A 72,089-nucleotide genomic window follows, 5' to 3' on the forward strand; every position below is an offset into this window, starting at 1 on the left:
AGTATTGGGATCCCTTTCTGGGCAAAGACCCAGCTTAGCAGAGATTCTCTTGCAATTGTTGATGTTAGGGATAAGTGTCTACTGTGAGGACTCTTTCATTCTCTATCAGGCTTTATTGACGTATCTACTGCAGGAGACTGATGGCGTTGTGAGCTCAGGTTGAGCTGTAGTCTGTTCTGCACTAAACTTGGCAAGCAAGGCTAGGAACTGTCTAGCTAATGTAGAAGCTCTCGGTGGTTCTGACTGACTGGCTTAAACCTATATGGTGCTGAATGAACTGCATGGGAGTCAGGAGTTGTCCATGGTCCTGAAAGACTTGTGGCACTAAAGGAAAGTAGGGTTTTGACCACATTCTCTCCAATGTTCAATAGTTTGGCAGCCACAACGTGCCACACATCTACCAAATAGAAACAAAGGTCAGATATTCTTCAGAGAAACACTTTTGAACAGTAGACTCTAGAGGAATCGTTTACTGAGTACATCAATATAACTCATAGCAATCAAGCAAGATCCTAGGCCAATTTGACCTCAATATCATACCTTGATACAGTAAGAGGGCTCTCTTTGTAAGAGGAGTCCTTGAAAGGTGAGGCAGACTGGAACAGGCATAGGTACAATGGAAGTCTGCCAAAACCAACTTGAAATATGTAATTGTTTGTTGAAGTGTCCAAAAGGGCAATTTGTCCTCTTGCTCTTCAAAATGCCTAACTCTGCATTCTATTCTGATATTGTTGAACTGTTACTTTAGAAAACATAAATAGCTTATTTTGTATCTTTTTTTGGCATGCCTTGACATTTTTCCCTTGTTAATCTTTCATGTCTTTTTGGCAGGTTTTCTTTTTGAGCTTGTGTGTGGAATGCAGCAACTATCTTCAGTTTCTTTTGCAGGAAATCCCAGGGTTCAAATAGGAAAAGCTGGTTACTTAGTATCCTGATTTCACATGGTTCACAACCTAATATGAAATAGCCAAAGAGACAACAATATCATTAAACACTTGAATAGAAACATGTTTAGAGAAGTATATGCTTTGATAAAATCATATAGGCCTATAGGCTAATTCTGTTATGTACATATCATATGCCATGTACTGTAAGATAGGCTAATCACAGTTGGACATCGTTTTTATATAGTTTAATTTGGGGGGGGGGGGATCAGTCTACTGTAGTTTGAATTAATATAGTGTGTATGTATAGTCACACTTTCTGTCACGCTGTTAAAAACTTTAATAACGAAAACGTGTCAGAGTGATATTAGCCTACTTCAATTATTCTATGCAAAAACAATGCCATCTTTCTTTTAAACCAAATAAGGTATCATGCTTCGTTTGTAGAAAGATATGAGGCTATGATTATTGTAGCATTCAAATTGTGATTGTTCGCATTTATAATTTATCTACGGTTTTCGTTATTATAGTAATATTACTATCATAGGAAATGGCAACACGTAGGGCTCGTTATAGGTCACAGTATAGGCTATAACAGGTGGCGCCTTAACCCCTTCGAGATTATGCTTTGAATAGAACTAGCTGGAACCTCCGGAGTAGCATACATTTTTAATGAGGAGTTCAAGGGGATATCTCACCGAGGCGATAAAAGCCGGTCAAATATTTCTGTTAGAGCTTGTGTTTTTATTATTATGCTATTCTCCTGTAGAAAAAAATGGAAAAAGGCTAAACGCATTTTCTGTTATTTCCAGGGGGGGGGGGTGATATGAGGTGATAGGCGTGTAGTTATTGTCCCTACCGATACAAAATATATCATCTACAAAAACTGCATGCAATTACAGAATTCTTCTCAAATAAAAGACAATAAATGAAAAATAGAGGCAGGTTTGTAGGTTTCTTTCTCTTCTTGGAAGGAGAGACAGTCATTCATACAGCTTTCATCCATATTAATGCATGCTTTTGAAATCAAAAGTGTATTCCATTGGGGAAAGAAAATACAAATGAGCTTCTGATTGACGAAATGTGTGAGCAATATTAGTAAAAACAAGTGTTAATATATATTTCATATTGCTTTACCACATTTTAACATAGACCTAAATATAAAAAATAATCACGAGCTGAAGCCCACAACGTTCATTCCTTAGGGACATATTGTTTTATTAACCGTTAAGGTTCACGCAACGCAGACTCCTGTCGCCTGCCACTCCTAATCTCGATTTCAAGTCATCTTTTGCACATTAGGGTGCTTTATTGGACATATTTAAATCAGTATTTTTCTTCTAAATACTGTAGCCTGTTGTTGTTTCTATTTTTCCTAGCCAGTTTCTGTTTTTCCTAGCCACAGTAGCCAGTCACTTTGAGATGTTACGTTTTTGCCCAGAAAGACAAACAGCAGTATGGTCTCTTGCTTTCTCTCCCTAAATCAATGAAGTGACTCGGTGTGTGGGTGTGTGTGTGTGTGTGTGTGTGTGTGTGTGTGTGTGTGTGTGTGTGTGTGCGCGTGCGTGCGTGCGTGCGTGTTCGAGTGAATACTAAATGATTGACTGCTTCATCTCGTTTGCTTCAAAGCCATGAATGAACCCAACATCCAAAGATGTTGTTGCCAAAGACACCTGTCAACATCATTGAGTTAGGTCAAAATCAGCTATGATGATTTACACACTACCAATGCACACATTTTGGCAGCATACTGTAGGCTACACATTTTGGAACAAAACTACAAATAGTAACATGTTTAAATCTGAACCACACACTTATTTTCAAACATGAACTGTTTTATTTAATATTCGTCGCACTTTTAGCAATCAGATTTGTTATATAATAATCAATCTATTTTTAAAAATGTTTGGGATAAAGTATTAGTATATATCTTTTCAAAATTCCTTTGATATACATAGTCTCTTATTTACTTACATGATTTGAAATAGTGAAGTGTTATATGCAACATCCCCAAAAACAAACAAACATAATACACATATTTTGAAGGCAGTAAAAAGTGGTCTATGCAACATCAAATAAAGCTAGCTTAATTTCTTTTCATCCAGTTATTGATTTCGCGTTCCGAGTATTCTCGTGCTACTGTAGTCTACTTTGGGGAAGTATGGTTTCATGTACACTATACCCCATGGGTAGCTTCTATTTGTTCGTAAATTGATGGGTAAAGTGCCAACATAATGGCAACAGTCATGTCACTCTCCGGCCACTGTTTTCGTTCTCTACATTGACCAACTTTGTCATCATGTTGCCATACGCTACTTTTCACGTAATAACCAAACTACCATTGAATGCTTGTACTCTTTTTTTCAATCAGAGTACTCTTTTTTTCATTCTTATTACTATGCTATTTTACATGTATTTTTTTCTAGAGTGATAGGCTATTAGCATCGTGTGAAAGTAGAAACATCATATCCTCAAACAACCCTTTCCATTTATACTTGGCTCGACATGATACATTTCGCAAAGTAAAGTAAATAACATATCTAAACGGTGAATATTGGAGACCGATCTGGAGATTTCGTTGGGCTAAGCGCGCCTCGCATTAGCCTACAGAGTATGAGCAGTTTGCAATCACCTGAAATAACAGATGTCAAGGCCTAGGCTACTAATATAAATAATTCATCGTCGACTTTAATAGTAACCGGGCGAGGATCCATCTAAATGTCATCATAATTTCAACTCAATACCTGCTAAATATTTAATGTAATTGACCCCAGGTCAGAGAAATATGGTGCACCAGTCCCGGAAGACGACCCGCCAATGTCTCTAGCAAAATCAGGTCGCCTTCCCCGGATGAAGTATAATCCATTTGGGTGTAAATGAATTCAAACGTCTCTTTTGTTTTGTATTTTTGTGTCAATAGCTAGCATTTTTCCCCTTTATCTTCTTCTTTGTTTGTTATTTGCTAAAATGCAAGCCAAGTCACTAAGGCGGAAAGTGCCGTTAGAAGTATGATGAGACCTAAAGCGACTGTGGATTTGGAGGCCCCGTTCCCCCCGCCACACAGTTCAAACAAGCTCCCTCGGAACTCTAAGTTTCTGGACTCCTTTTTGAGCTTCTCCCATAGGTCTGTGGCTCCCTCTTGGCAATCCACCAGCGCAGTGGTCGCACATGAGTGGAAGTCATCCCAATATCTGCAAATCAAATGCAAAATAAACAAGACAGGCGTTAGAGTATTATATATTACTGTTATAATCCTGTTCTCTCTCTTCATCAATTGTCCATGCTGTATTCAAATAGAGTAAATAGTTTTCTTTTAACACTGTTTTAATAACAATAGAAAGCCAAAAACAATTCCAGTAATAAATGCATAGGCCTAAAGTCTTGTTTTAACAGCTCCCTAGTAGGACAAACAAAATCTACATTGATTTTTTACATCTACATTGGTTGTAATTCACAAGCTCTGAAAAAGATTCCCTGAAGTCACGTGATTTTATCCAACCCCTCCAATTGCTCTACTCCTCTCTCTCTCTCTCTCTCTCTCTCACACACACACACACACACACACACACACACACACACACACACACACACACACACACACACACACACACACATCCTATTCCCGTCTTCAGGGCCGTCCTTAGCCCTTGGTGGCTTTAACCTGACATTTGCTTGTGACATTTGCTTGTGTCCCCCACCTCATGGGCAAAACATTTTAAAGGCCCACCTCTTGAAGGTAGAGCAAAACATTTAAGTTTTAAAGATAATTATCGCCAATTTTTACCATTTTACCTTTGGGTGGAGAGACATTTTTGCAGTTTTAAAGCTAATTTCCTGCAGTTCTACACAATTTGCCAAAACGTATGCTATGTTAAAGGGATATTTCGAAATTTTGAAAAGGAAGCCCTTTGTGTACTTCCCCAGACTCAGATGATCTCGTGGATACCATGTTTGTCTCTGCATTCAATATGAAGTAAGTTAGAGATAGTAGTTAGCAGTTAGTTTTGCATGTCAATGCTAACTACTAGCATGCTAGCAGTTACCATTGACTACCCATTGTGCTAATGCTAGTTAGCAATAGCAATTTCCTTCAAAGAACATGTAGAGACATAAAAATGATATCCATGAGTTCATCTGACTCTGGGAAAGTAGACAAAGGGCTTCAGGTGCCTAGCCACATGGCCGGTAGATATTCGGCTATGGTTATTCCAAGTTTAGATAGCTGGCTAGACTAACTTACAAAACAAAAAATTGTTAGCTGAAATGGCTAATTGAGTGACTGTCAGTGACTGACATAACAAGAGAAAAACCACTGATGCACAATTTCTTTTTTGCGGAATAGCACTTTGTATATTCTACTATTCTGAGTGTATTCTACTATTTGTTTTTTTGTGTTTTTTTTTTTTTGGGGGGGGGACTGACGGCCCGGGGGCCCTAAACGACCACTAATGGCGAACTAGCTAGCCAAAGCCAGATCATCAGCACCCATGCTTGTCGATCCCCCATTCTCACATGCCTAACGTCCAATCACATGTACAGTTTTTGGGCTATAATATTCCATTTCCACATAGGTTGTTCATTTCAAAGAAGCCACTACCCCATTTTTTTTCCATATTGAGCTGGCACGTGGCTCCCCCCTGATTGAGCTGGCACGTGGCTCCCCCCTGAACCCGACTCTGTATCTAATCCAATGGAGCTGTCGAGTTAAACTGGGCCCTCATGCCATTTTGCACCAACCGGTTTGGAATACAGGGTGGGGTTTGTGCCTGCTTGATCCTTTTTGGAGTTGATGAAATGTAGCATGTTTTTTTTCTTTCCTTTTTAAAATTCAACTTACGTGCAGATGGTCTGTAGGTTTTCCTTCTCATCCAGCTCCTGTGGATAGTTAGCCATATTCTCCCCCAGGCTCAGCAAGCAATTGGAGAACCCTCTGAATACTGTATCACATTTCCCCGTTGCTCTCACCACATGTAGCAGATAAACTGGAATGGGGGGGGGGGGATAATTTATTCACTTTTGTATAGGGCTGTCAGAGTTATTAATCAGTTAAAGCAAGTTCACTTTTTGTCATTTTAGTGCACTCTTTTTCTAATCATGATTAATTGCATTGTCTGAAAACATCAACATTTCATAATCTATAAGGCTAAAAACAATGCAAGGTCAAAACAAGTTTAACATTGAGGTTAAAGTAAGTATGCTTTATCAATTGACCAGATTTAGCTTACTGTTACATTGGACAAAATCAAAACCTCAATATTCTTGTCATGCTTTTTGAATAACAAAAATCTTAAATTAGGCCTACAAGCTAAATTTGAGCAAAGGACATAGAGGAAAACCAACCAATAAAAGCACAGCCCTCTTCATTATCGACGCATTGTGACACCAAATAGTCAGGAGGATTTAAAGAGTTAGGTGTTAGCCAGACTGTTTCATATACTAATAGTCCAAAATGAGCAATATAACTTAAGATCAAGAAATATCGGAATGTTTTAATGTTAATGTTCGTTTTAATATGTCCAACAATTTCCTTGCACTTGATCATACACTAATATCTGGAGAATACATCCGGAGATCCCAGCATTGAACGCCACGAAAACAGCAACAAAGGAGGATGAGGTAACGCACCGCCGAGCTACAGTGAGAAGGGGGGGGTGTTCTCGCTGCATGGCTTTTGTATGTATGTCAAATCAAATTTTTATTGGTCACATACACATGGTTAGCAGATGTTATTGCGAGTGTAACGAAATGCTCATATGTGTGCTTGCACGTGTGCGTGTGTGTGTGTGTGTGGGGGGTACCCTATGCTATAATACATTTTAGTAATATCTGTGTCTGTGTTTATTCAACCAGATTATGGGGCGTTCTACGTCTTTTATAATTCGTTAAATAGAGAAAATGACAATGTTGTTGCCAAACGTGCACGTCTTCAATCCAACCCTTTAACCCCCTCGAACTACATTTTTTTGTTTGCCAATGGTGGACGCACGGAGCATCTCTGGTTCGTTACGCGGGAGAATCGCTCGATTGACCATTTGTTACAATGGTGTCCCAGGTCGATTGGTTGTAGAATAATGCACAACCTCTGTGATAGGCATTTAGGTTTAGGTCATATGTTGACAATATCGGCATCACGTTTTCGTTAAATAGTGTTGTAAAACATGTGAGGCTACTCTTATTGCCATCATGCCCTTTAGTAAATCGGGCTGTAGCCTACAAGCAATCCAATGTCACCAAATACATTATGCGGATTTTGTAATAGACTCTGTCGAGGTCAGATTAATGCGTAAATTCGAAAGGCAATAATTCATGTCGCTGCATCTCGAGGAGCAACCTGCTTGCATTGCACATTTTGCAGGGATTATTTATAAAGTGGCAACGAGCGAGATTATATGATCATTTGCATTGTTAAATTAAACATAACCCCCATATAGCCTAGCAGTTCACCGTGTGCCGTTTACACTTGGCACAAACTCTGTCTCTATATTCGACTTCGAAATGCAATCATCATTATGGTCAGAAATTATATGATGCAAGATGGCAAGTTTACAGCAATGTACTACATGCCACCTTCTAATTGTAGAATGTTAACATTCGATCCGATACAGTCTATAATGCAGAACTGCATATATCAAGACAACCTAGTTTCAATCGTTTTAGTAGCCTGAGAATAATATTATCTTGTAAATGGGGTAATTATTTTGACAAGTGCAATAAAAGGTTTGAAATAGATATGCCCTCTGATTTAAATTTTAGGGACCCTTTATTTTAATGTGTGAAATGAGGACAGCGTTTTAGAGAATCCATCACACGTGTTTCTCGCACTCAGCATAGACTCAGCATAGACTCGGCTCTTAGCTCTGTAGCTAGCTACAGTAGTCTTCGTGCTACTATTAGTCAATCCTTCACACCTACACTATAGATTTAGCTAAAGCAAAACACGGCACATCAACGTAGAATAACACTCTAAATGCGACCGATGCGGACGACCCTGCAGTCACAGACAAAACACCAGGTAATATCCACGTGATAAAAACGACTATCCATAGTTTACCAGTTGCCGTTTTCTAGGTTAATGCTAGGCTACACGATGAAACAAATGGATATGGCTAGCCTACATTCTTAGATATATTCGAAATTATAGCCTCAACATGAAATAGCCCAAATAGCCCATATATGCATATAATAAACACTTAATATCTATGCGGTTGGCTACATTTGTTTATTTTTTATATTTTTTATTATGTTATCTTCGTATACTAAATTGAGTTTAATAGTCATATTCGTTAATGAAACATGATCTCACATTTTTCGAAATCCTACTATACATTAGACAGTTCGACATAGCGCACTCAATGCATTTCGTTTGAAAAAAGAGACGACGCACCTGCTAGACACTCATATCTTAAACGAGCGTCAATTGCCTTTTAGATGTATTTTTGTCAAATGTTTCATTCACAAAGCATGTCAAGTCAAATCATTTCTGTTTTTCCAACAATGGCTCGGCTGCTATGGCATGCATTATTTATAATTAATTCCCTTGCCACTACAGGACTCTAAGGAGCAGCGTCTTCCACTGACAGCGTTATGCAATGCAAACGAAACACTGGCCTACTTGTGCGAACCACAGGCGGCTGGTGGCACCTTAATTCAGGAGGTCGGGCTCTTAGTAATGGCTGGAATGTTATCAATGGAATGGTATCAAGCACATCAAACGCATGTGTTTGATACCATTCCATTCACTCCATTCCAGCCATTATTATTTGCCGTCCTCCCCTCACCAGGCTCCTGTGGTGCGAACGTCCCCATACACGTTTCCAATCGAATTTACATATGCATTCGCATAGATTAATACAAAATAAATAAAAATTGGTTTCACATTTTTTCATTCTAACTATTAAAACGTGGAATGTGACATCATTTGTTTTGTTGTGGCTATGTTTGCATGCATCCCATTGCAACCCGAAAATAAACTGATTTCATGCATTCCTTGCAATACAAAATCTAGATTTTTTTCCCTGAAATTATCGAATAGTTTACATTCCAAATAGTTTGACTATAATTCTTACAATTCGCTATTCATATCTTAAATATAAAAACAAGACAATAACGAATCGACCGTGACAGAGTCACTCACCTAACTGAACAGCAAGAAACAGTGAGATATATTTGCCGGACCAAGTTAATCCCATTCTACGTGTGGTAAAACCATTGGCATATGCAGATCTTAAAAACTCTGATTGAAAAACGATGTTGAGGTCTGAGCATCACACATAGCCATCAACTTCCTGCAGCACTCGGGGAGCTTTTTCTCCCGTTGCCTGTTACACAGCGTGGCGAAGAGGAGTGAAATGGTTTACCCCTTGTAAAGCGAGGGCGTCTCTCTCTCTCTCTCTCTCTCTCTCTCTCTCTCTCTCTCTCTCTCTCTCTCTCTATCTCTATCTCTCTGCTTCACGCCCACATGGCATGCTTGATGTAAAAGTTACAGTTGGACTCCCGCTTTCTACGTTTTTTTCATTTGCTAGGCAAGGGTAGTCTTTCCCCCTTGCCCACACCGTACAGTCATTAAAAGAGCTGTGGTGATATCCGCATCTGTGTCACGGGCACACGTTATTGCCAAGGACCACTTTGCTGGTGTCTAGAGAGCGTGGAGCGTCAAGAGAGAAAAACAAATAACGAAAGTTTGTGGTGTATTATGTATTACAATACTGTATGTTCATAATAATTTTACCAAAGACGAAAAGACTCTGCTTCTGACAAAAAACAGTGTTGTTTAGCTATTATAAAATTGTCCACAGGCCTATATACTATAAGGGTCAAATCGCGTTTAGCTTTTAGGTGTAATTCCTATAGGAATCTAGCCAAAGTGGGGAGATCCAACATTTAGAATGACTGCCGGGTTAAGAAGGTTAAGGTATGAGACTACCTAATATCACTCGTTATTAACACCAACACCGGGGTTATTTTTCACAAATGAGTGTTAATTTAACACTTACAGTAAAATATCACACCTGAACCAACACTAGAAATGTTACTGAAAAATCAACACTAGGTAACACTAGTGAGTTTGCTGTGTATACATACAAAGTTGCCAATGCAAAGAATTAAACGATACTCCAAATGAAACCCGAGATGACTGCAAGTGGTAAATACATTATAGGCTATGTAGAGCTATATATTTCAATCACTTTGAAATACATTTTTATATTCATTCAACTGAATTATATTTAGCTAATGCTAGGGTCTGTATTTTGTGCCTCAATATATTTCAACATGAATTATTTGTAACATGTTTGTGAAATCTTTATTAAGTGCATTATTATAGGGTAGCCTAACTTTTTTTAAATGTAACCTTTACTGAACTAGGCAAGTCAGTTAAGAACAAATTCCTATTTAAAATGACTGGCAACCTGGGAACAGTGGGTTAACTGCCTTGTTCAGGGGCAGAACGACAGATTTTTACCTTGTCAGCTCGGGGATTCGATCCAACAGCCTTTCGGTTACCGGCCCAACGCTCTAACCTACGCATTTAGAATACGCCGCCTCAATATTTGCAGCCATGGGTGGTATTGTCAGTGTTGTGGAATCATTATAATGCTATGGTAAGATTTGAATGGAGAAAACTGATCCGAGAGCAACACTCTTTTTTTTCTCTCAATCTTATCATTATTATCTAACGACGCACTTAGCGAACGTTTTCTCTATGTGCTTGTTTGTCAAACACTTAAAACTGGGAAACGAGGACCAGACACATTCTCATATTTGACTAATTTGTTTAATCATACGCTATTCTGAAAATGTCTATTGGAGCTATTGCATGCCTGCCTTTGAAGGCACACAAACAATATAGCCTATTCGGTGCCAAGACTAATAAAAACAAATATTCACATTAGTGACAAGGAAAAGGGAACCTCCCCCCATTCCTCCACATTAAAACTGATGTGAATGACTTACCCACTCACCCAGTAAATTCAGATTCAGTGCCCGTCGCAAGGTGTTTTATGTGAAGCTGTGTGTGAATGTGTGTATGCGTGGGCGCATTGTTTGTAGGTGCGTACGTCTGTAGATAGGTAGCTTGTCATTTCAGATTCACTTGAATGTGTCATGGAAAGCTGTGTGTGTTTCTGTGTGTGTATGCATGCGTGTGTGTGTGTGAGGAAGTCATACAAATTGTTTGCGTAATGAAAAAAAATAGGGAGGATAATATAATTCTCTCTCCCTTGCTGACGTCAGCAGAATTTATAGCGAGCCAATGAGTTTCACTTTTGTAGTGCCAGACCCGGGGGCACTCGCCAGAATACTAAAACGTTTCCGTCAGGCAAATTGCTAAAGGAGAATCCTCACATAGTGAGAACGGCGGACTGCAATCCCCCTCTGCCTCGGCGGGTTACTAGCCCCCCCAAAAGTTAATTTAGAACAGAGACCGCGCTGCAATAAGCCTTTAGTGAAGGACTAGAAACGGTAATATTGGCTGGAGCCCAGAAGATTATCCCCCCTCTCTCCCTCACTCTTCCTCTTTCTGATAGGTTGACTATGTTAAGAACCTTGACTTTTTTTAATGAGATATGGTTCTTGAACTTTTCCTAAAAAAGATTTTCCCTCCCCGTTGATAAATTAACCAGCATAGTTGTTAAACAAACAGCCTTGGATAAATGTATAGCCTAACTTCCAATGGATCCTTCATTATGCAAAATATCATAAGCAAATGGACGCATAGGAATATCGGAGTAGTCTGAGCTATAAGGCTCTTTAGAGTCTTTTGTCGCAATTGTCTGATAAGATCCATGTTCTTATATGATCATCTTAAGATCATCAACTACAGTAGTAGCCTACTAGACGTCATCATCGGGTGTATACCTTTTTTCCATCGATAAACTGATATGTAGTCGCCCTCTGGTGGTGGAAGCTTGTTTCTACAGTTAGAATGGTCGTAATCTCACACACACAAATTAAACTAATAGTGGAGATTTCAGAACCATGGACACCTGAGCTGAGTTTCGAAGTTCCAACATTCAGCAGCATATGGCAGTGGATAGTGATAATAAGGCACATCCCCTCCCCACTGCGCAGAACAGCTGGCAGGCATATTCACGGTAATTTTCAACCACTACCTGTCCCAGTCTGTAATCCCCACATGTTTTAAAATTACCACATTCATCCCTTTTCTTAAGAACTTTAAGGCTTCATGCCACAATGATTACCACCCTGTAGCTCTCACTTCTGTAATCATGAAGTGCTTTGAGAGGCTGGTTATGGCACACATTAACTCCACCATCCCAGCCACCCTAGACACACTCCAGTTTGCATACCGCCCCGACAGATCCATAGATTACACAATCTCAATAGCGCTCCACACTGCCCTCACCCACCTAGATAAGTGGAATACCTATGTGAGAATCATGTTCATTGACTACAACTCAGCGTTCAACGCCATTATCCCTTCCAAGCTCATCACCAAATTCAGGACTCTGGGTCTGAACACCTCCCTCTCCAACTGGATTCTGGACTTTCTGACAGGCTGACCCCAGGTGGTGAGGGTAGGCAACATCACCTCCACCACGCTTACCCTTAACACAGGGGCCCCACAGGGGTGTGTGCTTAGTCCCCTCCTGAATTCCCTGTTCACCCTTTGACTGTGTAGCCACGCACGACTCCATTATCATGTTTACCAACAATGACGAGACTACAGGAATGAGGTGAGGGCCCTGGTGGAGTGGTGCCAGGAAAATAACCTCTCCCTTAACTTCAACAAAATGAAGGAGCTGATCGTGGATTTTAGGAAACAGCAGAGAGAGAGCCCTCCTATCCACATTGATGGAACCACAGTAGAGAAGGTGGAAAGCTTCAAGTTCCTCAGCGTACACATCACTGACGATCTCAAATGGTCCACCCATACAGACAGTGCGGTGAAGAAGGTGCAACAGCGCCTCTTCAACCTCAAGAGGCTGAAGAAATTTGCCTTGGCCCCTAAGACCCTCAGAAAATTTTACAGGTGCACAATTGAGAGCATTCTGTCGGGCTGTATCACCGCCTGGTATGGCAACTGCACCGTCCACAAGTGCAGGGCTCTCCAGAGGGTGGTACGGTCTGGTCTGCACAACGCCCTCCAGGACACCTACAGCACCCGATGTCACAGGAAGGCCAAAAAGATCATCCAGGACATCAACCACCCAAGCCACAGCCTGTTCACCCTGCTGTCATGTAGAATGCAAGGTCAGTACAGGTGCATCACAGCTGGGGCCGAGAGACTGGAAAAACAGCTTCTATCTCAAAACATCAAACTGTTAAATAGCCATCACTGGCCGGCTACCACCAGGCTACTCATCCCTACACCTTAGAGGCTACTACCCTATATACATAGACATGGAATCAGTGGCCACTTTAATAATGGAACACTAGTCACTTTAATATTGTTTACATACTGCTTAACTCATCTCATACTGGATTCTATTCTACTGTATTTTAGTCAATGTCACTCTGACATTGCTCGTCCTAATATTTATATATTTCCTTATTCCATTCTTTTACTTTTAGATTTGTGTATTGTTGTGAATTGTTAGATATTACTGCATTGTTGGAGCTAGGAACACAAGCATTTCGCTACACCCACAATAACATCTGCTAAATATGTGTTTGTGACCAATAACATCTGCTAAATATGTGTATGTGACCAATAACATCAGCTAAATATGTGTATGTGACCAATATATACAGTGCCTTGCGAAAGTATTCGGCCCCCTTGAACTTTGCGATCTTTTGCCACATTTCAGGCTTCAAACATAAAGATATAAAACTGTATTTTTTGTGAAGAATCAACAACAAGTGGGACACAATAATGAAGTGGAACAACATTTATTGGATATTTCAAACTTTTTTAACAAATCAAAAACTGAAAAATTGGGCGTGCAAAATTATTCAGCCCCTTTACTTTCAGTGCAGCAAACTCTCTCCAGAAGTTCAGTGAGGATCTCTGAATGATCCAATGTTGACCTAAATGACTAATGATGATAAAGTGTGTAATCAAGTCTCCGTATAAATGCACCTGCACTGTGATAGTCTCAGAGGTCCGTTAAAAACGCAGAGAGCATCATGAAGAACAAGGAACACACCAGGCAGGTCCAAGATACTGTTGTGAAGAAGTTTAAAGCCGGATTAGGATACAAAAATATTTCCCAAGCTTTAAACATCCCAAGGAGCACTGTGCAAGCGATAATATTGAAATGGAAGGAGTATCAGACCACTGCAAATCTACCAAGACCTGGCCGTCCCTCTAAACTTTCAGCTCATACAAGGAGAAGACTGATCAGAGATGCAGCCTAGAGGCCCATGTTCACTCTGGATGAACTGCAGAGATCTACAGCTGAGGTGGGAGACTCTGTCCATAGGACAACAATCAGTCGTATATTACACAAATCTGGCCTATATGGAAGAGTGGCAAGAAGAAAGCCATTTCTTAAAGATATCCATAAAAAGTGTTGTTTAAAGTTTGCCACAAGCCACCTGGGAGACACACCAAACATGTGGAAGAAGGTGCTCTGGTCAGATGAAACCAAAATTGAACTATTTGGCAACAATGCAAAATGTTATGTTTGGCGTAAAAGCAACACAGCTCATCACCCTGAACACCCTATCCCCACTGTCAAACATGGTGGTGGCAGCATCATGGTTTGGGCCTGCTTTTCTTCAGCAGGGACAGGGAAGATGGTTAAAATTGATGGGAAGATGGATGGAGCCAAATACAGGACCATTCTGGAAGAAAACCTGATGGAGTCTGCAAAAGACCTGAGACGGAGATTTGTCTTCTAACAAGACAATGATCCAAAACATAAAGCAAAATCTACAATGGAATGGTTCAAAAATAAGAATGGCCAAGTCAAAGTCCAGACCTGAATCCAATCGAGAATCTGTGGAAAGAACTGAAAACTGCTGTTCACAAATGCTCTCCATCCAACCTCACTGAGCTCGAGCTGTTTTGCAAGGAGGAATGGGAAAAAATTTCAGTCTCTCAATGTGCAAAACTGATAGAGACATACCCCAAGCGACTTACAGCTGTAATCGCAGGAAAGAGTGGCCCTACAAAGTATTAACTTAAGGGGGCTGAATAATTTTGCACGCCCAATTTTTCAGTTTTTGATTTGTTAAAAAAGTTTGAAATATCCAATAAATGTCGTTCCACTTCATGATTGTGTTCCACTTGTTGTTGATTCTTCACAAAAAAATACAGTTTTATATCTTTATGTTTGAAGCCTGAAATGTGGCAAAAGGTCGCAAAGTTCAAGGGGGCCAAATACTTTCGCAAGGCACTGTAGATACATATTTTTTATTTGATTTGGCTCACACCAAAGCACACAATTTAGCAAATTTATAAAACCAAAAATTGGAAATATCACTTTTACATAAGTATTCAGACCCTTTACTTTGTTCAAGCACCATTGGCAGTGATTACAGCATCGAGTCTTCTTGGGTATGACACTACAAGCTTGGCACACCTGTATTTGGGGAGTTTCTCCCATTGTTCTCTGCAGATCCTCCAAAGCTCTGTCAGGATGGATAGGCAGCGTTGCTGCACAGCTATTTTCAGGTCTCTCCAGAGATGTTCGATTGGGTTCAAGTCCGGGCACTGGCTGGGCCATTCAAGGACATTCAGAGACTTGTCCCGAAGCCACTCCTGCGTTGTCTTGGCTGTGTGCTTAGGGTCGTTGTCCTGTTGGAAGGTGAACCTTTGCCCCAGTCTGAGGTCCTGCGCACTCTGGAGCAGGTTTTCATCAAGGATCTCTCTATACTTTTCTCCGCTCATCTATCCCTCAATCCTGGCTAGTCTCCCAGTTCCTGCTACTGAAAAACATCACCACAGCACGATGCTGCCAACCCCTGCTTCACCGAAGGGATGGTGCCAGGTTTCCTCCAGATGTGATGCTTGGCATTCGGGCCAAAGAGTTCAATCTTGATTTCATCAGACCAGAGAATCTGGTTTCTCATGGTTTGAGAGTCTTTAGGTGCCTTTTGGCAAACTTCAAGTGGGCTGTCATGTGCCTTTTACTGAGGAGTGGCTTCCGTCTGGCCACTCTACCATAAAGGCCTGATTGGTGGTGCTGCCGAGATGGTTGTCCTTCTGGAAGGTTCTCCCATCTCCACAGATGAACTCTGGAGCTCTGTCAGAGTGACCACCGGGTTCCTGGGCCCCGTCCAAGGCCCTTCTCCCCCGATTGCTCAGTTTGGCCAGGCAGCCAGCTCTAGGAAGAGATTTGGTGGGTCCAAACTTCTTCAATTTAAGATGGAGGCCACTGTGTTCTTAGGGCTCTTCAGTGCTCCGGAAATGTTTTGTACCCTTTTCCAGATCTGTGCTTCCACACAATCCTGTCTCGGAGCTCTATGGACAATTTCTTCAATCTCATGGCTTGGTTTTTGCTCTGACATGCACTGTCAACTGTGGGACCATACAGCATATAGACAGGTGTGTGCCTTTCTGATAAAATAATAAAATAAATGTTGAAAGATAATGATGAAATAATTCACTCTGTAACCTTATAATTGTATGAAATTGATTAGAATCGTAAAATAAGAATCTGATAATGTGTGTAGTTTTAGTCAGTAAAATTATAATTAATGATGTGTGTAGTTTTAGTCAGAATTAGGGTAAAACAATATATCTGTACAATATATCTTTATAGTATCTTAAACACAGACTGTCTGAGCAAAATTCGGTGCCGACCTGGCTAGGCCTCTGAGAGATTTGGGAGGGGCGGGGAGTACTTCTCACGGTCTCCCTAATCTTGGGGGAGGACAGGGAGTACTTCTCACGGTCTCCCTAATCTTGGGGGAGGACAGGGAGTGCTTCTCACGGTCTCCCTAATCTTGGGGGAGGACAGGGAGTACTTCTCACGGTCTCCCTAATCCTTGTCGGCTGGGTAGTGATACAGTATGTGCGTAGGATACCTGCTGTTTGTGTGTGAAGGTATGTGCGTAAGAAGCCAGTATAAAATGGATGGTTTTGTACAACGGACTGGACGTCCTCGGGAATAAACATTCAACTATTGTTGGCTGGGCCTCGGTCTGTTTTCATTTCAACCAGTATCTGGGGAATGATTTAAGATATCTTTGATTTGATGTTCTAAATACTTAGAATATATCAATAATAGGAGCTTGATTATTCTGAACAGATTCAATAGGAGGCTTTTACTTTGTGTATTAACCTCTCTGGTATATGTTGGAACTGGTGTTTTTCTGGATCAAACGCGCCAAATAAATTGACATTTTGGATAAAAGCCAGGGAAAATGCAGAGCGCCAAATTCAAATAAATTATTATAAAAATCAAACTTTCATTAAATCACACATGCAAGATAGCAAATTAAAGCTACACTTGTTGTGGATCCAGCCAACATGTCAGATTTCAAAAAGGCTTTTCGGCGAAAGCAAACAATGCTATTATCTGAGGATAGCTCCTCCATAAAGAAAAGGGAAAGCATATTTCAACCCTGCAGGCGCGACACAAAACGCAGAAATAAAAATATAAATCATGCCTTACCTTTGACAAGCTTCTTTTGTTTGTACTCCAATATGTCCCATAAACATCACAAATGGTCCTTTTGTTCGATTAATTCTGTCGATATATATCCAAAATTTCCATTTATTTGGCGCGTTTGATCCAGAAAAACACCAGTTCCATCTTGAGCAACGTGACTACAAAATATCTCAAAAGTTACCTGTAAACTTTGCCAAAACATTTCAAACTACTTTTGTAATACAACTTTAGGTATTTTTTAATGTAAATAATCATAAAATTGAAGACGGGATGATCTGTGTTCAATACAGGAAGAAAACAAACTGAAGCATGCTTTCTGGTCATGCGCCTCTATCTAACAGTACACTTCAAGTGACCCTCGTTCAAGATGGCCGTACTTCTTCATTACACAAAGGAATAACCTCAACCAATTTCTAAAGACTGTTGACATCCAGTGGAAGCGATGTGCACTACCATAAATAAAATTGCTTAATAATTGAGGTCTGTGAGGAATGGCCAAAAGGTTATTTGAGGGATGGCCGAGAGGTTATTAGCAAAGGATATAAATAGGTGCTGTGAGATAGGACTGTGATTTTGTGCAAATAGGATAACTTAAATAGTTCATTAACATGTGGTAAATTAACAATAGATCCAATTCAAAAAACATACCTAAATAAATTCCTAAATTGATGAGGCGAGGATATAAAATAGGTTTGGTGAGATAGGACAGTAATTCTATGCGAACAAGATAACCCAAAAGGTCAATTAACAAAAGTGCATTAAACATAGATCGATTCAAAGGACAATACTGAAATAAAGTCCAAAAAATGGAGAAAGAAGGGAAACCTAATATAGCGGGGTGAGCTACGAGATATTAACATCAAAAGAACAAGGAACAACAGAAAAATAGGCTGCTGACTAGGGATTTACGCCCCTTGGAAAATAGTTTATAGGTTGTATATGGGTGAGACCTAATGTCCGATCGAAAGACACCTGTATAGATTAAGTTTCAAGAAAGGAAAAGCACACATAGGTTAAGAGAGCAAAATACACATAGTGTGATCCCACACATAGGGAGTAGTGACATACACATCAATAGTGAGACACATAGGAGTAATTTAATCAGAATTTTAAAAACACACACATAGAATAAGTAGATAGATAGACATATGTATCAGTCAAAAGACATATGGAACAACTAAGAATAAGTCAAACTTATAGTCGTATAAAGTGTGAGATCTAAAGAATATATCAGGATTCATACAAATAATGATTGTAAAATTCTAGGAAAGATTAACGGGAGGTATTTATCAACATAGGTTAAGGATAATAACGGTAAAAAGCACATATACATAGATTGTGAAAATAAGTATGAAACGTGGGTAGTAAATCCTCTAAGGGAATCCCCGGAATTAACGGGAGATGAGAAATATATGCAGGGAAAAGATAAGAGGAACATCTATTTTGGCCCCAAATGGAGGAAAAAGTATGATTTTGACAGACGTTTAAATATAGAAAACCTGGAATCAATGATTAAACAAATAAATAGGGTTTGTGATGACAAGGTAGAGAAGCAACGGACAGAAGGGCTCGACACCGCTCGTATTTGGCTGGCTGAAGCTACTACGTGCCTGATTTTATGACTACAGACAATTATAAAAATAGTTATTTGCGTGGAGTCTCTGTAATTTCAAAAAGTGTTGGTGGTCCAGCAGTAGAATTCTTGCCTACCATTCGTGAGACTTGGGTTTGTATCCCAGCCTAAGCACCAATTGACTAAGATCTGGGTTTTGGATAGTAGTTGAACTATTGATATGTTTTGCCTGGAAATATATGGTTGCTAGTGTTTGTTTAAGATATAAACTCAACGTTTTAATAGCTTGTTTAGGTTAAATTGAAAGACTAATTCATTCTAAATAATAGCGAGGCGATTTCGATGTAATACGCTGTCTTGCCTTAAATGGTCTGCTGGAATAACCTATTGAGAATGGTGTCGTATTTAAATGACTGAATCATAGAAGAGACAGTTACCTAAATCTAATGAATTCTAAATAATAGCGGAGAGATCATTTTGATAGAGTTGTGCCCATCGACATTTGTTTTTATTCTTACGGATTGACTGATGTCGGATAAATGTTTTGTGATAATTTCTGGTTATTGATTCTTGGTTTGATTGTTTAGGTAACACCAGTGAATTGGAACAGAAAGTTAATGTATTCTAACATTATAATCTGTTTCCATTACGTGGAACAATGTCAGGTCAGCAAAGTGGATTGCAGGTTGAATTAATCTTATTTTGCAGGGACAGTGCACATTCATCTCAGTCATGTGTGTCTAATGGCAGGGTATTCATATCAAGCATTTTGAGAGACTGTTTGCAGACAGACTGAATGGGTTTTAATGTTGCAAAGCAAGCTTGGGTCAAACTAGTCAAGTAGTATATTAAGTAGGGGTATTTCATAGATTTCAAGTACAGTATTGTATCCAAGGGTAGCACATGCTCAATTAAGTACATATAACCATTGAGGAAATTTAAAACTAATGATTGGAGGGAGTACAATGGAATTATCATTATTATTGGGTTTTGTTTGTAGTCAACGTTTGGGTTTCTGAATCGGGGTAGTATAATGAATGCTGACCAAGTGTTTTTTTTTTCTGGGAAAAGGAGTGCTTCATTTTCTATCTTCGGAAATGTTTTGTGGGGGCTGTAATCTTGAAGGGAGCGAGTGAGATAGAGGCATATTTCTACTAAATTGAAAAGGTCTGGAAATGTTGTGTTTGTTTTTAACCTAGGGGTTTGAGGAGATTTCCATTTTTTCCTAGAGAAATTATATCTTAAAGGGGTACACACACATATGGAATTTTAGAAGTTTTCTTTTCTGAGTTTTAATTAAACACGGGAATTCTTTTGATAAAGGAATGTTCTGGGAACCTGGGATACAGCATGTAGACAATGTTTGATGGTTTTTCTTTAATTTGTCGAATATAGTAAGAAACATTACTGTGAAACGGTGGTATGACTTTTGACCTTGTCACGAGTCCGACCGAGGGTGTTTCCCCTTCCCGGGCGGGTGGCGCTCGGCGGTCGTCGTCACCGGCCTATTAGCTGCCACTGATTGTTTTTCCTCCCCCTCCTTGTATGTTTAGTGGTAGCACCTGTGTATGCTTAATTAGTTTGTCTTTATTAGACAGCCAGCCCGCCTGGTTGTTGTGCGGGATTATTTCTATGTAACCTTCGGCTCTGTTGTAGAGGTACGTGTTTTTGCCTGGTCGTGATTTTTTCATTGTACATTTTGATTCCCTGTGTTTGGGAACGTAACTTTTGTGAGCACCCTGTGGTGCGTTGGTGCCATGAAAAGTCGCACAGCATTGAACTCTCTGTCTCCTGCATTTGACTCCACACCCACGACACCCGGAGCATTACAGACCTCTATCATGGCTTTCCTTTGTGGTCTGATCAGCCTCATGGGAGGGCCATTTGGATGACGAATTTAAGGTAATTTGTAAAACTGATTTTAAGGTTTAGAAATCTAGTAAAGTTTTATTTTCCTTTACGTAGTCAGCTGTTGTTGTATGCAGTGTAAGACATTTGACACTTAGAGATTACTACCATAGACCTGTTGATTTTTCTAAAATCCATGAGTTCAGACAGGGAGACAGTGAGACATATAGTTAATATTTGGAAACAACCCATATTTGATACTGACTGTCATAAGAAAGAGAGACAGACAGAAGGAAGGAAAGGCAGACGGAGAAGCCCTCCCCGCACTACTGAGACCTTGATGGTTGGGGGGTAGCATGAGGATAGAAGATAGAAGTGACACAGAATGGGTAGATAACAGTTACTGAGTGGAGACAAAAGGGGAATGAAAGCTTAGTTGGTTTCAGGAACTAAGGTGTTAGACACTGAACCATTGCCCAGAAATGATTCTGCACAACAGGCCGAAATAGTAGCATTGACCAGTACCTGGGAAATAAGAAAGGAGAGAAAGGTTACTATTTACACAGACAAGCACATAGGCATTTAAAACCATACAAAGCAGCACAGATAAATCTTAAAGAACATAAGACATTTGACAGAGAATTGTTACAGGATTGCCAAGAACGAAGTTCATAGAAGTGAGCGCTGGCCTCTAGCTGATGATATGTTCTCCGGGAAAGGGTGGGGCTTTACAGGAGTGCTGATCGGTCTAAGCTGTCTGATTGTGGGAGCCATACTCCTAATACACCATGACCCAACCGAGAAGGCAGAAGGTGGTAACTTGACCCATAGTGTAGAAGATGAGGATTTTGTATTAACAAAGTACAAAAGGTCACTTAATCTGGATAAACAGGAAGTGAGAGTAGAGCTAGCGAAGGATGTCTCAATTGAGTTCTATGTAGACCAAATGGGGTCTCTAACCCCTTGGCAGTCTAGGACTATGAGCCATTATGGAAGATATCTGTGCAGGTCCCCATGTAGTTCATGGAAACAGGTCATAGCTCACACTGAGAGAGAGGGCTATATAAATCCACAAACCCAGTATGGAAGAAAATGGAGTATAGTGAAGGTGAGGGTTTTTGACTGTAATCCGGAGCAAGGGAAGTATTGCATAAAGGTACGAATGACCATTAAAAACGTAAAGAAAGAGGACCTCAGGTTAAGGTATGTTGGTTTTGACCAGGTTTCGGTCGAGACTACGGTACCATTCCGGGTAGCAGAGGTTAGATCTGGTGATAGGTCTATAGCCAGCCAGAATACCAGCAGTACCCCGGACAAAACGGACATTACCCGTGGAGTCGTCCAGAGCCAAGGACCGGTGCGGATAGTTCAGACGAAAGATCTTAAGGAAGTGATTGAGGTGGAAACTGGTTTTGGGGATTCCAACCAATGGTTGGAATGGATTCTGTATACAGCCAGATCAGTAGATAAAGAAGAATGTTATGCCTGTGCCACAGCCAAACCTCAGTTGACAACCATCCCCTTTCCACTTGATGGAATTGATTCACCCAGGGGAATGGCCTGTATGGTAAAGCTGTCCATGAAGGCAGGGAAGCCAGACAATGACAGTTTCATTGATCTGCATTATCTGTATCCCCATGTGCCCATTACATCCAGACTTCCCCCTTTCACAGTTACAGGAGGAAATTATTATTGTATGGCTCGATATACCACATACGGACGGAATATAGGGGAAGTAAGGACATGCATACCGGACAGAGAATGTTACCACAGACAAGACAATGAGGGACCTGACTGGGTGGTTGAGTTCCGAGGACTTTAGCAAGATAACAAGGCCTAGAGCGGAGGTTCGGTGGTTGTGTGGAGGTATGAAGCTGTGGCCTAACCTCTCCTTTGACAATAGAGTTTACATCGATAGCATTGGGGTTCCAAGCCTGATGAGTTCAAAGCTAGGAATCAGATACGGGCTGGATTAGAATCAAGCATTTTCTGGTGGTTAACTCTCAATAAAAATGTAGATTGGATCAATTATATCTACTATAACCAACAGCGTTTCATCAACTATACTAGAGAGGCGATAAAAGGGTTAGCAGAACAAACAGCTGCTACTAGCTGGATGGTATGGCAGAAGAGAATAGCATTGGATATGCTACTGGCTGAGAAGGGGGGTGTGTGTGATATTTGGAGCGGAATGTTGTACTTTCATCCCCGATAACATAGCTCCAGACGGATCAGTGAGCAAGGCCCTGGCTGGTTTAACCTTTCTAGCGCAGGGGTTCCGCTAGCAACATTCCACTGAAACATTCTGCTGAAAAGGCAGCGCGCAAAATTCTAAAATATATATTTTAAAACTTTCACACATTAACAAGTCCAATACAGCAAATGAAAGATAGACATCTTGTTAATCTACCCATTGTGTCCGATTTAAAAAATCATTTACCGCTAAAGCACAACATATGATTAGTTAGATCATAGCCAAGTCGAAAAAACAGCCATTTTTCCAGCCAAAGATAGGAGTCACAAAAAGCAGAAATATAGATAAAATTAATCACTAACCTTTGATGATCTTCATCAGATGACACTCATAGGACATCAGGTTACACAATACATGTATGTTTTGTTCGATAATGTGCATATTTATATCCCAAAATCTCAGTTTACATTGGCGCCTTACGAGCAGGTGATTTTGCAGAAATACTCATAATAAACATTGATAAAAGATACAAATGTTCTTCACAGAATTAAAGATAGACTTCTCCTTAACCTCTTGAAGCTAGGGGGCACTATTTTTATGTTTGGAAAAATAACGTTCCCAAAGTAAACGGCCTATTTCTCATGACCAGATGCTAGAATATGCATATAATTGACAGATTAGGATAGAAAACAGTTTCCACAACTGTAAAAAAAAATCTGTGTTCCTATGCAGGCCTGTCCTCCATTTAAAGGGATATCAACCAGATTCCTTTTTCTGTTGGTTCCCTAAGGCGTCAACAGTCTTTAGACATATTTTCAGGCTTTTGTTTTGAAAAATGAGCGTGAAGGATCACATTGCGTAAGTGGAGAGGTGGGGGGTCTCAGAGTGAGTTGGTGCGCAATTGAGTAAACCGGCCATTGTTCCTCCCGCTGTTATGGAAAAAGCTACACACTCGGTTGATATATTATGAAATATATATTTTAAAAACTACCTGAGGAATGATTATAAAACCGTTTGACATGTTTCTGTGGACATTATGAAGACTATTTGGAATTTCCATCTGCATTGTCATGACTGCTCTTTTCTGTGGATTTCTGAACATAACGCGACAAACAAAGGTTGGTATTTTGGGTATAAAAATAATCTTTATGGAACAAAAGGAACATTTGCTCTGTAACTGGGAGTCTCGTGAGTGAAAACATCCGAAGATCATCAAAGGTAAACAGTTCATTTGATTGCTTTTCTGATTTTCGTGACCAAGCTTCCTGATGCTAAATGTACATAATGCTTTACTAGGCTATCGATAAACTTACACAAACGCTTGGATTGCTTTCGCTGTAAAGCATAATTTCTAAATCTGAGACGACAGGGTGATTAACAAAAGGCTAAGCTGTGTTTCAAAATATTGCACTTGTGATTTCATGAATATGAATATTTTCTAGTAATATTATGACTGTTGCGCTATGCTATTCAGCGGTTGCAGATGAAAATTATCCCGCTACAGGAATGGTAGCGTCAAGAAGTTAATGCAACCGCTGTGTCAGATTTCAAAAAAACTTTATGGAAAAATCATAATCTTAAAAAGAAAAAGCATAGAGGAATATTCACCATTTTGGAATCAAGTTAGAAATAACACCATAAATATTCATTTACCTTTGATGATCTTCATCAGAAGGCACTCCCAGGAATCCCAGTTCGACAATAAATGACTGATTTGTTCCATCATTTATGTCCAAATAGCCACTTGTTGTTAGCGTGTTCAGCACAGTAATCCATCTTCATGAGACGCGAGCATTTCGTCCAGACAAAAACTCCTGTTACAGTCCTTTAGAAACATGTCAAACGATGTATGGAATCAATCGTTAGGATGTTTTTAACATAAAACATCAATAATGTTCCAACAGGAGAATTCCTTTGTCTTCAGAAAATCATTGGAACGAGAGGTAACTCTGTCGGGAGCGCGCGTCATGAGACCGAGGCTCTCTGCCAGACCACTGACTCAAAGAGGTCTCATGAGCCCCTCCTTTATAGTAGAATCCTCAAACCAGTTTCTAATGACGGTTGACATCTAGTGGAAACCCTAGGAAGTGCAACCTCATCCATATCTCAATGTGTATTCGGTAGGCCAAGCTTTTAAAAACTACAAACCTCAGATGTCCCACTTCCTGGTTGCATTTTTCTCAGGTTTTTGCCTGCCATATAAGTTCTGTTATACTCACAGACATCATTCAAACAGTTTTAGAAACTTCAGAGTGTTTTCTATCCAATACTAATAATAATATGCATATATTAGCATCTGGGACAGAGTAGGAGGCAGTTCACTCTGGGCACGCTATTCATTCAAAAGTGAAAATGCTGCCCCCTCTCCCAAAAAGGTTAACCACATTAGCTCATGAGTTAGCAGAGAACTCTGGGGTGGATAATTCTCTAACAAATTGTTTGGGAAATGGAAAAATGTCATAATCGCTGTGTTGTGGGCAACTTTCACCCGTATGAGTGTTTTGGTTCTGTGTGGATGTTCTTTGTTCCCATGTGTGAGAGGTTTGATCACCAGGACTCTGGAAAGATCAATGATGAATGAGATGATGAGATACGGACCGATTCCGAGCTCCGGCCAGTGGGATGACGAATACAGGCCCCGAGGCCTAGGAGTTGGCTCCGTTTCTTTTAACTACGAGGAGCTTATGTTGGATAAGACCATTTTTAATGTTTAGACTGTTTTTTACGAGGATTGCAATAAAAATCCTAACAGGAAGAGTTATAATTTGATATAGGCCTAGAACAGTCATGGATGAATATCAAATGTACATACAGTGGGGAGAACAAGTATTTGATAAACTGCCGATTTTGCAGGTTTTCCCACTTACAAAGCATGTAGAGGACTGTCATTTTTATCATAGGTACACTTCAACTGTGAGAGATGGAATCTAAAACAAAAATCCAGAAAATCACATTGTATGATTTTTAAGTAATTTGCATTTTATTGCATGACATAAGTATTTGATACATCAGAAAAGCAGAACTTAATATTTGGTACAGAAACCTTTCTTTGCAATTACAGAGATCATACGTTTCCTGTAGTTCTTGACCAGGGTTGCACACACTGCAGCAGGGATTTTGGCCCACTCCTCCAGACAGACCTTCTCCAAAAAACTACTTCCTGAATGTTTTTCAGGTTTTCAAATCTACCAGTTATATGCATGTCATATCTTCTGGGCCGAGTAGCAGGTCGTTTAATTTGGGCATGCTTTTCATCTAGAGACAGCAGGAGTGGTAGAGATACTTTTAATGATCGGCTATGAAAAGCCAACTGACATTTACTCCTAAGGTGCTGACTTGCTGCACCCTCGACAACTACTGTGATTATTATTATTTGACCATGCTGGTCATTTATGAACATTTGAACATCTTGGCCATGTTCTGTTATAATCTCCACCCGGCACAGCCAGAAGAGGACTGGCCACCCCTCCTCTCTAGGTTTCTTCCTAGGTTTTGGCCTTTCAAGAGAGCTTTCCCTAGCCACCGTGCTTCTACACCTGCATTGCTTGCTGTTTGGGGTTTTAGGTTGGGATTCTGTACAGCACTTTGAGATATCAGCTGATGTACGAAGGGCTAAATACATTTGATTTGATCCAGAATTCCGAATGCTGACCCCTACCCCAGAGAAGTTAATTGAGGTTCAGTTTAGGAACATTGAGAACATAATTCTCATAACACTTTCCAAGTCATGTCCAATAAAATGGACAAATTTACCACAGGTGGACTCCGTTCAAGTTGTAGAAGCATCTCAAGGATGACCAATGGAAACAGGATGCATCTGAGCTCAATTTCGATTCTCATAGCAAAAGGTCTGAATACTTATGTAAATAAGGTATTCCTGTATATTTCTTTTTATACATTTCCCAAAATGTGTAAAAACCTGTTTTCACTTTGTCATTATGGGGTATTGTGTGTAGATTGATGAGGAGAAAATGTCTTTAATCCTTTTTAGAATAAGGCTGTAATGTAACAAAATGTCTAAAGTGAAGGGGTCTGAATACTTTCAGAATGCACTGTATTTATACTTTGTGTATAATGTGTCAATTGTGTTGTGGTTTGCAGAGCACATTTGAAACAGAGATCTAGGTCTCAATATGTCTTCCCTGGTAAAATAAAGGTATCACCTGGAACCATCGATATAAAACCTGTTCCTGGAACATCAGAGACTGATGATCACTGTCTAATAGGATGTCATCCCAGCCTGCTATGATGTTACTGAAGTAAAAGTTAGCTATTATTGCACTTATTTGAATGAATTGATACATTTCTTGCGCTTCCTCAAATTCATTTACAGTGGTTAATGTGGAACCTGTGTCGTTGATGGTCGGAATGTTTTCTAGCACTTTGTGCAAGCCTGTTTTTTTGGGGTCATAAAAAGGTTGGCGGGTTTGTAAGCTGTGTTTAGAATTTTTTCATGAAATGGGACCAGTGAACATAACAATGATATTGGCAGTTAAGGGTGGCTTGTTAACTTTATCCCACTCCACCCGGAAATGTTTAAAAATACTAAATGATTACAAAAAAATGTAATGATGTGACAGTATTGATTTTGAAAATTAGTTTATTGTTAATCAAAAGCAGTGCACAGCTGAAATGTTAAAAACAGTAAATGGCAGTGAATTAAAATGTTTAGTTTGATGCAAAGCCAAAAATGACAGTTTTCCAATATTACTAGCTATACAAAAAACAATCAAACAAAATAACTGAGGAATGGTTCCCACATCCTGCTTTACATTGTGATTTTTTTAAAATTTTTATATCATACAATTCAATTATTTATATAAGGATAATGGGTGGGTGATGTGCAACGTTTTGGCAACAAAAATCCCAGTCTAAAAGAAACATTTTTCACTTTGTTTCCCAAATACGCATAGCTTCTTTAAATACAGTACCTTTTCTGCTTGATTTAAAATCTACTGCAGATAACACTGGACCGTTGATTAGATTGAAGGTCATGATTGTGTAAGAAATTCACAGTCAGGAAAGGTTTGTAAGGTCGACAATAACAGAAACCCGAATCTGAGTCGGCTGATTCGAAACCAAATTAAATCCCTGATATATAAATGTAATCTAATTAGAACACATTAAAAAACTCTATCCATCATATTCATATGGATCATCACTTTTGAACGTTTTTCGTCCGAGAGTCTTTGGAAACACTTGTGAAGGGTTAACTTTTATGAAAAAACTATGTCAACAACTGCAAGTTTACACAGGATGTTTAGAGTCGACATGCAAGTGATGATATTGTGACATATCAAAAAAGTCACAGCGGTCTAAGGGCACTGCATCTCGGTGCAAGAGGTGTCACTACAGTCTCTGGTTCATATCCAGACTGTATCACATCTGCCCGTGATTGGGAGTCCCATAGGACGGCGCACAATTGGTCCAGCATCGTCCGGGTTTGGCCAGGGTAGAACGTCATTGTAAATAAGAATTTGTTCTTAACTAACTTGCCTAGTTAAATAAAGTCAGCTTGCAGTTCTACTGATTATGCATGTGGCATATATGGCTAATGAATGTGTGATGAAGTCCTTATGTAGGTGCCCTTCAACTTTAAGTGTCACCAATGCCTGAAAATACATTGATTTGATTGATATTTGGCATTGCAGAGAAAATAAAAAGATAAACTGATGCGTTTATTGCAGTTTGGCCCTCCCTCTTCTGCCCAATTCCAAATCAACTTCTAGCCCTTTCTGTAACAAATCTTATCGGTGTAAGCAATCCCTTACAGAAAAATCACATACATTTCACGTGTGATAACATCTGTGACAACATGTAAAAGCAACATCTGATAACATGAACCTACACATGTGAAAACATGATCTCGTGAAATAAATGTGACAACATGGGGGTGCAAAATGTCTACGTACGCTACCATGAAACTACACATTTGAGAGTTAGATGTTCCTATGTGAACGTTTTCACAGGTGAAAAACAAATTCCATGTGAGGTGAAAACGTGTTATTCTCATGTGAAAAGGTGGTGTTAACATGTGAACTTTAAATTGAATACATGTGAACATGTGGTTTCATATGTGAAGAACTGACCTCAAGTCTTTTTTTTATGTGAAGATTTCAGGTACTTCACATGTGAAAATGTGATTTTGCATGTATTTTTGTGTAAGGGAATCACATGATATGTGGGTTTTAAAGTAACTGGTACACTATTCAGCTAAAATAGTGTACAAAATATTTCATCAGTGACAACATGATTATCACTTAGAAGTGATCACTTAGTAGTGACTTTTCAATATGACCCCACCTGGGATTAGAATTGACAACTTCTGGGTTACGCTGATCTTTCTGCTGCCCATCAAAGTCTATAGCATTCCTATACACATTCATTATCTATAATACATGTCTGCACTTAGCAAAAGAGTGCCATCTGTACTTCTATTTTAGTTAATGTTATTATTCTCTCACCATATATTTCATAGTTATTTCAGAATAAGTATAGTTTTCTGAATAGCTGTCTACTGTTTGTGGGGGATATTATTCTGTTTTAATGTTACTCCTGAATCACTATGATAACTATAATCGTTTTTTTATAATAGTGTATTTTTAACAAAGCTGATTTCTACTTTACTCAAACCCAAAGTGTACGAATACAGGTTCAATCTGTAATTGACACTGACGTGATGGTGTAGCAGGAAGGTCGGGATGCTCTGAACCAAGAGTTTGTGAGTTCAAAACCCAGCTGAGGACATGTTGAATAATAATTACTGTATAAATAAACATACACAATGTAATTATGTATGTCAAATGTACATTGAAAACACTATGTTAAAAGAACTCTTTGTGTATCCTAACGACTCAATTTTGTTTGCAGGGCATCATCTGTGGAATCTCATTTGAAAAATATTCACGTGAAAGGTTGTGATCACATGTCAAATCCACATGTAAACGTCAGTGTTCCAAAAAAACATGGTTTCACATGATTTCCCAGGAGGACATTTCACCTGTGAATCATGTGTCTTTTCCGTAAGGGGTATGTTATTTGCTCGCCCTCACCTTCTCATAAGCTAGATGGAATTGCTTATCCAGCAATCAAATCCTTTCAGATCTATACAAGAGCCTCTATTCGTCAATGGTTCTCCGGTCGATGGCAGGCGATTAGCAGGTGGGAAGGGCTTCCTGTGCGATGATCAGGCCTGGATGCCGATGGCCCAATTGCCTTGCACATTCCCAAGGACCGAGCAGTCCAGGACAGCATAGACCATTGTATTCCCAGACCTCGTAGGGACAGAGGACTCCATCCAGGTGATTGAGGTGCCGGTAGCGATCTCACTACAAACACACACACACACACAAACACACAGATTGACATACTAAACAGACTACATCTGTTTTTGTGAATGTGAGACTAATGTAAGTGTGAACATACTCATGATGTGAGGACTTGGAGTTGTAAATCCTCTTACCTGTACAACTTTTCCCGGTATGAGATGAAATTAGGCCCTTGCATGGCCATCCTCACGTTATACAGGCTGAATGGGAACGGGTTGGTGAACTCCACCTTGACAAATATCTCCTGGTTCACCTTCGCTGGTCCACTCATCTGTTCAAATAGAGATGGTCCATTCACAACAATCTATGGTGATATAAGACATTATAATAATCTAGGGATTATCAACTCCCCTGCGTTGGGAGCATGGGTGTTTTTCGGAATGGCTGCTTTATCAAAGGCGAGGAGAGATGCAGCACTCCAGCAGCACAAATAGGTTTTTAATTGGGTACACTACTATATTAGCTCTTGGGGAAAAACCTAAATACATTTCATACATACTTTTACGGAACACTTTAAAGGATAGTTCACTCAAATTACAAAATTATAGTTTTCCTTAACATGTCAGCAGTCTATGGACAACGTAAGCGAGCAATCCATGATTTGATTTTGTGTACCTGGTCACTGTGACCAAATTACTGCTGACACGGTAAAGAAGATGATGACATTTTTTATTTGGGTGAACTATCCCTTTAAGGGAGGAAGGAAATACATCCTAATAAAGAGGACTAATGAAACTTCCAGACCCACCGCAAAGGCCAACTCGGGGCTTTTCAGGTTCACTATCTGTATGGCCATCAAGTCCTGGTTGTTCTCCATGCTCTTGGCCGTCACCACAAAGCGGAGGCTGGATTGGCAACCCAGCTTGGGCATGTAGTTCTGGGCCAGCACGACCACCTGTATCCTCGACGCTGTTGGTTTTAGGGAGACAGAGTTTTGACAACGAAACAAATTCAATCAACAACAGGAGCATATGTTTGGCAGAACATAACTTTTGTAATTATTACTTGATAATTCATATTTGGATTATTTGGGATTCACCATTGTTTACCATTTGGTACCAGGTTGTTACCTGTAAAGTCTTTTGAGGTAAGTACTAGAGAGCATCCCATCGTTACCTCACGTTCTCTTACAATACAATACATACACACACCTGCTGAAACAGGACGTTGCCATAAAGCTGTAAAAGGACTGCAAAGCATTTTCTATAAACTGTTGAGGATTTTATTTCAGAGGAGGGGTCTGAAAGCTTTGCAGGACTATCATACAAAGTTGTGATACATGGAGACAAGCCCAAAATGACCTACAGTACAGTAGGTATGTGAAGGATCACCCTGGTTTCTACTCACTCTCCATGGGTTTCAGAGTGACGTCAAAGGTCTCCTGCTTGAACTGAGCCCTTTGGATGTTGGTGTAGTAGATTGTGGAGCCAACCAGGAGGCCATGGATGGTGCGTGTGTCTTCACTCAGGTTCCTGAAGACCACAGCCATCTGGAAGTTCTGGCCAATCTTCACACGCTTCTGCGGTATCTCCAGCGTCATCTCCACGCCCTGCTCATCGTCATATTGCAAATGCGCCTTGTAGGTTCTCCCGGCATTCTTCATGGTCTCCTTATCTTTACTACTGCCTGTGTATGTGTGGGACGTTGGAGGGGAATAGAGTTAACATGGGACTGGTGGCTTAGGCTGGTCTAGTGATCTAAACCGCTCTCTTCGGAATACATATATCGCTGCAGCAAAGGTTAGAATCCGGCCCGCTGCTATTTTAGCAATTCTCTTCTATCTTTTCTCTCTCTCTATCAAATAGAATAGACAGACAAATATGAGAGGACTGGGACTACCACACTCCTTAAAAGAACAACCATGGGACTGATATGAAACTCTTGGCAATTTTATTTCACCTATAGGAATATACTGTATATACTGTACAGCTGGGGACCTCCACATCTGGCTTCTTCTGAGGCCAGCCACCCTGACAGCAGATGAAACTGAGGAGTATTTCTGTCTGTAATAAAGCCCTTTTGTGAGGAAAAACTCATTCTGATTGGCTGGGCCTGGCTCCCCATGGCTGCACTCCTGCCCAGTCATTTGAAATCTGTAGATTAAGGGCCAATACATTTATTTAAATTGACTGATTTCATTACATGAACTGTAACTCAGTAAAATCATTGAAATTGTTGCATGTTGCGTTTATATTTTTGCAAAGTAATTTGAAAAGCAGTAATAGCAAAGTCATTTCTATACTTCATTCTTGTTGCATTAGTTTCATGAGACACTTTGCAAACTGCCAATAACTAACTTTAAACATGCAGTTACACCCTTGCCAGCCTACTCCGTTGTCCAGGTGCCACATACCTTCTGGGTATTTGTACGTCCCTGTAATGTCCATTGGCCCATAATTGTTTCCACCAATGGACTTTGTCAGGATTTTCATGCCGACATAAGTTGTGTCTACGCTTAGTAACTCAGTTTTCCCAGTTTGTGAGTTTAGCTTGTATTTGTAAACGTCGCTATTCACCTGAGGTTAAAAGAAAGAGATCAATGTGAATATGATGATTGATTTTAATAAAATAAAATGTAGTGCAAGTTATAAAGCATAACTGTGTTACGCTTCATCATGGCATAGAGTGACGATGAAGTCATTATGGCTGAACATTCAACAGAGTGTTACTGGTCAAGCATAAAGAAGACGTATTGTTTTACCTCAGCAAACACAAACGGGGCATCAAATTGATAGCCAAGCATTCCTTCCTTGATGGCTTTGACAGAGCAAGGTCCACAGCGGTAATATCCTGCAAAAACAATATCAACAACCCATGACCCTGTCTGACTTTTAAAAGAATAGTTCACGTTTCAAAAATGTTTGCTTATTTTCGTCTTCCCTATGGTGCTGTTATTCAATCCAAACGGTTTTGATATTTTGTTAGCTGGTTATTTAGCATCTTCTAGAATATATTGGCTAGCATTTCTGGAGAATACAGCAAAGCAATTGGAAACGGATTGTATTAATTATCAGGGTTTTGGTACATTTTCAAGATGCAGTCAATGCTTTTCAAAGCCATTTAATTAATTTTAATTATTGCCTGTACAATTGCGGAATAATATATTGGCACCCTTGCACTTTTTATAAATAATTCCCAATTTATTCTAAAATGAGTTTAGATTTTAAAAACTATTTGGTGAAATGACATGGACAAAATTATTATCACCCAAGAGCTAATACCTGGATGCAGAGGTTTTGGCCAGATAACTGCCAACAAATGCTTCCTGTGGACATCAATGAGCTTGCTGCACCTTTTATTGGATCCCTAAAACTGCTGCAAACTGCTCCAATTCTGCAATATTTTAGGGATGCCTTCTACCAACTGCTGTTTTCAGTTCTTGCCATAGATTTTTGATGGGATTCAGATCTGGACTCAACACTGGCCACTCCAAAATAGTCCAGCTTTTCTTCTAGAACCATTCCTGGGTGCTTTCTGATGTGTGTTTTGGGTCATTGTCCTGCTGGTTGACCCAAAACCTTTGACAGAGACTCCTTTTTTGGACACCGATGACTCCCAAATGTCTCTAGCAGAGGAGATGCTGTCATTCCATATTATCATATTTATCTGCAATCTGTAGGGCTGATCATTTTAGTTATAATTTTGCATAGTAATGCATCTTAATCCTTTTTTCACCATCAGTCACAATCCCTGCAGCCCACAGACAAGTTTTCCTTTTCATGACTCATCTTTCACTGAGTCTGAAGCAGAGGGATCTGGCCCACAGATTCAACATCCACCAGCGGACTGTGAGCTGCATCGTGACAACATGGGGCAACTTTCTTAACACATTTCTTTGTTTCAGCCCCATATGGAGGCTCTGTCAGTGAGGAGATCCTGAAGCAGTCCGACATCGTTTCTCTGCTGAAACCAGCGATGGCCATAATGGTGGAAAAAGGTTTCCTTGTGGATGACTGTGTGCCCTGTAAGGTCTACAGACCATTTTTCCTCTGAAAGAGAGCACAGACGCCAGCAGCAGAATTCAGGGAGACGCAATACATCTCGGCTGATGGTCCCTGTGTAGCAGTTGACTTGCAGAGAGAAGGAGCACAAGCTGTTTGACACTGTCATCCCTCTCACCATCACTGGAAGCATCAACCAGCTCTACACCTTTGTCTTTCAAAATCTAAAGCCTTATACTTCATAACTTTAGGAAATAATAACAATTGCTGAAATAATCACAGATGTGGTGAAGACGTACAAAATGTGTTTAATCTTTTAAGACTAAAAATCATTAGAGACAAACAACAAGAACTGGGACTATTACATAATGCTCATTCGGGAGCTAACATGGCTGCCATGGAATATTGCAGTGTTATGTGAAGGCATCACAATGCAGAAACCTCAATGTCCCAACTCTCTAAACACATGGCTCTGGATATATGAAACAAGTGAGTTGGGTATCTTGTTTTGCAACACAACACATTCTAAAGTAAATATTTTAAAAGTATGAGAACAGCCATAAACATAGAAAGGGCCCAAGAACATTAATTTCAGATGAAAAAATGCAAATGTGGAAAAATATACCCCGAGGTCAATAATTATTGGCACCCTTGATAAAGATGAGCAAAAAAGGACTGTATAGAATAAATGATACTAATACAAATACTGAGCTACTGTATATTGTATAAAAATATATATGTTCTATTATACTAATACAATTGCTTAAAGAAAGAGAAAAAACTAGCTCTATTTTCATGTTATCTGACCATACAGTAGCATCACCTAGAGTTTAATAAATGGCATTGGCACATGGATTGGAAACAGCGCTATGGTCAGATGACATGAAAATGAAGCTCTTTGGCCACGCGCACCAGTGGTGGGCTTGGTGTTGAAAAACAGAAGCGTATGCATAAAAGTACCTCATACCCATGGTAAAATAAGGTGGTGGATTTTTGATGTTTTGGGACTATTTTGCTTCCATTGGTCCTGGGGCCTTTAAGGTTAATGGCATCATGGACTTTACCAAGTACCAGGATATTTTATCCAAAAACCTGGTTGCTTCTGCCATGAGGCTGACACTTGGCTGCAAGTGGATCTTCCAGCAAGACAATAACCCCAAGCACTAATCAAAATCCACAAACAAATGGTTAATTGAGTACAAAATCAACATGTTGTTTGAATTGAAGAGGGCAGTCCATAAGTGCAGACTAAAGACAACAAGGATCTGGAGAGATTCTTTATCGAGGAACTGTGGTCTAAGATCACTCCTAATGTGTTTGTTCTCCAATCTCATAAAACATTGAAGAAAAAGGCTCAGTGTCGTTATCCTCGCAATGGGAGGGTGCTGGAGTATTGAAAACAGGGATGCCAATAATTTTGACCCTCTTTTTTAGATGGTTTTGTATTGCTTATTAAATAAACGAAATATATTTTGCTGAGCAATTGTATTAGTATAAAATACTGTTATGTTTTTGCATACAATATAGCTCAGTAATTGTATTTATTTAGCCTAGCAGTTATCAAGGGTGCAAATTATCATGGAACACACTATCTTAAATGGCTGCGTTTTCATTAATTTTATTATGCAATTTTGAATCCCATTCTAAGCATACAAAATGTGTATACAGAAGTGAAAATTAGGTCTCTCCCATTATCCTAATTTCTCTCTTACCATCACTGGTTTCCTGGGGGGTTGAATCCACCACCTGCCAGCCACCTAAGTTCTGGTATGCAGGGAGGTCAAATCTGGACAAGTAAGCCTCATTCCAGCAGTGGTAGTTCCTGTGGAGACAATGCACATCTCTCAATAACACTATCTGGCATTTTGCACCCATCAGGAACACTATCTGGCATCCTGCGCCCATCAGGAACACTATCTGGCATCCTGCGCCCATCAGGAACACTATCTGGCATCCTGCGCCCATCAGGAACACTATCTGGCATCCTGCGCCCACCAGGAACACTATCTGACATCCTGCACCCATCATGAACACTATCTGGAATCCTTCACCCATCAGGAGCACTATCTGGCATCCTGCACCCACCAGGAACACTATCTGGCATCCTGCACCACTCAGGTACACAATCTGTCATCCTCCACCACTTAGATACACTATCTGGGATTCTGCACAATCATTTTCTTCTTGGAGCACAATGATTTAAAGATAACAGGGACATCTAGTCCATTTCACCCCCCACCATGCTATGACTAAACTGTTTTTACAGTACATACAGTGAAAGATAGGATTATAGAAACCTACGTTCTGGGATTTCATTTTCATTCAATACAAATGGATAAGCAGAAATATAACTACCAGATTGAGTCTCTGGTGAGGCGCTCGTTCAGTTCAAGTACATTTCCCACTGAGTTGAAGACGAGATCTGTGACTATGTTCCCTGTGTTGTCGTGGGCAGAGTTGAAGTTGGTGATCACCCTGGCAGGGATGCCCAGACACCGCAGAACTGGGGCAGGGGAGGGGACACCATTAAAAAGACTTGGCAATACTTCAAAATAAGCATATATTAATTAACATGCAATTGTGAACATTAATAAATGTTTAACTAATACATTAAATGTATTCAATCAATTGATTAGAGTAGATTTATGAATATAACTTTCAGAAGTGTGTTTTACTTGCACAGCAGTGGGCCTTGTCTGAGGAAACTGCTACCTATTTTTTTCTGTCAATGGTACTAGTCACCTTAATTACACATTTTCTACATCTCATGCATACCTAGAAAGTGGCCTATGCTCCAGACTAGTCAGAAAAACGGGATTTGTGTATTGAGCTATGGCTTAGCATAATGAGCATGGCCTTATTTTTATTACAGCATACTGGATGACTGTCACTCATATTCTGTTCACCAAGCTCAATAAAACAGCGACTACACGATACAAAAATGTTCCCTGAATTAAAGTTTGCAACGTAGGTGCACAGGTCGGGAAAATTTTGAGTAATAAAGGTGACAGACTGTGACACATTCAATACCGCCTTGCACACTCAGCATCTAGCTGATCTAGGGTGTAATATATTTTCCCCCCTTTTGTTCCGTTTCCTTCAGTTAAAAAATTATTTTCAACAGAATCGCCGGAATGAAAACACCTCTTATCACACAGCCACATGAAAACAGCATGATCACTTTACTTGTTGTTTACAGTTGAAGTCGGAAGTTTACATACAGTTAGGTTGGAGTCATTAAAACTCGTTTTCAACCACTCCACAAATTTCCTGTTAACGAACTATAGTTTTGGCAAGTCGTTTAGGACATCTACTTTGTGCACGACACAAGTCATTTTTCCAACAATTGTTTACAGACATATTATTTCACTTATAATTCACTGTAACACAATTCCAGTGGGTCAGAAGTGTACATACACTAAGTTGACTGTGCCTTTAAACAGCTTGGAAAATTCCAGAAAATTATGTCATGGCTTTAGCTTCTGATAGGCTAATTGACATCATTTGAGTAAATTGGAGGTGTACCTGTGGATGTATTTCAAGGCCTACCTTCAAACTCAGTGCCTCTTTGTTTGACATCATGGGAAAATCAGAAGAAATCAGCCAAGACCTCAGAAAAACAAATTGTAGACCTCCACAAGTCTGGTTTATCTTTGGGAGCAATTTCCAAACGCCTGAAGGTACCACGTTCATCTGTACAAACAATAATATGCAGATATAAACACCATGGGGCGACGCAGCCATCATACCGCTCAGGAAAGAGACGTGTTCTGTCTCCTAGAGATGAACGTACTTCGGGGCGAAAAGTGCAAATCAATCCCAGAACAACAGTGAAGGACCTTGTGAAGATGCTGGAGGAAACAGGTACAAAAGTATCTATATCCTCAGTAAAGCGAGTCCTATATCGACATAACCTGAAAGGCTGCTCAGCAAGGAAGAAGCCACTGCTCCAAAACCGCCATAAAAGCCAGACTACGGTTTGCAACTGCACATGGGGACAAAGATCGTACTTTTTGGAGAAATGTCCTCTGGTCTGATGAAACAAAAATAGAACTGTTTGGCCATAATGATCATTATTATGTTTGGAGGAAAAAGGAGGAGGCTTGCAAGCCAAAGAACACCATCCCAACCTTGAAGCACAGGGGTGGCAGCATCATGTTGTGGGGGTGCTTTGCTGCAGAAGGGACTGGTGCACTTCACAAAATAGATGGCATCATGAGGGAGGAAAATGATGTGGATATATTGAAGCAACATATCAAGACATCAGTCAGGAAGTTAAAGCTTGGTCACAAATGGGTCTTCCAAATGGACAATGACCCCAAGCATACTTCCAAAGTTGTAGCAAAATGGCTTAAGGACAACAAAGTCAAGGTATTGGAGTGGCCATCACAAAGCCCTGACCTCAATCCTAGAAAATCTGTGGGCAGAACTGAAAAAGCGTGTGCGAGCAAGGAGGCCTTCAAACCTGACTCAGTTACCACCAGCTCTGTCAAGAGGAATGGGCCAAAATTCACCCAACTTATTGTGGGAAGCTTGTGGAAGGCTACCCAAAACGTTTGACCCAAGTTAAACAATTTAAAGGCAATGCTACCAAATACTAATCAAGTGTATGTAAACTTCTGACCGATCTGAAATGTGATGGAAAGACATAAAAGCTGAAATTAAATAATTCTCTCTACTATTATTCTGACATTTCACATTCTTAAAATCAAGTGGTGATCCTAACTGACCTAGAACAAGGAATTTTTACTAGGATTAAATATCAGGAATTGTGAAAAACTGAGTTTCAATGTATTTGGCTAAGGTGTATGTAAACTTCCGACTTCAACTGTATATCATTTCTTCTCGTAACTATCTTACAAGCTCTCCTCCTCTCACCTTTTCCCTTCCCTTGTGGACTCCAGTGCACAACACAACAGCTGTGGGTGACCAGGTGAAAAAACCTTTCCAAGCCAAACCATATCACGACCGCTAACCTCTTTAGACAGCCTGTATACTGTAGTTGTCATATCATTGTCAACTAGAAAAAATAGAACTAACACATTAGTTGCTGCTACAATCATGCAGTACAGTGTACAGTCAGAAAGCAGTTTAGCAGTTACACCAGCGGGCTCCAAAGGCAATAAATTAATTAAACCAAAACAGTTCCATTGATGAAGTGTGTACAACCCTCTCAAAAATCTAAGCAGAGCTCATGCCTTTGGTACAACTTTTTTCAAATCATCATTAGAGGCGCATCATGCAGACTTACAATGCATTAAAAATCAAAACATATTCCCAAACATTTGTATCACAACTAACGTTGCATGAATAACTAAATGAAGCAACTCGAAGTGTCTGTTTCTTTGTTAAGTGCTCAGCAAAGAACAGCAGCATGTGCGCACTCCCTCAAATCTTGGAGAAAATACCCTTTCTGTTTTATTCATCTATGTGCCTTTAGAGGCCATGCAATTCATTACTCATCTTTAAAACAAAAACAATTTAGGTAAACAATAATGAAATAGAGGGACAGATTAATAGCAATAAAAACTTTCCCGTAGAGGCACAGAATATGTTTGAGGATAAACAAAAAGAAATTAAGGAACTTATTCAAGAAGTAATATATTATTAAAAAAATATCAAACTGGATGGAATGTGAGGGAAAAATGCACCAAATAATTTCATATCTTCAACATTGAAATGCTACCAAAAATAATTTACTGAAACTTGTTACAAATAACAGTCACCCATGATTTACCAAAGAATATTTTGAAAGAGGGAAAGTACTTTTAAGCATACGTTTTCATTTCAGTCTCCTCCATCTCCAATATCCAACATTATTTTCTATTAATAATGCAAAATGAACAGCTGTACAGAAAGACTCATGTGAAGGCCAAATTAAAGAGGAGGAACATCTTGGTGCAAGTCCAGGAAAACCCTATGCCTGGATGGCATACCAAATCTTTTTTTAATGTACTGTACTCAGAGGACCGTTTTATTAGGATGTTTTAATCACTCCTATAAAACTGGTAGATTATCAGATACTCAACCAGGTCTGACTTCATTATTACTGAGGCATAACCCAAGTGGTAAATATATGAAGATCCAGTCCATAAAAAAAATTGGAGGCCCCTTACACTAATGAAAAATACTAACAAAAATGCATAGCGCACAGAATATTTTTTTAATTGTTGGATATTATTCCATATAGATCGCAAAATACTTGAAAAGAGATTTTTGATGTACAGATTCCATGGCACATGGTTTATGAACGGATACACAAAACGATGCTGGATTCTAAACGTATTGTTTTTCAATTTAAATTACTATACAAAATTCTTGCAACCAATAGAATGTTATACTGTATAAATGAGGGATACAACCATCCCAGATCTACAGATTTTGCAGAGAGACAGAATATTCTGCAAAGAGACAGAATATTGTCACGGACGTCCTCCTCTTCATCTGAAGAGGAGAGGCGAGAAGGATCGGAGGACCAAAATGCAGCGTGGTCTGTGTTCATCATGAATTTTAATAAAGAAAACACTGAACAACATCAACAAGGTTGATGAAATCCGAGCAAGGGTAGCATTCCAGAGGGACATCAGAGACTGTAACGTTCTCTGCTTCACGGAAACATGGCTAACTGGAGAGACGCAATCCGAGCGGTGCAGCCAGCGGGTTTCTCCACGCATCGCGCCGACAGAAACAAACATCTTTCTGGTAAGAAGAGGGGCGGGGGCGTATGTCTTATGGCCAACGTGACATGGTGTGATGAAAGAAACATACAGGAACTCAAATCCTTCTGTTCACCTGATTTAGAATTCCTCACAATCAAATGTAGACCGCATTATCTACCAAGAGAATTCTCTTCGATTATAATCACAGCCGTATATATCCCCCCAAGCAGACACATCGATGGCTCTGAACGAACTTTATTTAACTCTCTGCAAACTGGAAACGATTTATCCGGAGGCTGCATTCATTGTAGCTGGGGATTTTAACAAGGCTAATCTGAAAACAAGACTCCCTAAATTTTATCAGCATATCGATTGCGCAACCAGGGGTGGAAAGACCCTGGATCACTGTTACTCTAACTTCCGCGACGCATATAAGGCCCTGCCCCGCCCCCCTTTCGGAAAAGCTGACCACGACTCCATTTTGTTGATCCCTGCCTACAGACAGAAACTAAAACAAGAAGCTCCCACGCTGAGGTCTGTCCAACGCTGGTCCGACCAAGCTGACTCCACACTCCAAGACTGCTTCCATCACGTGGACTGGGAGATGTTTCGTATTGCGTCAGACAACAACATTGACGAATACGCTGATACGGTGTGCGAGTTCATTAGAACGTGCGTTGAAGATGTCGTTCCCATAGCAACGATTAAAACATTCCCTAACCAGAAACCGTGGATTGATGGCAGCATTCGTGTGAAACTGAAGGCACGAACCACTGCTTTTAATCAGGGCAAGGTGTCTGGTAACATGGCTGAATACAAACAGTGCAGCTATTCCCTCCGCAAGGCTATCAAACAAGCTAAGCGCCAGTACAGAGACAAAGTAGAATCTCAATTCAACGGCTCAGACACAAGAGGTATGTGGCAGGGTCTACAGTCAATCACGGACTACAGGAAGAAACCCAGCCCAGTCACGGACCAGGATGTCTTGCTCCCAGGCAGACTAAATAACTTTTTGCCCGCTTTGAGGACAATACAGTGCCACTGACACGGCCTGCAACGGAAACATGCGGTCTCTCCTTCACTGCAGCCGAAGTGAGTAAGACATTTAAACGTGTTAACCCTCGCAAGGCTGCAGGCCCAGACGGCATCCCCAGCCGCGCCCTCAGAGCATGCGCAGACCAGCTGGCCGGTGTGTTTACGGACATATTCAATCAATCCCTATACCAGTCTGCTGTTCCCACATGCTTCAAGAGGGCCACCATTGTTCCTGTTCCCAAGAAAGCTAAGGTAACTGAGCTAAACGACTACCGCCCCGTAGCACTCACATCCGTCATCATGAAGTGCTTTGAGAGACTAGTCAAGGACCATATCACCTCCACCTTACCTGACACCCTTGACCCACTCCAATTTGCTTACCGCCCAAATAGGTCCACAGACGATGCAATCTCAACCACACTGCACACTGCCCTAACCCATCTGGACAAGAGGAATACCTATGTGAGAATGCTGTTCATCGACTACAGCTCGGCATTCAACACCATAGTACCCTCCAAGCTCGTCATCAAGCTCGAGACCCTGGGTCTCGACCCCGCCCTGTGCAACTGGGTACTGGACTTCCTGACGGGCCGCCCCCAGGTGGTGAGGGTAGGCAACAACATCTCCTCCCCGCTGATCCTCAACACTGGGGCCCCACAAGGGTGCGTTCTGAGCCCTCTCCTGTACTCCCTGTTCACCCACGACTGCGTGGCCATGCACGCCTCCAACTCAATCATCAAGTTTGCGGACGACACAACAGTGGTAGGCTTGATTACCAACAACGACGAGACGGCCTACAGGGAGGAGGTGAGGGCCCTCGGAGTGTGGTGTCAGGAAAATAACCTCACACTCAACGTCAACAAAACTAAGGAGATGATTGTGGACTTCAGGAAACAGCAGAGGGAACACCCCCATCCACATCGATGGAACAGTAGTGGAGAGGGTAGCAAGTTTTAAGTTCCTCGGCATACACATCACAGACAAACTGAATTGGTCCACTCACACAGACAGCATCGTGAGGAAGGCGCAGCAGCGCCTCTTCAACCTCAGGAGGCTGAAGAAATTCGGCTTGTCACCAAAAGCACTCACAAACTTCTACAGATGCACAATCGAGAGCATCCTGGCGGGCTGTATCACCGCCTGGTATGGCAACTGCACCGCCCTCAACCGTAAGGCTCTCCAGAGGGTAGTGAGGTCTGCACAACGCATCACCGGGGGCAAACTACCTGCCCTCCAGGACACCTACACCACCCGATGCTACAGGAAGGCCATAAAGATCATCAAGGACATCAACCACCCGAGCCACTGCCTGTTCACCCCGCTGCCATCCAGAAGGCGAGGTCAGTACAGGTGCATCAAAGCTGGGACCGAGAGACTGAAAAACAGCTTCTATCTCAAGGCCATCAGACTGTTAAACAGCCACCACTAACATCGAGTGGCTACTGCCAACACACTGTCAATGACACTGACTCTACTCCAGCCACTTTAATCATGGGAATCGATGGGAAATGATGTAAATATATCACTAGCCACTTTAAACAATGCTACCTTATATAATGTTACTTACCCTACATTGTTCATCTCATATGCATACGTTGATACTGTACTCTATATCATCGACTGCATCCTTATGTAATACATGTATCACTAGCCACTTTAACTATGCCACTTGGTTTACATACTTATCTCATATGTATATACTGTACTCGATATCATCTACTGTATCTTGCCTATGCTGCTCTGTACCATCACTCATTCATATATCCTTATGTACATATTCTTTATCCCCTTACACTGTGTATGACAGTAGTTTTTTTGGAATTGTTAGTTAGATTACTTGCTCGTTATTACTGCATTGTCGGAACTAGAAGCACAAGCATTTCGCTACACTCGCATTAACATCTGCTAACCATGTGTATGTGACAAATAAAATTTGATTTGATTTGATTTGAACACTGAAACACACTATACAAAAACAATAAACAAAATGACCACCGTGAAGCTAATGAGAACTGTGCTGACACAAGCAATCAACATAGACAATCACCCACAAACAAACAGTGCAACCCAGGCTACCTAAGTATGATTCTCAATCAGAGACAACTATTGACACCTGCCTCTGATTGAGAACCATACTAGGCCGAAACATACAAATCCCCAAATCATAGAAAAGCAAACATAGACTGCCCAACCCAACTCACGCCTTGACCATACTAAATAAATACAAAACAAAGGAAATAAAGGTCAGAACGTGACAAATATTTAGGTAATTTGTTTTGGTACTGTTCATGTTTACCTTGTTTTAGGTCGCAGGTTCAGGCAATGGCTGAATAATTATTGTTAACTCTGTAAATATAACTGCTGGGTGATTTAAAAAGCCATAGTCAATCCACCAATAATATAATAATACTCAAAATGTTTCTCTTTAATTTACAATCTGTAGAAACTATGAGAATGGAAAGGTTCAGAACTTTTGTGAAACATCACATTACAGTTGAAAAATATTTGGCAAATAGAAATTAAAACTGGACGGTCTTCAGAAATAGATGGGAGGGTTTGAGGTTTTCTGAAGGATGGGATTAAAAACCAACAAAAGAGAACTATTTTAAAATATACTGTGTCTGTAAAATGTATATAGTATGTATAAGCTGGAAGTAGAAGCCTAAGTGTTGTTGTCCATTAGTTTACTCCAAGTAGGGGAGGGTGGTAAGGTTAAGGCAAAATAATAAAGGAAAATATATTTTAAAAGATATATATTGGAGATTGAAAATGATGCAGAAAATTATATTGATGGAAGCCACAATCCATCTGCAATATTAAAGCTGATCTACCCTCTAATTTTAAGGCAACCTTTTCTCAGTTGAAAATTGCAGTTTATAACTGGATGGGCCTGTTTTCTATTGCCCATCAATCCCTCAGTGGAATTCACAGGTAATTTGGAAGACACATGACCTATGTTGTGGGGTGGGCATAATAATGTTGACTGATTTTGAAAATGAAAAGGGAATTTAATCAGGCACTCACAGGTGTTGAACGTCCCGGCGTAGACCCAGCACTGGGCGAAGCTGACGGGCCCTTTGTTGACGTACTGGAGCAGGATCTGGTCACTGCCAATCCAGAAGGTTGGTGCAGTGCCAAGGGAGTAGTCATCGCTCCAGTTGCCCACCAAGACCCCGCGGTCATCCTGGGAGTTCATCTGGTTCCACAAGGAATGGAAAAATATATAGAAAACCCCCCAAAGAGATTAGTGCACCAGGTATAAGGATAGGTTAGTTTGAAATGAAATGTTCAGAGTAATTTGATAAAAGCATGCAAAAGGAAATTGAGTGTTTAATTAAGGCCAGGTACCGGGGTAATTGTTTCCTTTATTCATATCACAGTTAACCTTTACCAGTTTAATGTAGACACAAATATACACTTGTTTTTTTCACACTTTCCTAAAATATTATATCAAAATAATCTAGTGAGGCAATATCTCATTCAATATGTACTGTATATGTGTAAGGACCGACGCTGGAGATTAGAAGCAGGTACGGGGAGTTGAACATTTAATATGGAACAGACAACAAACAGGACAGAGACAGAGTCAGAACCGGGTATGCAACGTCAAACGAACATTAATCCTGAAGCAGGGAACAGACAGATATAGGGGAGATAATGACACAGGTGTTGAGTCTAGGTGAGTCCAATAATCACTGATGCGTGTGACAGGGGGGGAGGCAGGTGTGCGTAATGATGGTTGCAGGAGTGTGTAATGCTGGGGAGCTTGACGCCTTTGAGCGCCAGGGAGGGGGAGTTGGAGCAGGCGTGATAATATGTATAGTATCTACTGCGAATCACATTCTGTGGATGTAGACTGAAGTTCAGGTTAAATGCTTGGTACATCTTGTGGTTGTGAAAAGCACTTGGCTCTTAGTGCTTAAACTAGGGCTCATTTTGGAATTTGTGTAGTGTGCTTATGTTATCTGCAAATATCACTCACCATTGCAGAGCCTATCCTGCAGACTTTGACAGCATCGCCTCTGTTTACTAGAGGCATGTGTGAGTCATCCAAGATTTTGATACAGGCATCAAGAATCCCTTCCACAAACTACAAGAGAGAAATATAGCCCCCAGCCTCAAAAAAGGAACAATAATGACACAAATGTAAATGTGTGTGTAAAGTATACAGGTATTAAGGTATTTGATCTGTGTGTATGTGCGCGTGGGGCATGTGTAGTCTTTTAATGTACCTGACCATAATACCATTGTCTTCCATCACCTGATTCCTCCTGGTATATGTAGCCATTTTCATTCATCACATACTCCTGCCTTTCTTCCTCATTGGGCATGTACACTTCATCATCTAAAGAAATCAGAAATAAATTGCAGCCTCATTACCAGAATCTGGTCATCTGTTACTTTAGATGTGACTTGTAAGGATGAGAATTGGATGTTCATCATTGATTTCTAATGCCTGACCTGTGTCTACAAATTAATTTGTGTCACGTGAACTAATTGAGACCGTGGTCGCATGTCCTGGAAGGAAGCCACGTCCTGTTGAGCTCCGTATGCTGTCTGGCGTCCAAGTCTTTGCGTTCACACAGCTGATGTTCCACTATCGGAACCCTCCTAACGGCGCATTACATTGGCGGCAGCTGTGTTTTGAGCGTTTTTAACGTCTATGGAACCTGTGTCTTCTGAAGTTATCGCTGGACTAAAGTGACATGACCTCGCTAGGCTGCATGCATGCTAGCCAGGCCTACTCTAGCCCTATGGAGCAAGCATACGACGAGAAGCATGGGCAGCTTTCTCTGCACTATCATCTCCCTCACTGCTAGCTTATTGGATGGGCGAACAGTGAGTACTAGACTGCCCACATGTCTGAAATGTCATTACCAACTAAGTACATTTTACCCAGACTTTTACACATATTGGACTTTCCTTTTGCTTTGTGGACGTGATGGGAATGGGGCTTCTCCCGCCATTCTGGACGGGTGTGAGCCGTGGATTATACAACTTGGATGCGACAACAATTCTAACTACTTGGCTGCATGGAGGCACCCTCGAGTGGGAGAACTCTGCTCTCCGACCGGCTGGTTACCCATATGGGATGGATGGAGCTGTGTGGGAGAACTCTGCTCTCCGACCGGCTGGTTACCCATATGGGATGGATGGAGCTGTGTGGGAGAACTCTGCTCTCCGACCGGCTGGTTACCCATATGGGATGGATGGAGCTGTGTGGGAGAACTCTGCTCTCCGACCGGCTGGTTACCCATATGGGATGGATGGAGCTGTGTGGGAGAACTCTGCTCTCCGACCGGCTGGTTACCCATATGGGATGGATGGAGCTGTGTGGGAGAACTATGTTACCGGCTACTGTTTGTGTGAGGGACTTTTGTATGAATGTGAAACCGAAGGAGGCCTTGGTGATGTGTTTCCCATATGACTGTGGGCCTGCTATGTGCATGTGGACCGCGCCTGATCCTCTTTGATGGTTTGGTGAAAAAGTTTGTTTAAAAGAGAAAATATGGACTGAATGTTATTTTACAGTGTTGTCGGCTTTTGACATTTTGTATTTTGTCAGTAGAATTTTGCATTTAACTGTGGAGCTTTAACAAAAATAAAATAAAAGAAGTGACTCAATGTTTTTCTTTTGTGAATCAAAACATGCTTTTCATGCAGGCTACAGTATCTCATCACTGTCAGATTTTTTTGGGTGTCATGAATCAACAAATTAAACATTTAAATATTTCCCAAATGTTCTGTTCCTAAACAAGTATAGTGTATGTTTTCTATTTACGAAACAACAACATTTCTTAGTGGGAGGGGGACGAATGTTAGGATGAGAATTGATTTTCATCATTTAATACTCATGTCCAAGTCTTAGCTTTCATATAGCTGATGTTCCACTCTCCGAATCCTCCAACCGGCGTGTTACAGCATGTTAAAAATGACACATGCCACCATGAATTACACTTGATAACATGTGTTTCTCATGTGATTGCATGTGATCACAAGCTAATGTGATAACTTGTGTTCACATGTAAAAGCAACATGTGATAACTTTGAACTACACATGTGAAAACATGATACCATGTGAAATAAATGTGACAACATGGTGATGCAAATTTCAACATGCGAAAAATGCAAATTGTATTTTCAAGTGAAAGTTGTTTACATGTGAAAAATGCAACTCCACATGTGAGAGTTAGAATACTCAATTCAGGTGATGTGAAATGTTCTTTTTTTTAATGTGAGAAATCACATTTTTAAGCGTTTTCAGTTTCACATATGGTGTCTCTTTTTTATTTACATGTGATAATTTCAGCTCAACATGTGACTTTTTTATTTTCCTCATGTGGATAATGTGAATTCACACGTTAAAAAATAAAGGGGAATGAAATTATATGGGGGTTTCAAAGTAAGTGGTACGATGTTCAGATAAAATAAATACTTTTTACACTAATCAAGGATAATGTGATTCCATTTGACATGATCACTTAGTACTGACTTTTCAATATGACCCCACCTGGGATTTCAACTCACAACCAATGGATTTGGGGTACGCTGATCAATCTGCAGCGCTGCACAGTCTGTACTGTAACGTTCCTCTACACTTTCATTACCTATAATACATCTCTGCACATGAGTTCCATCTGAATATTCTCTGATCATTGATGATGTGAGTGGTTTTCTGTATAGTTGTCATATGTTGGTGGGGCATATTATTATTGTAAATATGTTTTTTCTTGAGTGTATTTTTAACAAAACTGGGATTAAATTGACTTAAATCCAAATTGTTGGAATACAGGTTAAATCAGTCATTGAATAAGACGTGGTGGAGTAGCAGGAATATTGGAATACCTTCAACTAAGAGGTTGCGAGTTCACATCCCAGGTGAGGACATGTTGAATAATAATTACTGTATAAACATACACAATGTAATCATGTGAAAGTGTTAACTATTTACATAGTATGTTAAAAGCACTGTGTATTCATCCTAACTTCACATCTTTTGTTTGCCGAGTGGTACGGATACAGGTATCCTGTGTCTGTGTGTATATGTATCCTGTGTTGTTTTCTCTCCTTCTCCCCTCACAGGTGAAAATTATCACTCCCCAATCAGTCACCAATCCAATCATCAATCAGAAGACACACCTCCTCCTGTTTCCTACCCTATCACAGTTCCTTTCCCTTGGTTTAAAAACCCCATCAGTTGTTTGCTCTAGAGCTCAATCTCTCTGTAAATGCCATGTCTGTAGGTCTCTGTGTTTCACTCTCTCTTTGTGTATTAACATCTCTTTTGTTTTGAGCACCTCCATAGCACTTTTTCATCACCTGTGAGTATTGTTATGGTGTTTGTTTGTATGGTGGGAAAAGGGGAAATCAAGACAAGTCGCCCATGGGCATACACTACCCGTAGGTAGACTTTGTTAAATACACTAGTTAGAAATGGGCGGACCATCCACTGTATTTTTGGTTAGTTAGCTATTGTTAAAGTAGGCTAGTCTAGCTTAGGGGTGTTTTTGAATACTTATTGTTTCTTTCCTTGGGTCCAGCTCAGCCCCTTTTCCTGCTCCCCCCATTACCGTGTGTTTACAAATAAACCCTGAGTTTGACGGTATAATTTCAGTTGTCGTGGTTATTTCGTTCTCACTTTTACTTTGTCACAATTATAATTTGCATGAGTTATGTTACGGGTCTCATTACCATCCTCCCTAGACTGTCGGGCCAAAAGGGATTCGTAACACCGAGGCATCACCTGTGAAAAATATTATCGTGAAAATTTGAATCCACGTGTGAAAGGTTATGTGAGATATCATCACTTTAAGTTTTCAAAAAAAAAACAATTTCACATGATTTAACATTGAATGTCACATGTGAATTCATGTGATTTTCCATGTGTGAAATCATTTGTTTTTTCCCGTAAGGGGTGTATAATGCATATGTTTTATCTTATCTTAAGCGGTCCGAAGAGGACAAACAAAGATTCCACTCACTGGACGCCCAGGCGTTGAACAGGAGGTAGAAGTCTGTTCCAGAGTCCTTTTGTGTCCTTGAGATTCCATTGGACCCGATGACCGCCACACTCGTGTAGTACTTCCCGATGATGGCATCCGCAGAAGGGGTGATGCCCACCACGCACGCATCCCCTTGTTGCTGTATTATGCGGCCGGTCCAATTCCCAGTTTGTGAGCCGCCAAAGGAGATGATGATCTTTGTGCCATTCAACATGTAGGTATTGATACCTGAGGGAGAAGGTGACATGACAGGGGAAACGTCAACACATGTAGACACTCATGTTTCCACTGCACTCTTAGTATTTAATATGATGTTATGTGGTAACAATCAATACTTTCTGGTACATTCTTCAAATAATTAACCTCAGTTGGTAACAAATGGTACCAAGTAGCTACTGTTTTAATGAGTATTGAAGAAACAAAGCAAGTAAATCATAAGTTATTACTGTGTAATTATTGTGTTACCATGACATTTATTTTATAAATACCTGATAATTTTCTGTACTGTAAAATAAAGTGGCACCCAAAAAATAGTTAACAACACATCAACCAACACAAGTCAAGGTCTGCTCAATATCACAACAACATTACAGAAGATACTGTTGTCAGTAGTCTGTGCAGCGCGACTGCAATAAAGGTGACCTGGAATGCAACAAACCATCAGAAGTGGAAAAAGTACTCAATTGTCATACTTGGGTAAAAGTACAATCTTTACATCAAATTTCTTACATTAAACAAACCAGACGGCAGGATTTTCTTGTTTTTTATTTATTTATGGACATCCAGGGGCACACCTCCAGCTCTCACACATCATTTACAAATGCAGTATTTGGTTTTAGTGAGTCGATCAGAGGCAGTAGGGATGACAAGTTTCATTGATAGGTGTGTGAAATTGACCATATTTCTGTCCCGGCTGAGCATTCGAAATGTAATGAGTAATTTTGACTGTCAGGGAAAATATACGGAGTAAAAAGTACTTATTTTCTTTAGGAATGTAGTGGAGTAAAAGTATAAATAGCAATGAACAGCTACTCAAAAGTACTTAAGTAGTACTTCAAAGTATTTTTACATAGTTACTTTACACGACTGCAAACCATTAACTGCAGATGGATTGCTAGGGTATGCTGCTCTAGCTGCACATATTTAAATTCACATACTCTATCTTCATAACACTCTCATAATTTCAACAAGGATGATGCATGTCCATTTGCACCATTATTTTAGAAGTGCCTCACAATTACCACGCAACCACTCTCTCAAATCCATCTCTGCTTAGTTTTTTTATGTCCTATTCTCAAAACCTTTTGAACACAGTAAACTACAAATTTCACAGCAGATGTAAGAGGACAACACCACATTCAGGGAGATAAAAAATATATTGAGCATGAAAGCTTTTTCAAGGCATAAGTGAAAGGTAAGTCGCTTGAAGGTAAAAAAAACAATGGTGTCATACTTCTTAAGCAGCCATTTTGCTGTTGTTCCTATTTTGTTTGTACTTAGTTGACATATTGCAGTTTTGTAGCTGACACTAAAGGGCTCGATACAATCCGTGTCGCGGAGGTTCCGTGGTATAATACGATTTAAATTTAAAAGCAATGTTCCTGCGTTTGTGGAGACTGCATTCACAGCAAACGCTGCCATCTCAATCGGAAATTACCATTCAATTTCAATCGCGTTATTCCCGCGGAACTTCCGCAATATGGATTGAATCCAGCACATAGAGCGGCAACTCTTTTTATCAATTCCCCTGTGAGAATGATGTAAGCATTCAGTATAATGTGTGAAAGAGACCCTGGCGTCACGCCCTGACCTTAGAGAGCCTTTTTTATTCTCTATTTGGTTGGGTCAGGGCGTGATTTGCGTGGGCAAATCTATGTGTTCTACTTCTTTGTTGGCCAGGTATGGTTCCCAATCAGAGGCAGCTGTCTGTCGTTGTCTCTGATTGGGGATCATACTTAGGCAGCCTGTTTTCCCCCTGAGTTTGTAGGATCTTGTCTTTGTATAGTTGCTGTTTAGAGCTACAGAGCGGTACGGTCGTGTCGTGTTTTTTTGTTTTGGTGTTCATCTAAAATAAAGAAAGATGTACGCTTACCACGCTGCGCCTTGGTCTCATTCCAACAATGGACGTAACACCTGGACACATCCCTATTTCTACACCCTTCTTCCGAAGTGTGCAGTTGCACACTCTCTTTCATGGATTCAACAATAGCGGAAACTCCCTAAATCCATGATGGGAAGTGTGCAAGAGCACACTTGGGGAGATGTTTGGAGAATCGGGAGGCACCCCAAGGTTACTATCAACAGACGTTACAGATGTTTAGATGGGAATATGTCAATAATCTGTTTTTCTTTCAACTTGGCACTTTTATATATTAGTGTTTCTGATTGCCTACAGAGGTTAAACACAGATGACAGAGAGAAGACTAGGAGAGGAACAATTTTAGTATTGAGATGCAACTTCACCTCTAACACACCGACCACTCCCATTAAAACTATTATCAAATGGTGAACACTATAATTCATACATCACCGTCAGTGAAGTCAAGCAATGCATGTAATTTCATGTTTATCCAGCAGAAAGGAATGTACACTACATTGGTGGAAATGTGTAAAAACGTCTTACCAATGTAAAACTCAATCTGGAAGTTGTCACTGGGATTTACGGGCTGGTTGAACTGGAGGGTCATCTGAAACTCTTGGGCTCTGCGGACGATGAGAATGTTGTTTTTGCCTTCGTACAAGTGACAGTGGTGGTCGCTCTTGTTCTCATTTTGCATCATGTCCACTCTCACACATTCCAGGGTGGCTGCAAATAAGGAGATTACAAGCTAAATAATGATGTTTAAATAACCAGGTAACAAACGTAAAATCTTTTGGATTAAACTTTTTGGGTAAAAAGGGTGCTTTTCAGGATGTCAGGTCTGAGTGTGAAGTCAAAATGGGAACAAGGATTTCTGCTGACCACTTCGACCGTGCAGAGTTGGCACACATATACAGCAAATTCTCCATTGATAAAACAAGAAATTAACACTGAGTGTTCAATCAAAACTGAAACAGTTGAGTCTGTGGACTCATGTAGACACCAGAACAGTGGTAAATTAATACACTGCTTAGTGTAAAGCCTTATTAAAAACATTTCCCGGAGTGCCTTGCTTTTCAAGTAAATTGTCGATTTAACACCCATGACTGTATTTGTTAGTGACAGAGACATGATTGTTGCATTCATCCAATTTATGCCCTATACGTAGAGGAAAGGGTACCAAAAGGTTTTTTTGCGGAGGGATGGTTTGGGATGTTTGACTATAATGTGTACACGTTGATTGGTTGGTACATTTTATGCTACACAAAACTAAATTACATACAGTTTTCTAAACTAATTCAATCTGTTAGTAATTGGATGTATTTTACCAGTTACTGAGATGGTTGTTCCAGTTTAGGTGATTGAGGAAGACGGTTTTTAGGAAGAACCTTTACATGATAAAATGGTTATTGGTAGAACCCTTCATAGGGGGTTCAAGGTAGAACCATCTACGTAGGTTTCTTTGAAGAACCCTACATAGAGGGTTCTAGATAGAACCCTCTACAACATATTCAATCCAGCACCAAAAAGGGTCACCCTATGGGGACAAACCGAAGAACCCTGTATGGTTCTACTTAGCACCTTTTTCTAAAAGTGAGATCCTAAGTGAATATATATTTTTTATATATATTATATAACACAATACCATGTGTTCTTCCTAAGGCTTTATTTTGAAGGCTTAGTTTTACCCTAATACAGCTATTGATGTTACGTTTGATACCGAAGCTAAGAGGCATGTGTCAAAATCGCTAAGCAGTTTACTTCGAAGCAGTGTGTCAGTGCCTCTGACACTTTATCAGAAGCATGTGATTAACGATGTCCAAAGCTTTGTTTTGTCGATCAACCATCTGATTGGTTTGGTATTAGTTTTGGTCAAAGAGAAAAAGACTACCCTGCGCAAACGCTACGGCAGCGTTTCCCAAACTCGGTCCTCGGGACCCCAAGGGGTGCACGTTTTGGTTTTTGCCACAGCACCACACATAATTCAAAGCATGATGATGATGATGGTGATGAATTCATTGGTTGAATCAGCTGGGTAGTGCTAAGGCAAATAACAAAATGGGCACCACTTGAGCTCCCTAAGACTGAGTTTGGGAAGTTATCAATAATTTTTCAGCATGCTCTATTGCAGGTAGTTCTTTTTTCAATTGTTTGTTTTAATATCTATTTTTGTGCAGGTTCATTGATTGATTGATTGATTAGTCTTATGCTACACAAAGATACATAGTTTTCTAAACTAATCATAACGATTAATTCGATTTTTTTCCCCACTCCTTACAGAAATGTTTGTTGCAGTTGAAAGGTTTTAGGTAGTCTCTGCACAATGTTCCTAACTCTGGCACTCATTCCGAATGCAGGTTGTAGGTGAATAAAAAAATCTAACTATTGCTTATTCTAACTATACATCACTTTGCTAGTCAGCATAATGTGACTTGCAAAATTCTGGTAACTTTCCCAAAACTCCCAGGTTTCCAGAAACCCTGGTTGGAAGTTTCCTGGAAACAGAAAAAACAAAATCCTTCAAAAACAAATTTTGAAACTCTACTTGCAGGCCTGGTGTGGCCTGAGGTATGAACTGGGATACAATAATGCACTTATAACTAAAGGTGCAAAGGATGACCTTACAGTGTACCACTACAGTGACAAGTGTTTGTACCCCTTTAGGAACAAATCTAAATCTGAAACTCATGGTTTACAGTAGTGATGGGGAAACAAAGCTTCTTGAAGCATTGAGGCTTTCCAGCCAATTGTGTTGAAAATAGGTTCATTACTAGATGCTTTCATCAACACAGTGTAGGCTTGTGGCGCCGTAGCACGTGCTCACTGTGCTCACTTTCCAGCTTCAGAGATTTTTGCAATTCGTTCCAGTCATGGGCAGCAGAGAACTGGAAGGAAAGACAACCAAAAGAGGAATTGGCTCTGGGGGTGACCAGTGAGATATACCTGCTGAAGCGCGTGCTACGAGTGGGTGCTGCTATGGTGACCAGTGAGCTGAGATAAGGTGGGGCTTTACCTAGCAGAGACTTGTAGATAACCTGTAGCCAGTGGGTTTGGCGACGAGTATGAAGCGAGGGCCAACCAACGAGAGCGTACAGGTCGCAATGGTGGGTAGTGTATGGGGCTTTGGTGACAAAACGGATGGCACTGTGATAGACTGCATCCAGTTTGTTGAGTAGGGTGTTGGAGGCTATTTTATAGATGACATCACCGAAGTCGAGGGTCGGTAGGATGGTCAGTTTTACGAGGGTATGTTTGGCAGCATGAGTGAAGGATGCTTTGTTGCGATATGGGAAGACTATTCTAGATTTAATTTTGGATTGGAGATGCTTAATGTGAGTCTGGAAGGAGAGTTAACAGTCTAACCAGACACCCAGGTATTTGTAGTTGTCCACGTATTCTAAGTCAGAGCCGTCCAGAGTAGTGTAACATCACTAGTTACAGGCCATATCAGACATGCAAGTCACATTATGCTAATTTATAAGGCTATGTGTAATTCCTATTAGAATTCAGACAGTGTGTGGATATATCCTACTCTTCAAATGTGTTTCATCTGCAACCAGTATTCAGAATGACTTGAAGAATTGACAAGACACATTTATAAAACTACCCAAACCATCTACCTAAACCATCAGTAATGGGTGCAATAAAACCAAGTAACATATTGGATTACTTTAGAAAATGTTTGTAATTTAGATTTCAGTAGCATAAGATTAATGATACTGAAACAAACAATTCAAAAAGTCTACCTGCAATAGAGCATGCTGGGAAATATGATAATGATGTGCATGGTTATGAGCTTCAGGCCCCTGTGTTAGGATAAAACTAGGCCCTCAAAATAAAGCCTTTTAAAATACATAATTGTATTGTATTGCTTTATATATCTCTCTCTCTCTCTATATATATATATATATATACATATATATACATTAATCGTAAAATATTTGCTTAGGATCTCACTTGGTGGATGAATGCAACAACCATCTATCTGTCACTAACCATTTATCTGCCTCCCAATTGGTGCTGCATCTCAGTGCTAGAAGCATCACTACAGACCCTGGTTTGATTCCAGGCTGTATCACAACTGGCCATGATTGGGAGTCCCATAGGGCGGAGCACAATTGGCCCAGCGTCGTCCAGGTTAGGGTTGGATGGGGTAGGCTGTCATTGTGAATAAGAATTTGTTCTTAACTGACTTGCCTAGTTAAATAAAGGTTCAATAAAAAAAATCAAATGCAGTCATGGGTGGTAACTCTACAGTTTACTTGGAAGGCAAGGCACTCTGGGAAATATTTGAATAAGACTTTACAATAAGCAGTTTCTTCATTTAACACTTTTCGATGTCTATATGGGTCCACAGACTCTGGTATCAGTGTTGTTTTAACACTCTTAGTGTTAATTTATCTTTTTTTTTAACACTGAAGAATTTGCTCTGTAATGTGTGTTGATCTCATTTATCATAATCGGCCAAGGACTGGGGTAAGAAATGGTGATGCACATTTTTTTGTGTATGATGAATTACTTACTGATGACAGAGAATTGACTAAGTTCTCTCTCTTTTCTCTCTCGCACATTCGCACGCACACACAAACACATACTCCCAACACTTATTCTATTCATCTTGTACCATCACTGGAGGGGCCATGGGGAATTGCCTCAGCCTCCCCAAAGTCCTCAAACTTGGGAAGACGGTGGTCATCTTGCTCAGCATTGGAGCTACAGATGGGGCTTTCCAGGCGCCCAGGGAAGTTGGACCCGGTACAGTGTGCAGAGGAAGACATGTTGAAAGCAGGGATCAACAGTTTTCGCTGTTCTGTAGATCAAAAAAAATATTTTTAAAAAGTGGTCAAGGAGATATGTATTGTATTTACAAGCAGAAAATGCTTGTATCTATGATAATTGCAAAACATATTGCAACCAGGGCCGCACCCAGGACCTCGGAAATTTGTTCAAAATTAACAAATCGAAACTTAGTCGGGTTCTCAACTACAAATCAAATCTAATTTTATTCGTCCCATGCTTCGTAAACAACAGGTGTAGACTAACAGTGAAGTGCTTACTCAAAGGAACTTTACTGTTGAGAGTTAGGATATCAGAATTCACAAGGTGCAATTTCAAAACTTGGTAGTGCATCAATTAACCCATGTCAGTTAAAATGTTTTAGATTGGTATATTAATCTACTGCTAGGTATAGTTGTAGTAATCCTGGCCAATTGATTTTGTTCGTCACTCTCATATTTAGAGAGATATTTAGATATCATATCATGGCATAAGTCATGGATAAAACAATATATATATACACAAGAATTCGTCAAAATGCATTGAAATATTTCAGGGCTAACATGATACATCACTGATTTGATTGTTATCAACAGCTCGGTTTCCATCCAATTGGTGACAGATTTTCATAGGATATTCTAAAATCCGCATCAAAACCATATGTGCCATTTCCCACATTATGTATTTCCATCAAATTGACTTGTTGCAGATACAAGATTTAGCATGCTGATGTAGTGTACATGAAAGTAACTTGAGGGGTTAAATTCCTACGTATCACATTTTCAACTCTACTGTTGGTTTTGTCATGAAAAATGACCACTCTGGTCTTGGCACGTGTGTTCTAGTCAACAGCTTGTAGATACAGTGCGGGTAAAGCCGACATGATGAGATTATTATGGACACAACAGCAAGATCATAATTTATTTCATCTGTAGCCTAATAAACTGCAAACGTTCACAAGTTGTTGTGGGAGGACAGTTACACCCCCCCCCTTTAATTCATATTAAGACCACCAAATTATTTTAGTGTCAGATGTCACCATATTATTTACTCAACACCTTCTCTGGCTGCAACTGCTCTTGCTCAATTACAACAAAAATGTTTTGAGATATTTCAACAAAATTATTTCGTGGTAAATTGATCAAATTGTTTAACTTTTTTAAAATTTAAAGTTCTATATATATTCCAATGAAGTTAGATCTATAATTTAGAGAGAGAAATTTAGATAACTTTTGAGTAACAGTAGTGATACGTTGGATGAGCGTGTTGTGGGCAACTCACAAAAATGGCAACATTTTTCAAGACAATTTAGTTCTCTGGTGAGTACTATCATCAGAACAAATGAATCCTACTTTTTTAACAGGCTAAGGCCGATTTATCTATTTGGCAATCGTTCCATACAACTCAAATGTTTTTCCTCATTTACCATGGTACATTTACTGTGGTAATTTATCCCACATGCCATTTCCAAGTTATGTAATCCATTCATTAAAGTGTATCTTTAAAAGTATAGTATAGTCATTTCTTATTATTAAGACCAGGGGGAAATATCCCTGCACTTTAAACATTTGAAATTTGTAACTAAATCAAGTAATAGTGATGAGTTATATAATCTATCATTTTTCTCAAATGAAAATGTAGCCTCATAAAGTTATTTCAAATGGAACACATGTATTATTTTTCCATTTAAGAGAAAAACGTTTGAAAAAAGTATAGTCCTACTACTCCTATATTCTTCTAAGTATTTGACGTTCAGCAGCCTTACGGTTTTCGATGCTCCTGATAGGTTGATATTTCATTGGAGGCGGGAATAGAGAGCATAGACAAGGAAAGTTGCAGCTGTCTGGTATCAACGTAAGATCAGCTAAATCGCTGGTTTGTTCGTGTGGGGTTTTCGTTGCAATCAAGTTTATTTTAGCATGCAGGTGCACGTAATCTCCTGTTACTGTAGTATTGGTTTAAGAAAACCAGCATTTAACACAGTGCTCCATGTGAAGTTCTGTGTCTTCGTTCCAATCCAGCCTATATGACTGCAGTGTTACTGATTATAATGTTATTATTGCCAGCCAGAGCAGTATAGGCACAGTATTCAGGAAATAAATACATGTGCCTTAACTTTTTGCTATATTTATTAAACATTGTTAGATCGTTAAAAAAGGCTTAACAGTTTATAAGCTCATTATAAATCCTTTATACATCCTTTGTAACATAAAACTTTATGTAAAGTATTACCCTTCTGAAAGAAGATAGACTGTTATGGAAACCATGATGGAGAGCTTGAACACAGCATGTCAATACCGTGAATGCCAAATATTGATATATCCAGCCATATATCTTCGGTCGCAAATTAGATTTACAAGCAAATTTCAGTCACAAAATAGGGCCAGTTTCCCTGACAGCGATTAAGCATAGTCCTTGACTGAAAAGAATGCTTAATGGGGAATTTCTGTTGACATATATTTTTTGTCCAGAACTAGGCTTAATCTGTGTCCAGGAAACTGACCCACAAACTACTGAGAAGAGAATTCCTACTCACCTTTAAAAGCTCAGGTAGAGATGCAGTTGGAGGAAGAGTCACGCCAACAGATGTCAAGTGAATGTCGCCCATGTGTTTATATAGACCATAGAGTTCCCCTTCCCAAACCTTCCCCTGTCAGTGACAACTCTCATCCTGTGTCATTTAGGGGAAGTCCAAGAAAAATGTTGCTGACAGGAGATTTTTGAGATGAGGTTGTTCTGACCTTCATGAAAACTGCTTTGAAAACATAATTCTGTCTTTCATAAGATTTTTTTCAATTAAAATATAAATGATTTATCAATAGTAATGGAGGTCACAAAGGACATGAATTGAACTGAATAAACCTTATTAGGTTACACTTTATTTGGATAGTTCCATCAAGATGATCTACAGATCCTCAAACTACCAAATGCAACTGATATACAACAGCTTGCTCCAGTTATGGCTAGGTTTAGGGTTAGGAGATAGCAGGGTTAAGGTTAGGCTTAGTGGATAGTTAGTTGAAATATTGACAATTAGTTGAACACCTACTAAACATCTACGAACCATCTATTTGGGACTATTGAAATAAAGTGTTACCAATTATTAAGCTCTAAGGGGGAAATCTGGATTCATCACCATCATACAGGACCAAAACAACAACAACAACATAGGCCCTCTTAAGTGATAATGCCCGAGAAACCAATGTTAGGAGGATATATAGGCATGGATGTTGTTAGAGACAAAGTCAAGTTATGAGGATACTATTTAAAATGGAACTAACATTTCAGTAACTGGTGCAAAAAATTAAACTAACAGATTGGATTAGTTTATAAAAATGTATTGTATCTATCTTTGTGTAGCGTAAGATTAATCAATGAATCAACATAAATGCACAAACATAGATATTGAAACAAAGCAATAGAGCATGCTGGGAAATGTCATAAAGAAGGATGTGATATTGGTTCAAAGTGATCTGTATGAGATTTTTTTAAATGATAACATATTTGCTTAGGATCTCACTTGGTGATGTTTATAGGACCAGAAATTGATAAATGCAACAACTATGTCTCTGTACTAACAAAAACAGGCATAGGTGGTAACTCTACAATTTACTCGAAAGGCACTCTGGGAAATATTTGAACAAGGCTTTACACTAAGCGCTATGTTAATTTAACACTGTTCTGTTGCCTATATGGGTCGACGGATTCAACACTTTCAGTGTTGATTTAACACTCAGTGTTCATTTAAAAAAAAATTGATACTGGAGAATATGCTTTGTAGGTTTTGGGTTACTAGTAGATAGAGCAAATTGAATTCTAATCTTTCATATAGATAATTTTGAATGCTTTTAAAGAAGAATCAGCACTTGGGGCCAGAGTTTGGGGAGAGGGGGTCCCTTACAGGAAAAACACATGATTTCACATGTGGAAAATCTATATATATATAATATATATAAATACTATATATAATATACTCAAGAAAAACTATTATGTACAGGAGTAACATTAAAACAGAATAATATCCCACACAAACAGTAGACAACTACCCCGAAAACCTTCAAATTGCTGAAATAAGTAAATGAAATCAATGTTGAGAGAATAGTCAAATCAACTGATAACTAAAATAGAAGTGCAGATGGCACTCTTTTGCTAAACGCAGATATGTGTTATAGGTAATGAGGACAGAGGACTTCTGTGAATGGTACAGACTAGTTGGCACAGCAGAAAGATCAGCATACCACTAATGCAGAGGCTGTGTGTTCAAATCGCAGTTGGGGTCATATAAAAATGTCACTACTAAGTGATCAAATGAAATCATATTGTCATTGATTAAAGATTTGTACACTATTTTATCTGAACAGTTGCGAAATCCATTTTTGGACTAATGACTGAATATAACATTTTCTGCTGTAAAGACAGTAGGCTATCATATTGATTAGCTTCAAGACATGCCTACACTTTACCTAGCAAATGAAAATAAGTTGTGTGTAGACTTGTGATGGCCCTAAATTTTTCTGAACCGTCTCAGAGCTTCTCCTTCCAATAGGGCACTTCCCCTTTAATTCCCAATTAAATAGCCAGCATCAGCTGCGCAAAAGTGGGGTTGTGATGGAGACGTGAATGAGGATGTGTTCAACAATCAGTTCCGAAGCTTCTCAATTCCGTTTGTTTTGTTGCCTTTAAAAGTGTGTTTTGTAGCCTAATAGCAAGTTTACCCAGGATTGGATACACTCTTTGCGTCCGTGGACTACACCTCTCCGTTGTTCTTCATGGCCTTTCTCAGCAGGAGATCTGTGGCCTTTCTCAGCTGGAGTTCTGTTGGCAGATTGGATTGTCTGACTGACCACAACCTTTTCGTATACGATATTTCCTTTGTTTTGGTGTGACGTATACCGTGACGATTTATGTAGTTAGTTGTGGTTGAGGTCACTTGAGTTCCTTGAACATCTTTACCGGGCTGGACTCTTTTTAGGCCCGAGGTACAGGACATTTCTGGAGGAACCAGAGATCATTATTTGTTATATTGTTATGTGTGTGTGATCATTTATGTTGGTAATTCAACCCACGCAATAGAATACAGTTGTTTTTGAAGTTCTTTCCAATGTTTTAAGGGTATATGAAAAGTGTATTTCCATCCTGACTTTTACATAATTCCTTTGTATTGGTGTAAACTTGACGGACCAGATGGGACTCATTCCCTCCCAAACCAAAAGGAGAAACCAATGTTTTCTCTGGTAGGCACAACCTACCTGGCACCCCTATAAATAATAACTTCAAGTCAAAATGGCACCCCAGATGGGACCTCAACATTGAGAAATAACGAAAGCAAATATTTTGTGTGAAATAAAAACGTTGGATTCACCCCAAGTAAATGCGCTCATCCATATCCTACCTGTCAATGGGAATACACAGGGCCATTCTGACCATCAAGCTGACAATACAAATCATAATGTGAATGGAGATAATGGAGTGCATTTGGGCCAGAGCCCTGGGAATTTGAATGCTTGGTCTGGACCACAGGCCACAGGAGGTCTAACCAGTTACTCACTTATTGACATGGATCTGTGTGGAAGTACTGAGCTAGCCCTCCCTCTGACGCCCAACCTTCCTCCATTGTCTGGTTTATCTCCAGAGGTTGTAGTCTTACAACTTCAAGGTGACATCCTTGATATTAGTCGGACTCAACAACATCTCCAAACTCTAATCCACCATGAATTCATATGTCTGAGTAAAGAGCAACAACAGAGTGCCATGGAATTCAGAAACCCACTGAGCACTCTAACTCACACGCTGACAGAGCTCAGTGAGAGTGGAAGACGGAATGTTACTGGTGCCATGGACAGGCAGTTTGACTACCAACGAAACCAACTCACTGCCACTCTCCAGTGAGGTCCTCAAGGGCATTAATTCAGTTTTTTCTCCCCTGGTTAACACGGTAGACCACTTGCAGACAGAGCTCTCTAATTGTGTTAAAATGTTGGATGATGTGTCTGTTGACATGGCCTCCATTAGGCACAACTCCTTGCACAGAGCTTATCTGGTGTCCACTTCTGTTCAGACCACGTAGGGCCAATTTGGCACCTCAGAACAGCCAAGACAAGGCCATGCTGCAGCCACCTCTTGCAGGATGCAATCCACCATGCATCCTGGTGTTCATTTTCATGGTCTGATAACTCCCTCACCCTCTACTTCCTCAATCCCTCCTAGCTATTTTGTTCATGGTGATTTGAAGTAGACGTCTTGTGGGAGTGATGCCCATTAAATGACAAATTCCCAACATTGGGAAAAAGGATGACAGTCCGGATCCGCTAATGTATCTGGAAAGATGTTGAGACTTTCTTGCCCTCAATCACCTGGCTGATGAAGAACTCCTTGCCACATTGAGGAATGTGTTGCATGGGACAGCTCGAGACTGGTGGGATGTGGCACGTCTCACCACTACCTCCTGGGCTGACTTTGAGGCAAAGTTTTCCTCTGCATTTCTATCTTAGGACTACACAGATGAGCTTGCAGACAGAGTCAGGAATCGAGTGGAAAGAGAGAAAGAGAGGATCTGTGACGTTGCATACGGTTACCACTCCCTGTGCAGAAGGTGGAAACCTGGCATTGAGGAGGAAGAGGTCATTAAGATGATCTTGAAGAACATCAACCCACTGCTAGCCAGTCAACTCAGAGAAAGAGTCACAACTGTCGATGGACTGGTTCGCCTGGGACAGCAGTTCGAGAAGGATAGATAATGCCAAAAGCAATGTGAACAGAGAAAGAAACAAACACCCAAACAGTTACCCAAGCCAGACCATCCACAGCCAGAGTCTCCAGCCAAGACCCCTCCAATGATCTGTTGGAGAGGTAGCCAAAAGGGACATTCTTCAGCTACATGTCCAAGACCGTATCAAGTAAACCCTTCCAGAAACCACCAATCACAACAGACCAACACATCGAACTCCATTCGCAGAAACGACCATCCTACTCTGGGTGCTTTGACCAGAGCTGAAACCCCAAGAGTCACTGCCTATGCCCCCCCCCTCCCCTTACTTTCAGTTAATACCCCTGTCCATAGGCCCATGGACAGGAAGAGCCATCTTGGATACCGGGTCATCCTACACACTGCTCAATGAGAAACTGTGGAAGGAGGTTAAAGGTCCACAATACAACTTAAAGCCGTGGACAGAAGGTCCACTCTATCTGGCTTATGGTGAGGCTAGACGACCACTTGGATGGAATGAGGTGGAGTTCCGCCTGTGTAACCACTCCTATATGATTCCTTCTGTTATCCTACAAACCAAGAACCTTGCTTTTCCTGTTGTGTTGGGAATTGATTTTATGTACTTCAGTGGTGTCCAGATTGATATCGCACACAATTGCTACTGGTTTCCATTCAATCCGAGCAAGAAGCATTTCTTCCAAGAAGCTAAAAAGTTATATGATTGGGGTCCAAATGTGGCAGTCTTCTCTGCCGTTGCTCCAGTACCACTAACCCTTGATAATCCTTCTGATCTCCTTTTACAGGCTGTGAGAAGTGCTCAGCTGGAACAGCCAAAGGAGTTAAGGCTGTTGGAACAGCTGCAGAATAATGCTGATGTATGTACAGTGGGGCAAATAAGTATTTAGTCAGCCACCAATTGTGCAAGTTGTCCCACTTAAAAAGATGAGAGAGGCCTGTAATTTTCATCATAGGTACACTTCTACTATGACAGACAAAATGGGGAAAAAATCCAGAAAATCACATTGTAGGATTTTTTTCCTCCCAATAGGGCACTTCCCCTTTAATTCCCAATTAAATAGCCAGCATCAGCTGTGCAAAAGTGGGGTTGTGATGGAGACATGAATGTGTCACGACTGCTACCGAAGGTGGATCCAGTTCGGGTGGCGCTCGGCAGTCGTCATCGCCGGCCTACTAGCTGCCACTGATTCCTTCCTCCCCCTCCTCTGTTTATTGGTTACACCTGTTATGTATTGTGGTGATTAGTTGGACTTTATTAGCCAGCCGGCCCACCTGGGGCCTGTTGCACAAAAGTAGAATTAAGACATCCGGGATAAATGACTCAGCTGAGCTCAATGAAGCCAAAACATGTGCGTCCAGGCTTAATTGGTTGCACAAAGACCAAGCCAGGATGAGCAGACACGGATTCATTAAGCCAGGTGAAACCAATCCTGGATAGGTGCGCGCTCACGGCTCACTCAAATAGACCCCGCCACAGATCACAGATTAACTGATTTACCATGGCAACTAGAGCCGCGTACTTTTCCCCGTCGGAAGCACAAATCCTCATGGAGGCATACGAGGAGGTAAAAGATATAATTAAGAAGAAAGGCAACACCGCCACAGTGATAAAGCAAAGAGAAAAAGCGTGGCAAAGTATTGCAGACCGCCTGAATGCGTAAGTAGTGCACAATTACACACTCACCGCTCCGCTGAAACATCACAATTACAATTCAAATATTTAATTCACATCTCCAAAAATGCAGTTGTACTGTAATTATGAAACGGTTAATTTTTTTATTGAAATGCACTGCAGATATGAGTGAAATTGTGTAAAGTAACTCCATCACACTGTATAAAGCTATGATAAATTTTTTGATATTTTTACTGAAAACAAGACAAAAATACCAAGTAATTTTTTGCAGTGTGACTCCATTAAATGTGTGTGTGTGTGTGTGTGTGTGTGTGTGTGTGTGTGTGTGTAGATTAAACATGAACGGGCCAAAACGGACATGGCAGCAGGTCAAAATCAAATACAAGAACATTCTGCAGAATGGTATGGTCCCTGACTAATATTTAACAAAGCACAAGCATATATTGTACCCAGAAGGTGCCTGCTCACACATTGTCTGTACTGTTTTAGCAGTGAAAAAGAATACCCACAGACAAGGCACGGGTGGTGGGTCACCAAAGGCTGACCTTACCCCAGCAGAGGACATGGCCTTGGAGCTAAATAAAGGCAGGCCCGTCTTAGAGGGGATCCCTGGGGGGAAAGAGACGAGCATAGGTTCCTCCCAAGATGCCACCCGCTTCATTCAAGGTATGTCCTTCCATCTCTACATGGGATACAACCACATTCATATTGAATCAATTTGGACTGTCTGACTTTGGTTTACCTATTGCCTTGCAGTGTCTGGCAGCATTGTGTTCCTGTTAGAGCCACCAGCACAAGCACCAGACGATGCTGATCCAGTGAGTACTCCATCAAAGGCATACTGTAGGCCTGGCATGTCTTGTCTACTAGCTTCAATATGAATCCGATTAAATGTGATAGGGTGAAGGCCCCAGTGCAGCAGCAACAGCACATGATGGAGACGATGATGAGGAGGAGACCATCTCTCTGGATTCCAGAAGGCATGAGGTATCATGTTAAGACTGTGAAAGTACTATTTACTCTACAATGGTGAGGAGTCCTCATCAAAATCAAAAAATCTAATTTCTTTTACAGGACCCAGATGCTATACAGTGGGAAAACCAGCCTGGCAACATAGTGCGTATTAATAAAAGGACACCACATCCTGCCAAATTCCAGCTGCGCTAATTGTATTGTGTTCACAGAGCTCACAAGCTATCAGAAAGTTGTATGGCAACCACCTCCGGCGCCAAATAGAACTGGCAGACATAGACATTCAGTACAAGAAGAAAAAGATGGAAAATCTTGCACTGGAGTTCGAAATAAAAAAGAGGACAATTAGGAAACTGGACCTTGAAATAAAAAAACTTGAGAGGGAGGTGAGATATGCCTTCAATGTACACTGTATGCTAACTGTAACACAAATGTATTAATCATTATTTTCTTTCCTCCCCCAGCTCCAAGAAGATGACACAGCTCAAAATAAAAATTGGGTATATTCTCGTAAAGTCAAGTGAGCCATGACATATGAGCTCTTATTGTGAGCACACAGGATGGTGGCATCTTTCTAAGTTTTTTTTTTATTTTCCCAGCAATCAGTATAACCAAGTCATCGTTATAAGGCATCGCCCTCTTTTGCCCACCCCCAGCACCAGGTGTGGCCACTAGCCTATATGAAGGCCCAAAATTGTGTGTTCCTTTCTGCTCTGACAATGGCATGCCCATTCGTGCGAGATGTGGTGGATGAAGAAGCACTTGTGCTGAGGAGAGCCTTCAGGCGAGAAAGGGTCTTCAGGGACCGGTTGGACCCACTGGCCTTCCCTGATGACCATCTATATGAAAGATACAGGTTTTCTGCAGATGGCATCAGGTATCTATGCAGACTACTGGGTCCCAGGATTAAGCACCGCACTGCACGGAGCCATGCACTGAGTGTGGAGCAAATGGTTTGTGTGGCCTTGCGCTTTTTGCTAGTGGAGCCTTCCTGTACTCAGTGGGGGATGCAGAACAGCTGAACAAGGCCACAATTTGCCGCACAATAAGGAGTGTGTGTCTGGCTATCAAAGCATTAGCAGATGTCTTCATCTCCTTCCCTGGCCACAGAAGACTCTGTGACATCAAAGAGGAGTTCTATAGGATTGCAGGTAAGAGGATCTACAAATTACAGGACAACTGTTAACACATAGTAGGATACTCATTACTTTGTGTGACAGGTTTCCCCAATGTCATTGGTGCAGTGGACTGCACACACATAAGGATAAAAGCCCCTCAGGTGCCCATGAGGCCGATTTTGTGAATAGGAAATCCTTTCACAGCATTAATGTTCAGGAGAACATAACTTTTGATATTGTCCATTGACGAACACTCTGCATTGCCAGGGATGTGCATTGATTGGTGTAATATTCCTCATCTTATGATTTCAGATGGTCTGCAATGCTGACTGTGTGATCAGCAATGTTGTGGCAAAATGGCCTGGCTCAGTCCATGACTCCAGAATCTTTCGGGCCTCTGAAATCTATCACAAGGTAAGCCACACAACCCCTATTTATAACCATCATGGCTGTGTCAAGAATATCACTGTGTTTATGAGGTAGTAATGATGAGATTTTGTGTTGACAGGTGAATTCTCTGGTGTGTTGCTGGGAGACAGGGGTATGGCTGCCAGCCTTTTCTCCTGACACCTTTCACAGACCCCCAGGAAGCACAGCAGGCCTACAACCATGCCCATGCCAGGACCAGGGCCAGAGTTGAAATGACCTTTGGCCTCCTGAAGGCACGCTTTCACTGCCTTCACAAATTAAGGGTCAGCCCTGTTAGGGCATGTGATATTACTGTGGCTTGTGCTGTCCTCCACAATGTGGCCTGCCTGAGGAAGGAGAGGGCCCCCAGAGTGCCACCAGCCATGGACTGGGACAATCCGGCAATCTTCCCGATGACGACAGTGGTCGGCTGCTGAGGGACCAATATGTGTTGAATTATTTTAGTTAGTATGTGTGCTTTCAATTTTGGTTAAATATGTCCTGCGGTGGCAGAGGAATTTGGGTTTTTTGGGTTCGTTTTTGACGAATTTGGCCTCTTATGATTGTGCGGTATACTGTGTGTAATACAAGGCTGCAGGAGGCTACTGCATCCATTCATTTGTCTGTTCAGTTGATGTGTATGGATTTGTCCTGGATTTATTTTAGTGTGCAGACATGCAGGGTGTGTTATATACAGACCTTTGAATGTGTATGTCTCATTTTGTATAATATGCTTGGATTCTGTGCTTTCCATCTTGTAGAGTCACTGTGACTTCAGTTTCGAAAGGAGCTGATGGTTTACCTGCTTTGTTTTGTCCTTATTCAATAAAGGAACATAATGTTACACATTGTGTTTTTATATTCATATGAAATGTGTATTTGTTTATATGACAGAGTACTAGGGCCACACTGAAGAAAAAGGATAAAGTCATAAATTTATGAGGCTGGTTCTTTCTGCAGAAAAGCTACATATTGTTTTTACAGTTTTGATACTTATGACAATGTGATACTTAATATTCTGGCACATCAGCATGTCTTTGTTTATGAAACCATACTGAAGTACAATTTCACGAAATGCCCCACATCTGTCATTTTAACAACTGTCCTCCTTTAAAACAACTGGTTACAATATTATGACTTGTTTTTTTCCCCTCTGTGGCCCTAATATTCTATCATTTTATATATAGCCTTATAGTCTATGGGAAACTGTAAATTATCTAATGATAGCAACATCATCTAAAAATCATTTTTTTATCCAAAATCATTGAAATTAATGATCACAAACGTTTAAATAATAACAGTGGGTCTAGTTATGTGATAACAATGTATAGTGAGCAGTGAAATAACTATTGGTTTCCATTTGTGGTGACTGCTGACTGACATTAGGGATGAGATTAAATAGATCCTGGAATTTAGCCTGGTCTGGAGCAGGCTAGTTCCACAGAATAAATCTCCATGGTAATTTATACCATAACATATCCTCCTGCCCCCTATCCATCTTTAGTGCAACCGGATTACGGATCAATTGAGCCAGGATCACCAAGATATCCTGGCTTAATCCCTTATCCTAGTTTTGTGCAACAGGCCCCTGTTCTTTGTGCGGGATTGTTTGTGTGACATTTGTGCATGTTTGAGACGAACGTGTTTTTTTTTTTTCCCCTGTTCGTGGGTTTTGCTGGACTGTTTTAGTCCCCGTGTTTGGGGCATTTGTTTTTGTGAGCGCCCAGTGTTTCGTGGGGTGGCCTATGTTCGCCGTGTGTGCATTAAAGAGCACTACCTTGAACTCTCTGTTTCCTGCGCCTGACTTCGCACCCACTACACCAAGATCGTTACAGAATGAGGATGTTTTCAACCCTGAGTTCCGAAGCGTCTCTACTCCGTTTATTTTGTTGCCTTTAAAAGTGTGTTTTGTAGCCTAATATCAAGTTTACCCAGGATCGGATCCACTCTTTGCGTCCGTGGGCTACACCTCTCCGTTGTTGTTCGTGGTCTTTCTCAGCAGGAGATCTGTGGACATTCGCAGCTGGAGATCTGTTGGCGGATTGGATTGTCTGACTGACCGACTGACTACTATCTTTTTTGTATACGGTATTTCATTTGTTTTGGTGTGACGTATACCGTGATTTATGTAGTTGTAGTTGAGGACTTATTAAGGGTTCATACGCTTGATGGTTGTGTGGTAAAATAATAGTTATTTTTGATTTTATGATTTGATACTGGGTTTACGCTAAACTTGTAGCATAAACCGTAACTAGGGTCACTTGAGTTCCCTGAACTTTTTCACTGGCCTGGACTCTTTTTAGGCCCGAGAAACAGGACATTTCTGGAGGAACCAGAGCTCATTATTTGCTATATTGTTGTGTGTGTGATCATTTATGTTGGTAATACAACCCATGTAAAAGAATAGTTGTTTTTGAAGTTCTTTCCAATGTTTTAAGGGTTTATGAAAAGAGTATTTCCATCCTGACTTTTACATAAGTCCTTTGTATTGGTGTAGACTTGACGGACCAGATGGGACTCATTCCCTCCCAAACCAAAAGGAGAAACCAATGTTTTCTCTGGTAGGCACAACCTACATGGCACCCCTATAAATAATAACTTTAAGTCAAAACCGTTAGACTACAACCACAGATATTGTAGAACAAGGAGCATAAACCTATTTGGTTCAACTTCAGCTGTCCCAGAACTGGCACGGCATTCTATTCATATGATCTATTCTAAGGATTTGTCTGTCTTAACCACACACTGACATGTACAGCTCTCTGGGTGAGGTTCCAGTTTTCTAACCACATACTGACATGTACAGCTCTCTGGGTGAGGTTCCAGTTTTCTAACCACATACTGACATGTACAGCTCTCTGGGTGAGGTTCTGGTTGTCTAACCAATGCCACTTGTTTCGTCTTTCATCTGCTCTAGTCAGAACAGATACTGGACCTATAAACATTTTTTTCTGATGGTACATGTAGTCATCATCCCCTTGTGTGTTGTCTCATACAAGACAGTTCCCTGACATATTTGAAGAATACACAGGGTCTCTCCCGTACCATTCAATAATAACTAAAGACGATGAAAAGTTATAGATGTGTCTCGTTTAATTTTAATACCGAGTGTAAGGTCTCTTCCAGTTCAGACATCTGTATCAACTTGTCTTTTAATCAGGGGATTCCATGACAAACCATCTCTCCTGTCCTACATCTGTAGAAACACAAGGTGGTGTTGATACACACAGCACTGCTAACATTATCAATGGTTGTTAGGTCAAATCCAGGACAGACAAATGATAGTATTTTGACCTATAACCAGATAACATGTGACCAACCTGAAGTGTGCTGGTACCTAGCCACTTACTGCCTCAGCCTTCTGCTCCTGATAAGGTAGGGTGGTTTCCCATGGCACTGCTGAACAGTTTAAATGAACACCACATGGCAGCTGGGGGTGGACCACACCTTGCTGTCTCTGGGCAATTGGGCATCATTGGCAATGTAAATCATCCGTACCCGACTCATCCATACCTGTCGTGCCACACTCACTTCCAAATTTCGCTTTGGACGAGACTTCTTCTCGTCCAGTTATGACCAAAATGAGAAGTTGTGACAAATGATCCTATTTACTATCTGTAGTCAATTTTGACACCAGAATAATTGTTTCTGACTCATATTGATGCCACACATCCCATTTTATATCCAGAAAAGTTGCTTCTAGGAGGCAGTTCCCTTTTAACACCACCTTTTCACATGTGAGGAGAATACGTGCTTTCACCTCACATGTGAAAAACAAATCAGTTTAACCTAACTCTCAGAATGTGAAATAGCATTTTCATGTGAATATTGAATTTGCACTTTCACATGTGAAATTTCAAGTTTTGTCATGGTATCACATGTTGAAATGTTGTTACATTTAATTCACATTAGATCATGTACTTTTACATGTCACATCTTATCACATTAACTTCACGTGTTTTACCGTAAGGGGTAACTTCAGCCAAAGGGTTAGTTTAGCCACCACTTGTTTCTAGGACATATTTAGGAAGAGGTCATTTCATGGCTAATATAGTAAAAATGTTTGCCTTGGGGTAAGTTGAGCCAATGGACACCATACCCCATACAAATTATGATTCAATTGTATCAGTTTAATGCATAATATGCATAGTATTTTTGCAATGTGTCATGCATATGAGCATTTTTCTTGTTAGAGTAGACTTCATCATGCCCGTGTACACAGATGTAAAACAAGCAGGGGTTCTTGAGAGGGTTGCCAAGGAAGTGAGAGAAGGAGAGAATTTTTTTTTTTTAACATGTACCTGTGTGAATGACAGACTATGATTGAGTAGCAGAGGCACACAAGGTCTTCTCTGATGACATAGCGTCTGAGCTTGCTAAACATATCAAGAAT

The 72,089-nt window shown here is 40.4% G+C and overlaps 2 protein-coding genes and 1 long non-coding RNA gene across 3 annotated transcripts; 1 reads left to right on the forward strand and 2 right to left on the reverse strand.

Moving 5' to 3' along the window:
* Positions 1 to 381: 381 nt before the first annotated feature.
* LOC112215623 (neuritin 1a) lies at positions 382 to 9,212 on the reverse strand. Its single transcript, XM_024374798.2, has 3 exons — positions 9,019 to 9,212; positions 5,722 to 5,866; positions 382 to 4,075 (listed from the first exon to the last, which is right to left on the reverse strand). The coding sequence occupies exons 1-3, from the start codon at positions 9,071 to 9,073 to the stop codon at positions 3,847 to 3,849; spliced, it is 429 nt and encodes a 142-aa protein (XP_024230566.2). The 5' UTR covers positions 9,074 to 9,212; the 3' UTR covers positions 382 to 3,846.
* A 20,993-nt stretch (positions 9,213 to 30,205) lies between these two features.
* LOC112215141 (coagulation factor XIII A chain-like) lies at positions 30,206 to 56,843 on the reverse strand. Its single transcript, XM_042299905.1, has 14 exons — positions 56,690 to 56,843; positions 52,609 to 52,791; positions 49,965 to 50,213; positions 46,215 to 46,327; positions 45,965 to 46,072; positions 45,007 to 45,178; positions 36,644 to 36,791; positions 36,001 to 36,110; positions 33,049 to 33,137; positions 32,701 to 32,863; positions 31,695 to 31,973; positions 31,096 to 31,256; positions 30,482 to 30,651; positions 30,206 to 30,347 (listed from the first exon to the last, which is right to left on the reverse strand). Exons 1-14 carry the CDS (start codon positions 56,841 to 56,843, stop codon positions 30,206 to 30,208), a joined length of 2,241 nt encoding a protein of 746 aa, XP_042155839.1.
* A 10,406-nt stretch (positions 56,844 to 67,249) lies between these two features.
* Positions 67,250 to 67,833, forward strand: LOC121839548. Its single transcript, XR_006078996.1, has 3 exons — positions 67,250 to 67,321; positions 67,601 to 67,702; positions 67,797 to 67,833. It is a non-coding gene; the product is annotated as an uncharacterized LOC121839548 (long non-coding RNA).
* Positions 67,834 to 72,089: the final 4,256 nt, after the last annotated feature.

Source organism: Oncorhynchus tshawytscha, linkage group LG16, assembly GCF_018296145.1.
Source record: "Oncorhynchus tshawytscha isolate Ot180627B linkage group LG16, Otsh_v2.0, whole genome shotgun sequence".
NCBI lineage: Eukaryota > Metazoa > Chordata > Actinopteri > Salmoniformes > Salmonidae > Oncorhynchus > Oncorhynchus tshawytscha.

Coding starts and splice junctions, on each gene's coding strand:
- LOC112215141 (XM_042299905.1), bottom strand. CDS start 56,843: ATGTCTTCCTCTGCACACTGTACCGGGTCCAACTTCCCTGGGCGCCTG. Junction 50,214..52,608: donor CCAGATTGAGTTTTACATTG/GTAAGACGTTTT, acceptor CTTCTCCCTCAG/GTATCAATACCTACATGTTG. Junction 30,348..30,481: donor TACCGGGAAAAGTTGTACAG/GTAAGAGGATTT, acceptor GTGTGTTTGTAG/TGAGATCGCTACCGGCACCT.
- LOC112215623 (XM_024374798.2), bottom strand. CDS start 9,073: ATGGGATTAACTTGGTCCGGCAAATATATCTCACTGTTTCTTGCTGTT. Junction 5,867..9,018: donor GTTTCTTGCTGTTCAGTTAG/GTGAGTGACTCT, acceptor CCCCCATTCCAG/TTTATCTGCTACATGTGGTG. Junction 4,076..5,721: donor AACCTACAGACCATCTGCAC/GTAAGTTGAATT, acceptor TTTGATTTGCAG/ATATTGGGATGACTTCCACT.